General features: G+C 35.0%; 1 protein-coding gene across 1 annotated transcript; it reads right to left on the reverse strand.

The window, feature by feature from the left end:
* Positions 1–2,659: 2,659 nt before the first annotated feature.
* syt9b (synaptotagmin IXb) lies at positions 2,660–58,906 on the reverse strand. The gene is made up of 7 exons (XM_056452303.1): positions 58,479–58,906; positions 39,447–39,810; positions 37,152–37,698; positions 14,626–14,746; positions 12,928–13,099; positions 8,738–8,867; positions 2,660–3,087 (listed from the first exon to the last, which is right to left on the reverse strand). Exons 1-7 carry the CDS (start codon positions 58,624–58,626, stop codon positions 3,016–3,018), a joined length of 1,554 nt encoding a protein of 517 aa, XP_056308278.1. The 5' UTR covers positions 58,627–58,906; the 3' UTR covers positions 2,660–3,015.
* Positions 58,907–72,089: the final 13,183 nt, after the last annotated feature.

The following is a 72,089-nucleotide window of genomic DNA, read 5'->3' on the forward strand; positions in this document are numbered from 1 at the left end:
ACTGGAAAATACTCAAATCACATTTTCCGCATTATATTTAATCTGCAACAATAACGTGAACATATTATAAAGACGTGTTTGGACATTAACTTCAGAACGAATAATTATGCAAAGACCTGAAGAGATTTCTCTGCATATAAAACTCCTGAAATCGCATACTTCCATATTATATAGTACGTTAAAAAACAATAAGTGAGCCAAGTAGTATGTCCGAAATCATAGTGTTACAAAAATAGTAAGCAAGAAGTTCCAAAATTACCTACTACTTCTGGCGAGATTATGAAGTATGCATTCGATGGAGTCTATGCTATCCATTGATGCAACGTGAGAGAATTCATGAATGGGAGGGAAGCGACACAACTCACGGGGGTAGGTCACGTCAATGGCACGACAAATGGCAGATGTAGTACATCCAAACTCCATTCATACCACTCACAATAATTTGTACTACTTTACAAAAATATATACTTTTAGGATGTCGTAAAAGTAGGCGCATTGGGACGCAGCAATGTATTTCAAATATATATATATAGAGATTTTTTTTTTAAAGGGAAGGAGCTATCCATATATACAAGAGACAGCATTGGAAGTGAATCAAAAGCTTTTCTTAAAGTTGGCCTAAAACTATTTAACACATATTCTTTAACTTCGTCAAATATTCATTTATTCATTCATTTTCTTTCGGCTTAGTCCATTTATTAATCAGGGGCCGCCACAGTGGAATGAACCGCCAACTTATCCAGCATATGTTTTATGCAGTGGATGCCCTTCCAGCTGAAACACCCATACAGTTCTGTCTCTCCTCTGTAATGTGTACCTGTGCATGTCTTAAATCTTGAGTTCTGTGTTGATCTCGCAGCTGTCAGCGAGTGTGTTCTCCACCTGTCTCTCCATCATCAGGACTGCATCTCCTGCTGACTGCGCTAAAAGCTCAGTGGGATTCGGCTCATTGTAAAAGTTTGTCACTCCACACGTCAGGAAGACTCTGTACAGCAGGACACTGATTAAACACACATCAATCACCTTTTCTTGCAGATTGCTATTTTTTCCTCCTTTATCAGAGAAGATTTTTACCTTCGACTAATTTCAGATCGGGCGGCACAGTGGATCAGTGGTTAGCACAGTCGCCTCACAGCAAGAAGGTCGCTGGTTCGAATCCCAGCTGGGTCAGTTGAAATTTCTGTGTGGAGTTTGCATGTTCTCACCATTTTCCTCCGGGTGCTCCGGTTTCCCCCACAGTCTAAAGAGATGCAGTATAAATGAGCTATACAAATCTAAATCTAATTGATGAACTAAATTGCCCTTAGTATATGAGTGAGTGTGTGTGTGTGTTTGTGTGTGTGAGAGAATACGAGAGTGCATGGGTGTTTCCCAGTGCTGGGTTGCGGTTGGAAGGGCATCCGCTGTGTAAAACATATGCTGGGATAGTTGGTGGTTCATTCCACTGTGGCGACCCCTGATAAATTAGGGACAAAGCCGAAGGAGAATGAATGAATGATTTACCTGTGTGTATGTGACAAAAATGAATTCACACTTTCAGAAACCACATAAGCACGAAAAATTTTACTTTATCATCAGTTACAGACAGAAATATAAAACCCAACTGTACTAAAGTGCAAAACGCAGCCTGCATAGAAATCTTAGATGTGAATTTATTTGATCTGAGTGATTTGTGTTGACACAGGTTTGATAAGTTAAATTTTCTTTTAAAGTAACTGTTGTAAAGTGTCACAATCACGAGCGATCTATTCCTGGCAGTTCATTAAAGAACTACAAATCTGCTGGAATATGGAATACAATGTCCAGTCATGCACCGCTCACATGCACCTGTTCTGGATTCCACAGCTTCATGCTCTAAGCCCTCCACAGCTCCACGGTCCAGGCCCTCCGCAGCTCTATACTCCAGGCCCTCCGCAGCTCCCTGCTCCAGGCCCTCTGCAGCGCCACGCTCCAAGTACACCTCAGCTACATAGTCCTGGCCCTCGGTCCCTCCCCCTGTAAACACGCAGTTCGCTAAAAAACTAGAAATTCGACGGACTATGGACTACAAGATCCATTCATGCACCGCTCACACGCACCTGTTCCAGATTCCGCTGATTACACACACGCGCCTGGGAGCTGCTCATGAACTGATTACATGGACTTTAAAAGCAGCACACACACACTAGTTGCTGAGTCTTATTATCTGTTTCTGTGAGATTACGACGAGTTTTCCTTGCCTTGCCGGTTTTGACCCTCGCTTTGTTTTGTTTGTTTGTTTACTGTTTATTCCTGTCTGCAGCCTGCCTTTTGACCATCCGCCTGTTTATGACCATAACTCTGAATTGCACATTTACATCTGTTTGTTCCTGTGTTGACCATTGCTTGCCTGACCATTCTCATAATAAATGAGATTTAAATAAGACAATAAGATTTTAAAATATATTTTATAATGTATTTTGTGTCAAATCTGATTATTAGTTGGACAAACCTGAATAAAATAAAACAATCCAAACAAAAATTAAATAATGAATGAGAAAATAAAAATAAAATGACATGTAATATATTTATTCAGAAATAACTCAAATAAAAATGTTAAATAAATTCAAAATAAAAAGTAATAAAATTAACGAAATAAAAAATTGATTTTGATTCAGAAATCAGGACTCGACACTCATCGCACATTTCGCATGTAATTTTTTTATACAGTAAGGATCGTACAATAAAAGTACCACAAAATAGACCCCATGCACTACACTCCAAACAATATTAGTGTATCACAACGTGTTCTACGGATACAGAAAACACGACGATGTCAAAAATACTTACCTCTCAACTAAAGTTTCCAACAAAAACAGCAAAAAGTTGTTTTTTTTTCTAGCACACATGCAGTGGAGCGGAGCTTTACAGAGTCCTGCTGTTGTACTGCATTGACTGACCATGTGTGCACACATTTAAAGTGACCGCTAACAGCTTCTTCCTCTCATGCTCTTGCCTCTTCATTAAGCTTGTGAATTGGTTCTTCACAGCGTCTCATCATGGTGAAGGAGGTGTCCGGAGGGAATTACAGGAGCCTTGACTGCCGCCGGTCGTGCTTTGACCAACCCACTGCCAGAAAAACACAGTTGTGTGAGTAAAAAAAAAAAAAATATATATATATATACAGTTGAAGTCAGAATTATTAGCCCCCCTGTTTAGTTTTTTTTCCCCAATTTCTGTTTAACAAAGAGAAGATTTTTTTTTTTAACATTTCTGAACACAATAGTTTTAATAACTCATTTCAAATAACTGATTTATTTTATCTTTGCCATGATGACAGTAAATAATATTTTACTGGATATTTTAAGACACTTCTATACAGCTTAAAGTGACATTTAAAGGCTTAACTAGGTTATTTTGGTTAACTAGGCAGGTTAGGGTAATTAGGCAAGTTATTGTATAACGATGGTTTGTTCTATAGACTATCGAAAAACAATTAGCTTAAAGAGGCTAATAATTTTGACCCTTAAAATGGATTTTAAATAATTAAAAACTGCTTATATTCTAGCCGAAATAAAACAAATAAGACTTTCTCCAGAAGAAAAAATATTATCAGACATACTGTGAAAATTTCCTTGCTCTGTTAAACATCATTTGGGAAATATTTGAAAAAGAATCACAAAAGGGGTAATAATTCTGACTTCAACTGTATATATACATATTTAAAGATCAGATGTGATGCATATCAATGGCATTAGTTCTGAAACTGAAGGGCTGAAGTCCTCTTTGTAATTGAATGATTTGCGACATTAAAAATTAAGGTATAAAAAGGCATAAAACAACATAATACACAAAAGAATGTAAATTTAATGAAACAAACTAAATAAATAATTTCAAATAAAGCTGAAAGTTGGGGAAAATGTCTATAAAATTGGAAAAAGATGATAGAAATAATGAAAAATGAAGGTAAAAATACAATAAGCATTAAACAAAAATAGTAATAATATTATAAATTGAATACTAATGAATGTAATTGTAATCAAAATAAATAAAATAATAAATATACATAATAAATTCTATAAATGATTATGAAAACACAAATGCATTAACGATAAATAATAAAATATTATACATATACAATTGATATTTGTAAAAATATTAATATTAATAACAATTAGACATTATGGATCACAAATCATGAAAAAAAACTATTACAATACAAAATATAAATAGCAATACAATGCATAAATGATTAAAAAACAAACAAACAAAAATGCTAAATAAATAAACAATACAACAAATCAAAACTTTAAAATGAAATGTTTTTCCAAGTCTGAGTATTTGCCACAAGTTTGAAAATATTGTACGTTCCAAATAGGTTACATAGGGTCAGATAGATAAAGAATAACATTAAAATTCAAATACATTTCAAATTTAGCTAAAAGATTTCTCATTTTATAAATAAATTTAGGTCCATAAATAAATAAAACTACACAATAAAGTAGATAACCATCAAAACATAAATAATTCAAATGCTACAACTGAAAATTAATATTTTGATAGGAAACGAATATCAAAATAACAGAAAAAATAAAACAAACTATAGGATGCTAAGCAAATATAAGCCTCTAATTACCATAACTCAAAATAGTGTATAACACAAACAAAAAGAAATTAAGAGGTAAATTGAAAGAGAGAATAATAAACCAACTACATAATTACATACAATACAATGATTAACAATAAATATAAATATGAATGAAATAAGGAAGTATGAAGAAAATATACTAAGAAAAGATACTAGTTTATTATTTTCTATATTCATGTACATTCAAAACTGTATAATAACTACATAAAATACGTTTTATACATAATAATAATACATTTATTATACATAATAATATACATAATATACATAATAATAATACATTTAATAACATAATAAATAATTAGAATAATAAAAGTAAACCTATTTCATGTTTTCTTTTACTTCCTCTTGTGCTTAATTCTCCTGTAAAATGTTATGCTTAGATACTTCTTGTTTTTGCAGTTTAAAAAACACAGAGTCTCATATCTCCAATGTGCAAACGTTATCTAAAGTCGTCCTAAAACTCTTTTTTTTGATTGTCCTAAAATGCTTCATATTGCTTTACGGAATTGAGCTGCTGCATCTTGAGAGATGTGATTGCGCTGTTTTGTTTATGTGAGGTGCTTTGCTTTAATACAGCGCCGACTCGGGAGAGGACAGAAGATGGTGAATTATTGAAGATGTGTAGACTGAACTCCTGAGAGGTCAGAGATTTGCAAACAACATTTCAGAGTAGTAATGTGTGAAAAGCCTTCAGAAAAGAGGAGGAAGATGACGAAAATGAGAGTCTTTATGGGCTGCCGTGAGAAAGGAGGTAAACACAAATAAGCCATTAGCCTCAGACTTTATGTTGGGTTTTCTGAAAAATCGCACAAGCCTTTACAGTTTGTTTCGTCAAGTTTTCGGTGTTTACCTGACTTCAATTATTTTTGCAGCGCTGTTTTGTTTTGCCTGATGTAATAAAGGGTAATTATGATGAGAAAAAAAGATGAATGGAATCATTCTGCTACCGTTATCACCTGTACTTTTTCAAAGTGTAGTATTCTCTCTTTTACGTTAGTTAGAGGTAACTACCGCAGAGTAACGCAGGCTCATTCGTACATTTTTAATCACCTTAAGCGTCAGAATATGTTCATGTCAACACACTTTCATATAGGCTAATTTTTTGTTAATCAATAAAACGTATCCTGTGTTATGTATCATTCAGCTGGTTTCGTTTCTGTCAGCTTTGCGTTTTTGTACGTTTGGCGCCATCTTGTGACTGAATAATGTGCAGGTTTTTGTATGCATCAGCTTCACTCAACCGATTTTATTTCTGTTAGCTTTACATTTTATTAAATATTTAATAAACTATTACAACTTAGACCAAATGTTTTGGGTCTAATGTTTATATTTTGTGGCAAGTCGCCGTATAATAAGGAGGATAAAGTACATCCAGGACTGTTGTGTTCGCAGAATTAAGCCCTTATACAACATACAGTATGCCGAACTTATTACACGCAATACTTGATTTTGATCTGTTATGGCATTTCAAGGTATGTTAACCCATGATAACAACCACTGAAACTTGTAACACAGGAACATCCAAATACTTCGAGTCATTTTGACCACCAGATTGCTTGTCTATCATGCCGTCATTTTCAATTGTTTGGTGCCATCTTGTGACTGAATAATAGGTTAGTGTATGCTCCATTTAGCCATTTTTGTTTAAGTCAGCTTTCCATTAATTTAAAAAACTAATAAAATATTACAGCTCAGAATAATGTTTTGTGTGTAATTTTTTATATATTGTGACAAGTAGCCATGTAATAAGCAGAATAAAGTACATCCAGGACAGTTTTTTCCCACAGAATAAAGCCCTTCAGGCTTATTCGACATATGCTGATAAGCCTGTCAGGCTTTACTCTGCTATAAACAATGCCCTGTATGTACTTTATCCTTAACTTATTATGCATGGACTACTTGATTCTGATTGGTCAATTACGACATGCCAAGGTATGTTATTCACAGTTAACAACTGCTAAAAACTAATAACACAGGCTTATGTGGGTGCTTAAAATCATTTTGACCACTAGTGGATGCTTTAAACGGTATTTAGTTGCTTGTCTGTCTCCGCCTCTGTTTTTGACTGTTTGGTGCCATCTTGAGACTAAATAATGTGTAGGTTAGTGTATGCTCCATTCAGCTGTCTTCATTTCTGTCAGCTTTGCATTTGGTTAAACAATTAATAACAAATTGCAGCTCAGAACAATGCTTTGTGTCTATTTTTTTTGTTTTGTTTAGGAATTCCTTATACAAAATATGCCGATAAGTCTTTCGGGCTTTATTATGCGATAACAACCTTGTGGATGTACTTTATCCCTAACTTATTACACATGGAATACGTGATTCTAATTGGCCTGTCATGACATTTCAAGGTATGTTTTTCGCCGTTAACATACGCTAAAAACTAATAACACAGGCTCATCCGGGTACTTTGAATCATTTTGACCACCAGTGAATGCTTTCACATCTATATTTACAGTATATGTGTGTCTGCCATGGTGTTGTGTTTTACTGTTTGGTGGCATCTTGTGACTGAATAATGCACAGCTTAGTGTATGCTCTGTTCAGCTGCTTTTTGCAATAACAACCTACTGGATGTTATCCCTTACTTATCTGTTACCTTTGCCTGTTTAGGACTAATACTCTGTTTTGCGATTTTAAATTTATGTACACCTTGGAAACCCTTTTTTTTGCCATTTTAAGAGAAGGGGACTTGACGCCATTTTGTTTCATATCTGTTTGCAATCTCCTTTGTTCATGAGAGTTAGGTACATTTATTTAATTTCTTTTAACCTGAAGGTTATTTAATTGTTAAAAGCAGTGTGATTTGTTTATTAATTTGTGAAAATGAGATGAAAAGTGAGATGAAAATGCATGCAAACCACTTCACAGACAAGCAATGCGGTCTATAAAGAAAACAATGTGTGTGCAGCTGTAAGTAAACTCTCTTTTTTCTTTTATTTCAGAAGTATTAAAATATAAAAATGATCATAATATTTATAATAATTATTTTATCATATATATATATATATATATATATATATATATATATATATATATATACACAGTTGAAGTCAGAATTATAATTTTATTTTATTAAATATTTACTTGATGTTTAACAGAGCAAGGAAATTTTCACAGAATGTCTGATAATATTTTTTCTTCTGAAGTAAGTCTTTGTCTTATTTTGGCTAGAATAAAAGCAGTTTTAATTTTTTTAAAAACCATTTTAAAGTCAAAATTATTAGCCCCTATACAATAACTTACCTAATTACCCAAACCTGCCTAGTTAACTTAATTAACCTAGTTAAGCCTTTAAATGTCACTTTAAGCTTAATAGAAGTGTCTTGAAAAATATCTAGTCAAATATTATTTACTGTCATCATGGCAAAGATAAAATTAATCAGTTATTGGAAATGAGTTATTAAAACTATTATGTTAAAAAATGTGTTGAACAAAAAACCTTCTCTCCGTTAAACAGAAATAAAGGAAAATAAAAAACAGCGGGGCTAATAATTCAGGGGGGCTAAAAATTCTGACTTTAACTGTATGCATACACAGATAATCAATTTAAAAAACTAGAACTTTTACATAAATACAAAAGTTTGCAAACTTTCCCATACCTTTGAAAATAATCTGCATTCTACAGTGCATTAAACAAAAACAAAAAAAATAATAAAATATAGAAAATAAAACGATTAAAAATATTACACACATTTAAAATAAATATGCAAGTAATTAATGTTAAAAAACCTAAAAAATAAAATGTTAAAACTATCTAAAAACAAATATCTAAAATGCAAATATCTAAAAACAAACTGATAAATAGTAGACAAGTACTTCTGTGAACCTAATGTCACTGCATTCAATAAATTAAAAAAAGGGGTACTAAAATATGTCTCAGAATGTTATTTATTTATACTTTACATCAAAACATTTCTATAAGATTCTATAACCATCTAAATAATTTTTTTTTATTCATATTCCCTGATAACCCAGCATAAACAGCTCTGGATGTAAAAGTGATCATAGAGATTTGTCAGACTGATCAGTGAACAGTGTAAACAGAAACAGGCTGTTTGTGAACGCAGCTCTAAGAAAACTGTTGAAATTGATGTAAAGCAGAGACGGGAAGCTGTGTTTTACCTCCACCAGCAGGTGCCAGCGGGCGATGGGTTTGCGTGGGTACGACAGCATCTCATTCCAGTGATCACGGCCCAAACTCGGAGCTCTGTTTCCCACATGGCAAATCCCAATGACCTCATTGTGACCAACACTGTGGAGGAGAAGAGCACAGTATTACTTATATGACTGATGAACCATGATGTTCTTTTCTGACTGTCTGCCACTTCACCAAACACAACAGGAGCTGATCTCATATTCTGTTGTTTTTCACTCTTTGCATTATTAAAAGTATATGCAAATATATATATATATATATATATATATATATATATATATATATATATATATATATATAATTTATTTATTTTTTTTAGCAGAGACACATTAAGGAAATACGGATGCCGGTAATTTTCATTGAAAACAGAAAATGTATGAAAGAGAGAAAAAGAAAGACAGGAAAAAAAATTAAGAAAATTAAGAAAGAAAAAAGCAAAAGAAATAAAGAGAAAGTAGGAAAGAAAAAGAAAACAAGACAAAATGAATGAAATATTTAAATGAAAGAAAGAGAGAAAATTTAGAAATAGATAAAAAGAAAAATAAGGAAGAAAGAAAAAAGAAAAAGTAAGAAAGAGAAAAAAAAAGAAAGAGAAAAGAGCAAAACAAGAAGGAAAGGAAACGATAGAAAGAAATAGAGGAAAAAGTGAGAAAGAGAGAAAAAAGAAATAAAGAAAGAGAGAAAAAAGAAAGAAGACAGCAAAAAAGAAGGGAAGAAAAGGATAGAAAAGAAAGAGTAAGAAAGTAAGAGAGAGAGAAAAAGAAAAAAAGAAAGAGAAAAAGACAGTGAAAAAATAAAAGAAAGAAGCACAAAAGAAAGAGAGAGAAAAAGAAAGAAAAAAGGAAAGAAAGAGAAAAAGACAGTGAAAAAATAAAAGAAAAGGAAAAAGAAAAAGAAAGAAAATTAGAAAAATTAAAAATGAGAGAAAAAAGAAAAATAAAGAAAGACAGAAAGAAAGAAAGAAAGAAAGAAAGAGAAAGAAAGAGAAAAAGAAAGAAAATGAATGAACAAAAGAGACAAAAAGAAAAATAAAGACAGAAAGAAAGAAAAAAAAGAAAGATAGAAAGAGAAAAAGAAAGAAGGAATGAGCAAAAGAGTAAAAGTAAGAAAGAGAAAAAAACAAAAGGTAATAAAGAAAGAGAGAGAAAGAAAAAGACAGAGAAAAGTAATAAAGAGAGAGAAAGAGAAAAAGAAAGAATGAATGAGCAAATGAAAGAAAGAGAAAAAATTTAAATAAAAAGAGAAAGAAATTAAAAACCAGAAAAAAGAAGAGAAATAGAGAAAAAAGAAAGACAGAAAGAGAGAAAGAAAGAAAGAACGAACAAACGAACGAACGAAAGAAAAAATAAAAAGAAAGAAAAGACAGCGAAAAAAGAAAGAAAAAAGAGAAACAAAGGGTAAGAAAGAAAGAGAAAAAGACAGAAAAAGAAAAGAGAAAGGAAAATGAAATTTAGACATTATAATAACACATTTTACACAATAAATAAAATATGCAAGTATTATTGACAATTATATACATGGAAATGCAAATTATAACAACTCTAATTTTATACTATATACACAAACAGTTTATGAATGAGTAAAAATTGTTAGTATTAAAGAGTTGCAGTACAAAATGATTTGCTGAAGGGGTTAAAAGCACTTTAGGGAAAAGTTATTTTGGGCTGTTATTAATTTTAATATATATGATTTTTTTATTATTAATTATTATAATAATTATAATGGTGGCACGGTGGCGCAGTGGTTGGCATTGTCGCCTCACAGCAAGAAGGTTTGAGTCCCGGCTGGGCCAGTTGGCGTTTCTGTGTGGAATTTGCATGTTCTCCCTGTGTTCGCGTGGGTTTCCTCCGGGTGCTCCGGTTTCCCCCACAGTCCAAAGACATGTGGTACAGTTGAATTGGGAAGGCTAAATTGTCCGTAGTGTATGAGTGTGAGTGAGTGTGCATGGATGTTTCCCAGAGATGGGTTGCGACTGGAAGGGTATCCACTGCGTAAAACATGTGCTGGATAAGTTGGCGGTTCATTCCGCTGTGGTGACTCCGAATTAATAAAGGACTAAGTCAAAAAGAAAATAAATGAATGAATGAATGAACATTGTAAATAAAATAAATATGCACATAACACAAAATGTTCCAATTGACAATAATAATAACTATTATTAAACATCATATTTATTATATTCCACCTATTACAATAAACAACAACCCATAAACATGTCTCTTTTCCAACTTTAAAAGTTACGAAGTGGAGAATCTGCTTTATTTCTGAAGATATTTCTCCCCCCGCTCTGCTCCTGGTTTCCATCTACTTGTGTTGAGTCAATGTGTTGTGCCGGTGAGACACTCAACTCCTCAAACAGGACACTGATCTAAATCTGAGCTGAATCTGTGGATGGATTGGGAATATATACACACACATCACCCACCCGCACCAAAAATAAACCTCTATAGTCTCAGAGCAGCGTGTCTGGCCAGAATTAAAAGCATATTTCATTTAAACCAGACTTCATACTTGACACTGAGCGCTCGCTAGCTCCCACCAGGCTGCTAGCTGTACGTTTGGATTAGCGCTGCTAAAACTGAAGGACTAACAATAGTGAATTTGAAAAAAAAATGTGGCTTTTCCATCCAAAAATAAGGTGGTTTGTGTGTTTGCTGCTTGCACATGCTGGTCTCTTCAACTATCGTCAAGCTACAGTTTATTGAAAGTAGTTCTACAAGATGAACACAAAGGATCACTAGCTATCTTTCACAAGTTCATGTCACTGAGTTGTTTCATTCATTCATTCGTTTTCTTTTCGGCTTAGTCCCTTTATTAATCCGGGGTCACACACAGCGGAATGAACCGCCAATTTATCCAGCACATGTTTTACACAGCGGATGCCCTTCCAGCTGCAACCCATCACTGGATAAGTTGGCAGTTCATTCTACTGTGGTGACCCCTGATAAATAAAGGGACGAAGTCTAAAAGAAAATGAATGAATGAATAATGTCAGTTATGAATGAATTAGAATAATGTCGGAAGCAGATGACAGTTGTAGCATTCTGCTACAACGGACGTTTCAAAGAGACAGAAAGTAAATAAACGGCAGGTGAATATGATAATATAACAGGTAAAATCATCTTGCATCTTTACTGAACAAAATGGTTTTAGTCGTTTAGTGTGGATGACAGAAAGAATTAAAAATAATAGTGTGGACATGGAGCGCTTTTAGACAAAAACACCATTTACAAATTTATGCAGATTATTGTAAATGTTACGTTTAAATATGCAAATTATTTTAATACTTGGCATGATTGGATCTAAATCAAAAATTCAAAAAAGTCTAAAAATTTAATTTAAAATGCTTTTAATTTTTTGATATATTAGAGTCAGAAGAAGGCAACGCAGTGGCGCAGTAGGTAGTGCTGTCGCCTCACAGCAAGAAGGTCGCTGGTTCGAGCCTCGACTGGGTCAGTTGGCGTTTCTGTGTGGAGTTTGCATGTTCTCCCTGCGTTCACGTGGGATTCCTCCGGGTGCTCCGGTTTCCCCCACAAGTCCAAAGACATGTAGTACAGGATAAGTGGGTAAGCTAAATTGTCTGTAGTGTATGAGTGTGTATTTGTTTCCCAGAGATGGGTTGCAGCTGGAAGGGCATTCGCTGCATAAAACAAATGCTGGATGAGTTGGCTGTTCATTCCGCTGTGGCGACCCCAGATTAATAAAGGGACTAAGCTGACAAGAAAATGAATGAATGAATAGAGTCAATGAATTTTACAGATGGGATTTGGGGAATCTAAGTATTCCAACAACTAGAAATGATCTAACAGGGAAATTCTGAGAAAATCAATCTGTAAAACAATACCAAAATGAATAAAATGAGTTTTTAATATAAAAAAACAAGGTTTTGTGTTTGAAAGTGTTGTTGAAGTGGAGATTTATGACTCATTTATGACTCAAGAACTTAAAATCTACAGTCATAAATTGATAAAGTGTGACAAACCCAACACTTAAAAGTGCCTTTTAGATGCTTTCTTTATATTGGATCGCAAAAAAATAAATCTTTACATTAAGCCAGAAAAGCCTAAAGGCTCTAAATAGACAGCTACATGAAAAAGTAATGTTCCAAATTATGTTGCTAGTTTAAAGTAGCTAATGAGATGCACTGATATCTTACCGATCATAATCCATGACCGCTATTAAAAGACTGATTTGGTCAATGTTTTCCGGTGGAACATCAAAAACGATGGCTTCATTGTAGACTGGGTTGAGAGTGTTCCTCTTCGTCGATGTTTTCCTCTTTTTCAGTCTCCGACCGTCACACATTAGGGAAACCTTTACATAAGGATCTTAAACAAGACAGAATAAAGAAAATGTTTAAATAATTGTTTGTTCAGTGGCAGAGTTGACTTTCAGAAGTAAAAAATATACATTTATTCAGTATTTCTGTAAAATATTGAATTTGCAAAAGCACTCTTTCACTCAGCACTATGGCTGTGACATTCAGAAAATAAAATAAAATAAAAAATTATTAAATAAATAAATTGAATAAAATTATTTTAAGTATAATTAAATTAAATTAAAATTCTCTGGCCAATCACTCAATCAATACAAATACAATATCTAAAAAAAAAAAAAAAAAAAAAAAAAAAAAAAAACTGAAACGAGAAATAATAATAATAATAATAATAATAATAATATTAATATTAATAATAATAATAATAATAATAATAATAATAATAATAATAATAATAATAATAATAATAACAATAATAATATCAACAACAACAACAATAATAATAAATACTACTACTAATAATAATAAATAATAATAATAATAATAACAATAATAATAACAATAATAATAACAATAACAACAACAACAATAATAATAATAATAATAATAATATCAACAACAATAATAATAATAATAATAATAATAATAATAATAATAATAATAATAATAATAATAATAATAACAATAATAATAATAAATAAATAAATAATAACAATAATACTAACAATAATAATAACAATAATAATAATAATAATAATAATAATAATAATAATTATTATTATTATTATTATTATTAAGAACAACAACAACATATTTTCATAAGTCTTCATTCACCATAGTCAATAAATAATTAAATAAATAAAATACACTTTAATTTACTAATAATTTAAAGTATTGTTATGAATAATAAAATATTTTTAATTACACTGTGTAAAATGTTTATTAAGTAAATTATAATATATATATTTTTCAAAATACACAAAATGTACACAAATTATCAATATATCTATATCCTTGTATATTTTATTATAAAAATAAATTTTTAAAGTTTATTATTGTATTATTTTCATGTAATAATAATTTTAGTATTATAAAACATTTCAGTGCGTTTTTGCCCTAAAACTAACCGCTGGGCTATCGGTGCTGATTTAATAATAATAATTGAAAAATTCAATTAATTATGTATTGAATTTAATAAAATACATATACAATACTTGTTAATAATTAAAAAAAACTGTTATTATATTAATTATTCATATATGTTTTTCGTAATGGATCAAGATGCAAAACACTTCCACATTTAATGAATTCCTCTTCCTGCCAATGGGATTTCAACTCCAAAGCAGCATCCTGTGTGCGTTGTATAAATGACCTTAGAAGAGAGTGTGGATTTTGCCCAACCCCACTTAGCACTACTTGCATATATAAAATCTCCCATCACTTTCTCAAGCGTTTAGTCGATGAAATCAATGCTCTTTTAGAGAGCCCAGGGTGCTCTATGTTTTACCATGTCATGATGACACCAAAACAAATCATTACCGCTCAGACAACGAGTCATTTAGAGGTGACGAGACCCACCAGACGCTCCTGTGATGTCCATGGCTTTAAGATTTCTGGCTTTAATTATGGTTATCGTCAGACGACCCGCAGTCGGCAAGTAACAAAGAGAGAACATCAGATCTCCCAGATCCACATTATCCTGAAGAGACACAAGCAGGAAACATTAACTCTTACAATCATATCATAGAAGTTGATTTAGAGCAAATTAAATAATATTTACAGAGCTTCTGGTTATTGTAACAGGCTATTTAATCCTTCATTCGTATCATATAAACAACATAACTGGTTTCAAAATACTCTCAAAGGGTCACACTTAACAAAAAAAATTACTGACTTTTACTCTTTGTTTTGGGTGCATAAAATAGTGTCAATAATGTTAGAAAACAATAACTCAATGCCTAACAATGTACATTAATACATGTATTGTTTACTTTGGTTGATCCTTGCATTAGTTTAAGCACTAGATTTTGATAGGCAGTCAATGTTTTTGTCCTCCGTCGAATGGAAACAAAAACATTTCATTCAATGACTTCAAGCAAACAAAGTGACGCACAGTATTTTCAGTTTGGCTTGAAATAATATTGTGTAGGCTTCACTTATACCCCATGGTTGGTGACCTAATATCAAGCAAGCAAAATGTGTGCAGAGAGCTTCACAACTAGACTGGCAGTGAATGAAAGACACACTTCACTTTTGGCCTGTACGGTACGCTTTTATTGCCGTTTCCACTGTCAAAAGGGAACCTAGCCCAACAAAAGGGTACCAAAAGGCGGAGCTAGACGCGCAGCTGAACGCTATTGGTTTACAGAGATACGTCACTCAGACATTACACCGTAATAATAAATACATATAATAACGAGCCATGGTCGACCCAAGCTCAAACAAAACTTGTTGTTGTCTTGATGAACATCCACAAAGCCAAGACGAATAAAAATTGTGGTGTCCTGTTGTTTTATGAGGCCGTCTAAAATCGTGGTTTCACTTTCTCGAGGGAGCTCGCGTGTACGTCTATATTTGAAATAAGACACTTCTTGAGCTGATTATAATAACGTGCTCGTGATTTTTGAAGTGTTTCTGACTTATAATCCTTTCAGAAACAGACAAACGCAAGAGTGACATGCAAACCATGAACAAATTACCATGTTTAACTATTATCATCCCCTTTTGAACTATTATGAACTACAGAATTACTTTTTAACAAGAGGTTACATGTGCTGGCGAAGATAAAAGATGCAGATGAGAGGTTTGCACTGACTGTGGGCTATATTCGGTGTTGTTTTTAAACCCAAATGAGGACTAAATGTATGCTGTGTGTAGTTTTTCTGTAATTGGTAACACATCGGAGACTGTAAGGGGCTGTATGTGTTCATATATGTTTCATTTATTTATTTATTTTATATAATTGCAGAAGTTAGAGTAGACTACTTCGCACTATCATCGATCTGCAGATATAATTTCATAGAAAAGTCAGTAATGAACATTTATACACAAATATTAATGTGTATAGAGCATCTGTTTTGTGAGAAGTGCTTCTCATATGATATGTGAACGACCCGTACAGCTTTACTTTGACAATTCCTCGAGCGAGAATGACATCAACTGAAACTTTCTATCGTACACCATTGGTACCCTTTTGGCAGTGGAAACGCAAGCCTGATAAAGGAGACCCGTACCGTACTGTATTGTACCACTCAGTGGAAACAGGCCATTTAAAAACATTTAGCCTTAGCATTCATTGTAAAAGTTGTTGTTGAATCATTTCTGTTTGCTTATTTCATATCATTTTAATTATATATTTTTTGTTGTGATTGCTGTTTTTCTGTTCTAATTATTATTAAATTGAAAGTCCATGTGAACCGAAAGTTGCTGAGACTTTTGTTTTAATATGCTGATGTACTTTCATCTCAAACTAAATATTGAGTAGAGGGGGGGGGGGGGCGTTGGGGGGTTGGCAGGATATTCTTTTTGCACATCACAGCAAACTGGTGAAGAATATTGTGACTGAAGCTGTCAAACTGATGTCAACAGAGAAGCCGCCACTCCAAATGCAGGAGTCTTTATTTCAAGGCATTAACATGCATGGATGAATTGTTCACATAAATAATCACAATGTACGCTAACAAAATAAACATTCTGAATTTTGATTTCACACAGACTTTAAAAGATTAGTTGTAAAATGAGGGAAAGTAAAAGAGAGTGCTTTGTCGTCTGTTCTTTTACATGCTCACATTTATTCAGTAGGAAGTTTTTACCAGTTGTCGCCATGAAAAAAATGTCTAAATTGATTCCAGTTGATATTACTCCTCTGCATTTGACCTAATCTAACAAGTGAAATTAGTCACAGTGCATTTAAGGCAAAGAACCACCTGACACAAAGTGTATTTAAAATGATAGATTCTTTCCAAATAGATATTATAAGTCATCTGGTCAAATCTGCAGAATAATAAAATATCGCAGTGTTAGATTTTTCATATATCGTGAAGCCCTGTTTTCTAGTTTACATCACATTTTTGTATATTTTAATTATTTAAAAGTTAAATATGACTTTAAAAGTTCTATCACTTGTAATGCAATATAAATGAATGTATGCAAAAGTATTTAATCATCCAGAGTGCAATAACTGAGTTCAAGAAAATACATCAGTCAATTTTAGTTTTCTTAGACATATACTGTACGATTAAATCTGTTTAAGCTCAATTAAAAAGTTAAACCTCAATTTAATTTCTACAGTAGCTTTAGGAGTCCCGTCAGACACCCAGTAGAAAAGGCCATACTTTATTGCTTCATGAATGCAAAACAAATGTAAATCAAGCTTGGCAAAAAGATGCTGTCATTGAAGAATTAGACCTCACTGCAATCATGCAAGTAAACACCGCAATTCATTACACATTCAGCCTGTTCAATCTTAAAAGGTCAGAGAGAGGGTACGAAACTGTCACTTACAGATAAATTACAAGCGTTTTTGATGCATGAACTATTAGAAATGGACATCACAATAAAAAACAACAACATACTGTACAAATCTGGCCCTTTTCCGAAATATACCACCTTACTATGGTTTTCTGAGATACATTAAGGAGTCAAATTGCTCAAAGATGTACAGGAACAAAAGCGTTTCACCTCAAGGGAATCCTGTTTTTACACTTTGAGATCCACTCCGAGCAGCAAGCACGAACCTGCTGTCTAATTATCACTTCTGAAAATAGCCACAATTTGCACTTTTTTTTTATATCAGATCTGTTCGTATAACAAACTAAATTGCAATCCATAATTAACATCTCATCATAATGAGCTTCAGTGTAGTGGGAACCAACAAAGCATAAGCTATGGTTTTAATAGTGCTCAAGTCACACAAAGAACGCTGGGATATATGATAATGAGTGTGTATTTGAACATGACATAAAATAAAACAACACTAATTGGCTGATGGCACCACAAAAATGCACACATTCTTCTCTCTTTCACTCTCGTTCTCTAAACAATACGTTCTCTAAATCATACAATAGCTATCTAATATATATAGCTATCTAATATAGAAAAAAATATATATCTAGTTGTATATTTTAAAATTGTTAATATAATATAAATATTAATATAAAAAATAATAAAAATTAACATATATTTATTATTAATTAGCAATCTATCTATTTATCTATACACACATACATACACACATACAGATGTTAACACTTCATTATGTTCCCTCTGCCACCACACTCGCTGCCGTGGCAGTAAATGCGCCTACAGCTTTTATTCGATGGGTGGCGCGTTAACCATAGACTTCATCTTCTAAAACATCAACACGCAATTTTCACAATACTAGATAGAACTAAGAAGTGTACTAAGTACTAAGAAGTTGTGTTCAATTAAAATATAATTTTGTTTGGTTGTTTTGGTTTCCTTAGTAATAAATATGCTTTTACACTATACTGAATGTTTTAGAAAAGATGTTTAAAATACATGGTGAAAAGCACAGCCCATAGGCTGCAAATATTAATTAAGTTCTTTAACCTTTATAGTGTCCTATTAAATTGCGTTGGGGTAAAAAGAATGTTCGATTTCTAAATTCTTTAGAATTTTGATGAATTAGCTATAACGTTTGACTGTGTTTTTCTTTTTTTTATGCTGTTATGCACTCATTTCACAAGGTGACTGAAATTAAAATAAAAAAATAAAAATACTGCGCCGTTAATAGTTTAAAAAGTGAAAAAAAAAACATATTTATAACTTTAAGGAGAACATTGATGTTTTGAAAACTGAGCTGAAACTAAATTATTAAAAGAAAATTCTGAAAGTTAATTTATTTCCTGCGGAAAAATTATTTTTATTAGAATTTTAGTGATCTGCGTGAGGTAGGTAAATTTATTTTTATGCTTTTGATGAAGTAGCCTTCAACTTAAGAGCCCTTTAGACCATGTGCCTAACCGTTTCTCCGTGTTTTGCTGTTAATGTCTTTAAATAAATACCTATTTAGGCATATTTAATTATTCATTTATTATTTACGTACAATAATTAAGACATAAAATGAGATAGTAAAATATAATCAACAAAGAAAATGTAAATGCAAACGTAAATGAAAAAGCTTATTTATTTACTGTCTTAATTCCTATCACTTTAAAATAACAACCACTGTACATCTCTCTATATTTAGGCTGAAACACTGCTTCATTTATTTATTTATTTATTTATTCATTTATTTAATGTTTGTAATTTCATTTTAGTTGTCCTTTGTTTCTTTAGTTTTAATTTCCAAAATAAATCCACATTGCACTTAAGTTTACAATGATAATAAAGCTTCTTAACAAGTTTTTAATAACTTATGAAGGTATTATATATATGTATATTGAATTATATTGTATTAAATTATATTTACAGCTTCTGTATATTTCTGTTCATTCGAATCCTGTCCTTTTGTGCCCCCTGGCGGCATAGTCGCAAACTCCTGTTACATCTAAAACATGTTCTTAATCCCTTAGTCCTGCGGCGGCACCACACGCAGCAGTAATGATCATTTTGAAGTGTCACCCACTGTATGTATATGTATGTATGTATGTATGTAAATATATACACACAGTTGAAGTTAGAATTATTAGCCCCTCTTGAATTTTTGTTTCTTTTTTAAATATTTGCCAAATGATGTTTAACAGAGCAAGGAAATTTTCACAGTATGTCTGATAATATATTTTTTTTCTGGAGAAAGTCTTATTTGTTTTATTTTGGCTAGAATAAAAACATTTTTTTTAAATAAACATTTTAAGGTGAAAACTAAAAACTAAATCACAGCTATCTAAAATACATAATAAAGAGTCCATATCCATCATGCATAATAAATATTGATCTCTCTACTGTGATGCACACATGTGGTTCAACTCGGCGTGTTAATGCAATGACACAACAGGATGGAAGAGAAAACAACAGTCGTGCATTAGTAATGAATCAAAGTGTGTGCAGAACCCAAATGGGCCTTTAATGCACATAGCAGCCACGCACTGTCTGAGCCCACAGATCTGCCAGAACTTTCACGTGCTGTCAATTATTCACTGATCTATGTTAATGGACACGCTCTGCGCTCAGATCAGATGGGTGTGTAGTGATGCTGAGAGCATGTAAGAACTCTTATCATTACTTAGCCTCTCATATCCTTCTTCTCCCTAAGGACATACGAGAATAATCTTGAAGTCGTATGAGGCCCATCAGTGGGCATTAAAAGAAAAACTTTGTTCTTACATCGCAAAACATTATATACACACTATATACACTCACTGTTGTTCAAAAGTGTGTGCTCAATACAGAAGCTTTTTTTTTCCAAAACATTAAAAAATATGCTTTAGAATGGTAGGGTTTATACGTAAACTTTCTTAAAACATGACTAAATCATTATCTTATACCTTATGTTCATATATATATATATATATATATATATATATATATATATATATATATATATATATATATATATATATATATATATATATATATATATATATATATATATTTTTTTTTTTACTGTTATCAAATATAGCTAATAAATCCATACAATGTGCAAACAACGTAAAATAAACTATCTGAAAACTCTTAATTATTGCTGATGAAAGTTCAGGTCTAATATTTGGACTTGACTCATTTTAAGTCACAAATAAGTTGGAGTTTAGACTGGATTTATAGACGTTTAGGGCAATGCAGATTGCGATATGGACTGAACTACAATAAGGTTACATGAAAGTTTGACAAATGGGGCTTTTAACCACTTGGGACTTTACTTGTCTCAACCTCAAATGCTTGAAACTTTAATCTCAATGTATTTAGACTTGACTCAGACTCTACCTTGTTTGAATTTTGACTTCATCCCAAAGGCTTTAGACTTGACTTTACCTCAAATGTGTTACAATTAACTTAGACTTTCCCCAAACCAAGAATAACTGACATAAATTTACCCCAAATGCTTGGTACTTGACTTTATCTTCATTCATTCATTCATTCATTCATTATCCTTCGGCTTAGTCCCTTTAGCCACCGTGCTGCCTTTGACTATCTTAAAGGATTTAAATTTGACTCACACTCTAATTCAAATGCGTCAAAATTCACATTTTCTCAACAGATTTTCAATTGATTAGACTCAACCTCTGAGGCTTCGAAACTTGACTTTACCCCAAAGGTTTTAGACTTGACAGCAAGTATCCTTGAGACTTCAGTCTTGACTAACTGTAACTTAAATGTGTTATGCTTGACTCAGACTTCTATCTAAAAGGCTTTACAAATGTCTCAAAATTGACTCAGACTGAAATTAGAAATTGAAATTAGACTTTATCAATAAGGTTTTACACTTGACTTAGACTTGACCTCCAATGTTTAAAATTTGACTTAGACCTTATCCCAAAGGCTTCTAACTTGACTTAGACTCTACCTTAAATACTTAAAACTTGACTTAGACTTTATGCCAAAAGCTTTAAACTTGACTTAGACACAACCTCGAACGCTTCAAACATGAATTAGTCAAAGGGTTTTAAACTTGAAAGTCTTTATCTTTAAGGCTGCAGTCTTGACAAACTGTAACTCTAACATGTTGAGCTTGACTCTTGACTTTATCTAAAATGCTTAACAATGAATTAGACTCTTGTTCAAATGTTTGAAACTTAACTTTGAATTTATGCCAAAAGCTAAAGTCTTTAGGATAACTTAACTGAGACTACCTTGGTTGTTTGAAACTTGAGATTTATCCCAAAAGCTTTAAACTTGATTTAGACTCTACACTCTAGTTTAAATGTTTGAAGCTTGTCTTAGACATAATCCTAAAGACTTTAGAGGGTGCTCAACTCTGTTCCTGGAGATCTACCTTTCTGCAGAGGTCAGCTACAACCCTCTGAGCAAACCCAACTAAACCAACTAAGTACGATCTGAAGGAGCAAAAACAGGTGTGTTTAATCAAGGTTGCAACTAAACTCTGCAGGACGGAGATGCAGTCTCAACTTATAATCAACCTCAAATGTTTGAAACTTGACTTAGACTTTATCCTGAATATTTTGATTCGACTTAGACTCAACCTCAAATGCTTGAAACTTGACTTAGACTTTATCCTGAATATTTTGATTCGACTTAGACTCAACCTCAAATGCTTGATACTTGACTTAGACTATATCCCAAAAGCTTTAAACTTGATTTAAACCTGACCTCAAATACTTGAAACTTGAACTTTATCCCAAAGGTTTTACACATGACATAGACTATCTCAAATTCTTGAAACTTGTCTTAGATTTTAACCGCAAAGGCTTCTAACTTGACCTAGTAGTTTGAAACTTAACTTTTTCACTAACAACTTTTTAATATGACTTTACCTTAAATACTCAAAACTTGACTTCGACCATCTCAAAGGTTTTACACTCAAACTTCACCTAAATTTCTTAAAACTTGACTAAGACTCCAGAAGATGCGCATTTACATTTATACTTGCTTTAGGGATTTTATTTTCACTTAAGCCAAGACAATTACTGATTTAGCAACCAATGCCATGTGCATGCTGGACTTGCATCCTTTCCTCGAAGGAACTTTGCACACTATAAAGGAAACTGCATGAGTGATCAGCACACCTCGTTGGGCTTCTAAGGCTTCCTGACAAATCTAATCATCTGCGATTGTGTGTATTTGAGGAGCTCAGAGAGCCTGTTAAGATAGATCAGTCCCATCGTGAGCAGTTCAGAGGCCTCAGGCGCCTCACACAGTGGGAGGCTCCATCTATTACGGCACAACAGAAAGGTCATGGAAGCCGGCAGTAGAGATGGGCTCATTATCTGGCCAGGTCGCAGTGTTGCGTCCGCTCCTTTCGGCGATGCTGAGAGCCCTATTCATTAATGCTCTACAGGGATGAATTGGAATTGGTTGGTGTTAACCTGCTTCACAGAGCTCAGAAAGTACAGTTCCACTGTCTAAACTAGTCCTCTAGCACATTAAATTGCTCTTTAAATGCAGGAACATGGATTCAAAAACTGGCAAAGGATGTGTTTGCCATCATGCAAACTGATCAATACCGGATATCAATCTTATAACTACAATCTTGTTTATAACCACAAGGTTTTTTTATCAATACAATGAGCTTATTTTAAACAGATATCTTCCAGTCTCATTTTAACCCTGTATATCTTTCATTCTTGTGTAGAACACAAAGTAATTTTACTGTAAAAGTTAATAGTGAAAACATCGTTTGGAGCCCTGAACCCGATTTTTTTGGGGGGGAAAATATATTATTTTGTGTTTCTCAATAAATATACACTATGTTCAAAGCTTTTGATCGAGTACATTTTCAAAATTTTAGGCAGGGCTGCACGGTGGCGCTGTGGGTAGCACGTTCGTCTCACAGCAAGAAGGTCGCTGGTTTGCATGTTCTCCTCATGTTCATGTGGCTCCGGTTCCCCCCACAAGTCCAAAGACATGCGGTACAGGTGAATTGGGTAGGCTAAATTGTCTGTAGTGTATATGTGTGAATGAGTGTGTATGGATGTTTCCTGGTGATGGGTTGCAGCTGGAAGGGCATCTGCTGCGTAAAACATATGCTGGGTAAGTTGGCAGTTCATTCCGCTGTGGCGACCCTATATAATAAAGGGACTAAGCCAAAAAGAAAATTTATGTATTTAGGCATTAAGGCATTAAACAATGTTAACTAGGGCTGCACGATATAGTAAAATTCTGATATTGTGATATACTGTATTGTTTTTGTCTGCAATAAATATTGCGATATGAATATAGTTTTACAGGATTTTGATGGTTTTCTGGGAAGTCTAACATTATTCGGGGACAGAAATTGAATAATCACAATGCAAAAAAATAAAAAATAAAATAAATAAAAAATGCTTTTCTTACATTGTTTTGTCTGTTTCTAGTCTAAATATATAAAAAAAGGTCTTACACAAATGTTGGAAAAAAGGAATACATATTTTTTATTATTTGTCTCTTTTTCTTTCCACTAAGCAATTGTATTTGTATTGCTTAAAGGTGATATATTACCGGAACTTCTTCTGTTAAGTGTGATATGCCTTGCATACTAATGAAGCATTTTTGCAGAAGTAGTAAAGCTGATACTAATGCAAAGGCCTGACTGTCTAAAATTAACTTGTGCTCTGCAGCTAAACTTACCGTGAGCAGAGATGTGTTGAAACTGAACACAGAATATCTGCAGTTGATAAGTCTTGTGCTTTTAATGTTGTGCAGAGAATTTGTATTAAAGAGGACGTATGTATGGGTGTGGCCAATGGAGGACTGGAGAAGGGTTGACTAGTGACGAATTTTACTAAACTCCACCTGTTAATATCAGCTGCATATAAAAGTTGGAGTAAGGAAATGAAAGTTGTTGTGCACCTCATGAATGTAATTCTTACATTGCATTGGGGATACCAGAATTCTGTGAATCGAATTATTCATTTGTATCCAATAACTTACTTATATTTTTGACATTGAAGAAAAACTGATCTTTTTTATTGAACATGCATGGAATTGATTAGGTATTCCAACATCAAGTAAAAATATTATTTAGCTTTCACCGTTAGAAGAAAAAGGTGAAAATTAAGTCTTTTGCCAGTGTGATAAGTAAATTTATTTTGTTTTCGGTTTGAAATGTAGATATTTGGGCTAGAAACGAGACAAAAATTTAATGTGGGAAATGTTTTTTTTGCATAAATCATATAAATTTCAAATAAATGCAGCGATTAAATCCAATTCTGTAGCTCCTGGTCAACTATAATTCAGACTAGGCATTGCATATCATTGCGATGTATCTATATTTTGATATCGATGCTGAAACAATGTATTTTGCGGCCCTAATGTTAACACAGATAAATTAAGCAGCACAACTGTTTTTATCAATGCTAATAATAGGAAATGTTTCTCGAGCACCAAATAACAATTCCATTCAGTTTATTTCAGGAACAAAGTAATTAATGTATCAAAAATGAAGTTAAAATCATATACATATTTTAAGATTTATATTATATCATAATAAATGTTCAAATTAAACAATAAAAAAAGGTGATAATGATGATATGCAAATCTCCAAATCATCATATTGACGTCATTTCCCAAAGATCACGATGCTGAAAACAGCAATGAAAAGAAAATCAATGCTGAATTTTCATTTAAAGTGTAATATTTCAAAAGCTGCTGTTTTGTACTGTTGATCAAGAGACTTATTAATAAAAAGAACACTAGTCTGTATGTGTATGTATATATGTATGTGTATATTCTCTCTTTAAGTGATACGCAGATTAAATTGAACAGTTTTGCACTTGTTTGGCTTTTAAAAATGGCAAAATCGTTGCTCCTATCAAATGAATTTGAGTTATACTTCTCATATTGAATGGCATTGTAGTATCAGCAAAGTATGGAGGAAGATCAATAAATGTAATGGCCTGTGGGCTTGATGTAATGCAGTCAGCTTGTGTTTGCTGTTGTTTGCACATAATAATTAGGCAATATGGGTGAGGGAGAAGGTAATGTTTTCTCTTGTTGCTCGTGTCTCTTCTATACGAAGCACAGTCTTCATTAACAGAGAAGGTAAGAGGGGTTGACTCTTGTTGCAAATTAAATCCTAAATTGGATTCTTCTCATCAAGCCAAATCCTGGTTACTTCATTATGATGACAAATGCCTTGTGTTTTAAACAAGCGGCACACAAAATGAAGAAATAAAAAGCTAGAGGCTTTTGCTTAAAGGATTAGTTGACTGAAAAGTCATCATTTACTGACTGTTAAGTTGTTCCAAACCGGTTTCTTCCCCCCAAAAATAAAAAAGGCATTTCAAAAAATGTTTATGCTGCTATTTGGGCTAATATTCAAAAAATCTATGTGCACATACTGTTTCCACTTACTGTGTTATTAATGATGACATACCTGGTGTGATGCGAAACGCATATCAAGTTAAACATTTTGGTTTATACTTTGACACACTAAAAAAAGGTGTCACGGTTGCGCAGTGGATAGCACGATCGCCTCACAGCGAGAAGGTTGCTGGTTCGAGCCTCGGCTGGGTCAGTTGGCATTTCTGTGTGGAGTTTGCATGTTCGCGTGGGTTTCCTCAGGGCACAAGTCCAAAGACATGGTATAGGTGAATTGGGTAAGCTAAATTGTCTGTAGTGTATGTGTGGGAATGAGTGTGTATGGATGTTTCCTAGAGATGGGTTGCAGCTGGAATTCATTCTTTATCCTCTCTGCATATGGTATAACTGTTTTCTCGCTAGTGAAGCTTTCATTTTTTCGACTTACAAAGTCCACCATGTAAATAGCAAATGCGCCATGACGTGACACAGCTGACTTTTAAAGGGAATGGAAGATGAGACTGATTGGTTTAATGAAGATGAGACTCTGATTGTTTTGTTCAAAACAAACCCATAACTAGGGCCAGACAGAATCTGCGGACATTATTGGATATTTTTGTACAGAATTTTATAAAAAATCTGCGGATTTACGCGGAATGATGTTGGGAGTATCATAACTATAAATTTTATATATGAAGTAAAAAAATAATAACTTAATTAATTTATATAATACATAATTTAATTACAATTATTTAATTAATCTATTTATTTTTCCCTCTTTATGTTTTATCTTTTTTTTTCTCCTTTGCAGTAATTTAAGGTTTGGGCTTCTAATAATTTTTCTTCATTGTCGTAGACCTCATTCAGCACGGTTTTGAATACCTATTTCTATTCGTCTATTACCATTGTTTTATTTATTATTTATTTGTTTTTAACTGGCTTAATTTTACCCTTACTTAACCTTAAATACAGATTTGGTCTATTGCCTTTTTGCTTTGGAAATTTGTTGTTTATACATGTGTATGTGTATATATATATATATTGATTTATTTCATTTTATTATTTGTTTTAGTATGTCTTTGTCATTTACTATTCAGTATTTCCTTTTTATTGTCACTGTTCTTGTTATTGTTGGCACTACTATTAATACTATTAATTAACAACCTGTATGTTGGTTATTACATGTATATCTATGCACTTTGCTATATGCCGATTGTCTACGGCATGTTTTTCTGTGTTCAAAAAATACAAAATAAAAGAAATATTTGATGAAAAAAAATACTCATTAAGAGAATAAGCACAGCCCTGTACAGCGCAAACTGTATTTTTCTGTCCTTAAAATAGCAAAAGTGGATTCGGACACTACCTTAAGGCTTTTGCGCCATGTGCTTTAGACTTTGCGCCTAGATCATTAAAATAGAGCCCTATTTCTTCTGACTTTTACCTATTAAACCATCTACACAAATTTTAAATCAGAAATTTTCAATCTTTTAGACGCCATTGAAAAAATATTATAAATAGGTTTAAAATATTATTTAGAAAATATTTAGTTTGTATTGTATTAAGTTCTATTTATTATATTAATTTAACCATATATCCTATTTGATCAGTTATATACATATTTATTTACGTTTTCATTTTTAATAACACTGCAAATCAAGCAGTCACTCAATCAGCCAGGTTGTGTGTTGAAAGAACTTCTTAATGAAGGGGAGTAAATTATGACATTTTTATTAATACTCATGGTCCATGGAAGATTATAGAATCACCATAGAATAGAATTATTGAATATTTATTTATATGTGCCAAACAGGACAAATAGATAAACATAAAATGGTATAAACCTGACAATATGACCCAGTCACAATATAATATAATAATATTTTCCCTTCTATTAGGATCTTACTAAAGTGGGTGTGGTATGTTGGGAAGGGGCGTGGCACACCATTCAACTGACTATTAATGGCCAAACACACCCTCTTATCATGTGCTAGAGACATTAAAGGTTGGACCTCATGAAACCAATTCCTCTCAGGCGAGGTAATTGAATTACGCCCTTCCATCTGTAGACTATAGGATAACAGACGCCTCTGCTCTCATAAGCACTTAAATCAAGTCAGCGGTGAAATTATGGTCACTTGCGCACTGCGAATGAAATTATAGTGCAGCTGTGAAGAGGCCAAATATAAGAGAGTCTATCTAGTGTAATTCTCCATCTCCAGTCTCACACACATACACACACAGACACACACACACGTAACACTTGTTTAAGGGTCTATTAACAAGAGCTGCACGCCACATCAAAAAGGAGGAGCGTAATGAAAACACTGATGAAAGTCAGGGCAAAGTAAAGAGGCTTGTTAACAGTTGCTTAATCGTCGATTTCAAGACCACAAGAAGTAAATCTGTACTCCAGCACTAACACGAAACATCATTTTATATTTATAATAAAAGCTATGCCAGAAAGGGCATTACTTTTGTTTTTGTTGAAAACAATTATTTTTAACAAAAATATGTCACAGTTGGAAATTTCACATGTAAAAATTGCTAATTTATTTCACCGAATTGCAAAAAAAAAAAAAAAAAAAGCCACACGTCTGTTTTAATATCTCATAATTGCTAAATTTCTTGTAATTAATGGCTTGGCAAAGCTGAAACATGGTTGCAACAAACATAGCTGCAACATACAGTACAGCACAATATACCGGGTGTGTAAAACTGTGTTAGATTCAAGAAAATAATGTGCTAAAATGACAACAATTTGCTAAGTGATGCTAGCACAATAAGCAATGTGTTAAATTGTGCTGAAGCAAACTAGCAGGATTTCAAGTCTGGTACAAAAATGAACATATCAGTTTGTTTAATAATGTTAGAAACACGCTACAGTAGCAACATGATATTAACAGTGCTCACTGCTAGAAACATATTAACAATGAGTTAAATAATGTAAGAAACAAGCTAGTACAGTTAGCATGGTGTTAAAAAGTGGTAGAGCATATTAGCAGAGTGTTAATTCAGGTACAAATGTGAACAAAAGGGGGTTAATTTTAGAAACATGCTAGCAACATGATATTAGTGTTGTTCAGTGCTAAAAACATGAAAACAGTTAAAACTTGTAAAAAATGTGCAAAATAGCCTAATAACAAACCAGCAACAACCTAGCATTGTTTTAAATCATGCTTGCAAATATACATATACAACAAGCATATGGCGAGCTAAAAGTCATGCTAGTCTTTCTACTACAGAACTTTCTATTATAAACTTTCAGACAATTTGTCACCTAACCATACTCATTTTGTTACTAAACATCTAACATCTGTGACATCTCAGAGCTGCAATCATCAGCACACCGACTTACTGAAAACATTTGTTAAGATTTTCCCTACTGAAAAAACAGCTTAAACCAACCTAGGCTGGTTAGCTGGTTTTAGATGGTTGACCAGCCTGGTTTTAGAGGGGTTTGGCCATTTCCAGGCTGGTTTCCAGCCATTTCTTGCTTGGTCTAGCTGGTCAGGCTGGGAGATGACTAGCTCAATCCAGCCTGACCAGCCAAAACCATCTATGTCCAACTTAAACCATTTTCCAGCCTGACCAGCTAATACCAGCCTGGAAATGGCTGGAAACCAGCCTGGAAATGGCAAAAACCCTTTAAAACCAGGCTGGTCGACCAGCAAAAACCAGCCAACTGGTTTAAGCAATACTCGGATCATATGCATTTCCCAAACAACGAGTAACTCGCGGCTGAACTACCACAGTATGACGCATTGTTTGGGAAATTAACGATGTAGTGATGAGTTTTTTTTCCAAAACTGAAGATGTTCTGTCACAGATCCATCGTTTGAACCACGTTAGTTATAACCTGCAAAAGTAATGATGCTCTACCCTGCTTAGAAAAACCCCCAGCTTAAACTAGCTTAAGCTGGTTGGCTGGTCGACCATTTCTATTGTTTTAGAGTGGTTTTGGCCATTTCCAGGCTAAAACCAGAATGACCAATTAGGCTGGTCAAGTTGTTTTTGGATGGTTTTAGCTTGTCATCTCCCAGCCTGAATGGCCAAAACCCATCTAAAACCAGGCCGGTCGACCAGCTAAAACCAGTCCACCATTTTAGACTGATATAACCTGGGTTTTTCAGCAGGGTTATCAGAGTAAAAACATGTACACTAGTTTGAAACAAGCACTCTTACAACTGTCTAGTGTCATAATCATTACCTCAACTCCCTTAAGTGTGTGAAAGCCAAAAATGGCTGGATTAAAGCCCTTATCCCCTGCTTCAACTTTACAAAAAGTGTCATTTCAGTCACAATACAAGGTAAATGTCTCACGGTCCGAGGTGAATCCTGACAGGAGACTCGATAGCACTAAATCCTGCTGATTGACCTTTTACTCTTCCGGATTAGAGATGCCTCAATCTTTCTTTCTCCTGCTGCGTGCAATGGATTGGCCTTTTCCTACATTAACAAGCTTGTGTTTTATTTATAGGCAGAGCTAAATTACACCTTGAACAGATCTGAGCAAACATAATCACTCATTTAGATTGGAATGCAAATTATGTGCATTAAAAAAAGAGAAAGAGCGGTTAAAGTTGCCATTTTTTTTTTCTTCCAGAAGTTGTATTCACAAGTCATGGATTGGGTGGATGGTATATCATTTCAATCTAAGAGCGGCTGTGTTTCTGAAATGCTCATGCATTTTTAACAAGTTACTAAGAATCCCTACAGTATTACAGAGAGTGAGCATGAAGCCAGGGCATGTTGACATCTGTGCTACACCGTTAGTCGGTCAACGGCAATTATATAGAAATTAACCCGATACAATCAAATTGAGACGCTAGAGAGATACGGATAAATGGTTATTTATTAAAGCTTTTATTAATTGCATGTCGGCTTTATCCAATAAGATCAGCGACTGCTTGTGTAAACATGATTTATCATAATTAACATCAGCTCGACTTCCACTTTTAGAGTCAACATGAGAACAACACTTTGGCCCCGTTTACTCTCTCAATACAGGTGAAGTGTATTTTTTTGTATTTCTCTTCCTCAGAATTAATCTATTTTTGACTGCTATTGTTTGCTTAATACTAACAACAGCTAAACTGACATTCTAATTAGCTCCACAATAGTATGTTACACCCAATTTTCATCAAATGTATAAAATGGTTGGTTTTATATTTGTAACCATAATAAATGCACTATAGAAGCTTTAAGTCCTAAGTTTTTTTAGATGTTAGTGTCAGCGTGTTATCTATAATCTAATGTGCTCCAACAACAGTGACAAAACTCGCATTTAAAAAGATATAAGATCCAAAGTTGGCAGTTTGTCACTTCAGCCTAAATAGATCAACTTTTTTTGACCAATCAAATGCTCTAGTATCTGATATGTCCCACACCCTGCTCATTTGCGTTTTATTTGATGCGCTTGAACTTTAAGAGCCCTTATTATGCATTAAAAAAGGTCATATTTTGGTTTTGGGGGTCTCCAACAATAGTCTCATGCATGCAAGGCTAAAAACCACTGTCATTGTCTCATAATATGCATTTATTTTTACATCATTATCCCTAATTGACTCCCATATGATTTGTTTAGTGATTCATTTGTTCCCGAACCACTCCTTAGAGCAAAGCTAATCTGCACTGATTGGTCTGATGACCCAGTCTATTGTGATTGGTCGACTGCATTCAGCGTAAAACAGAGAAATACTCACCATGGCTTATCAACAATTTTAAAGTAGTCAGAGTGCAGAGTGTATGTGTGAGTCCAATTCAGGAGTGCATTAAAGCAATGCAGTTTAACACCAGCATATTGCTCTATTCTTAACCATAAATACAAACAGTGACACACGTTCACTATTAATCCACACAATGACAAAAGCTGAACTATTTTGAAACTAGTCCCATAGATCAATAGTCTTTTCTGATCCTTCCTTTAATAAACGTTGTAAGTGAGTAGATTGCAAAAGAATAAAAAAATCTGTTTTTGAAAAAAGTTTGAATTGCCATATGTAAACTTAAAATTGTGGGTATAAACTCACGATTGTGCAAGGAAAATGTGCAATTGTGATACAAACAAATAAGAACTAGCCAATTTAAACAAGCAATCTATGTCAGAATTGTAAGATTGTCAGAAATTTGAGTTTGTATATCTTGTATATTTTCTTGTATAAAGACAAAAAGTCACAATAACTTTTTATTTTATTTTGTCAAACAGGTTTCCATACTGCCTTTTAATTGCGTACTACAAGACAACAACAAATCTGTGTATATGTTGACTTGGCACTTGTGTGTGCACTTATACCTACATCTTACATCACCTAAATGTACAGTGTAGCAAGTCATACAGTATAGAATGGCATATGTTTTATTAGATATACAATCAAAGCTCCAAAAATGATTAATGCATGGATGGCACGCGTGAATCGTGTTCCTCCAAGCTGGCCATCCCCTGAGGTATGGCCCACTTATATGCACCGAAACAGCCTGTGATGCTTGCCATCATTTTGATGCTAACCTCTAAATAAATGGAAATATCCTGGTATGAGCTCTTTCCAAGAAATGTATAAAGAGCTCTACTTCAAAAAGGCATGCAATTTTTACTAGAATGGAAAACAGCATGCAGAACTAAAGGAGCATTCATATCTATCTATCTATCTATCTATCTATCTATCTATCTATCTATCTATCTATCTATCTATCTATCTATCTATCTATCTATCTATCTATCTATCTATCTATCTATCTATCTATCTATCTATCTATCTATCTATCTATCTATCTATCTATCTATCTATCTATCTATCTATCTATCTATCTATCTATCTATCTATCTATCTATCTATCTATCTATCTATCTATCTATCTATCTATCTATCTATCTATCTATCTATCTATCTATCTATCTATCTATCTATCTATCTATCTATCTATCTATCTATCTATCTATCTATCTATCTATCTATCTATCTATCTATCTATCTATCTATCTATCTATCTATCTATCTATCTATCTATCTATCTATCTATCTATCTATCTATCTATCTATCTATCTATCTATCTATCTATCTATCTATCTATCTATCTATCTATCTATCTATCTATCTATCTATCTATCTATCTATCTATCTATCTATCTATCTATCTATCTATCTATCTATCTATCTATCTATCTATCTATCTATCTATCTATCTATCTATCTATCTATCTATCTATCTATCTATCTATCTATCTATCTATCTATCTATCTATCTATCTATCTATCTATCTATCTATCTATCTATCTATCTATCTATCTATCTATCTATCTATCTATCTATCTATCTATCTATCTATCTATCTATCTATCTATCTATCTATCTATCTATCTATCTATCTATCTATCTATCTATCTATCTATCTATCTATCTATCTATCTATCTATCTATCTATCTATCTATCTATCTATCTATCTATCTATCTATCTATCTATCTATCTATCTATCTATCTATCTATCTATCTATCTATCTATCTATCTATCTATCTATCTATCTATCTATCCGTGATTATAGTGAATTAAAAATTAAATTCCAAAAGTACACATTTAATACTTTTTTTTTACCATCTTACTGTGTCGTACACTGAAAAGTGTAAGATTTGTAGGCCATTCAATACAAATTAGTACATAATTTAAAATTGGGTTTGTAAAAAATCATATAAAAACATTTAAAATTGGTCTATAAACAACTTGACTAGTAAATAAACAGAATGGAGGGAAAAAATTATGAGTTTAACACAATTTTGAAATAGAGAAAACTTTAAATTGTTTTCCATTTTTTTGTACAACTTTAACATTTACATCTACAACTTTTTAAATTATTGGAAATCAACCTGATTGTTAATTTTTGCATTTGGCACATGCTTTTATTTAATACAAACAATCAAACTTAATATATAAATCAAAGATGTTTTTTATATATTCATTTTTAAGCAAAAGGAAACAAAAAAGTGAATAGAAATTATACCTAGAATATGAATATAAGGCTTACTGTAAGTACAGTGCATCATTATAAGCTCATCTCCACACACATACACACACACACATGCACACAAAAAAAATCTGTGTTTTTCTTGGCTGAGGGCATTTACTCCCAGACAACTGGCACAAGTCCACCTCTGAGACGGATCAATTTCCCCCATCAGACATCTATCCTGCACTCCACCGTTTAAAACAATAAACCTAAACCCGCCGTATATATTTATGCCAGAGCAAACTCTCAGGCTATTTCGAATATAGGTCAGCCCTACGTAGGCCATGTGTGATTATGAAATATTCACGCTTCTCAAAGTATATTTTTATGTTGCTACCTCTGAAGCATGACAGTGATCGGAGAAGAGAAAACTGTATACCCTTACTTACTCTTTGTGTACGCCCCTTAACTATATATGTCCAAGTAATATATTTATGAATACCAATTTTACCAATACCAAGACTTTCAATGATTAAACAAACAAACAACCCCCCCCCCAACAGATATCAAAAACTATAAAATGACTTGTCAGATGTATGTATAGTGGGGCAAATAAGTATTGAACACTTCGCCTTTTTTCTCAGATAACTGAGAAAAAGGTGCTGTTCTGACATTTTTTCCAGATGTTGGTAACAACCAAAGGAATCCATATATGTAAAGAAAACAAAATTAATTTGTTTACAAATTAAGTTTTGCAAAAAAGTATTGAACACATAAAAATCAGGGTGAACATTTCAGCAAGACAATGATCCAAAACACAGCCAAGAAAACTCTCGAATGGATTCAGAGAAAGAAAATAAAGCTGTAGAATGGCCCAACCAATCACCTGACTTTAATCCAATAGAAAATACAAAATAAAAATCAGATTTGACAGACGAGACCCACAGAACAATCAAGATTTTTACACTGATGAAGTCTGTGAAAACTTACACCTGAGGAAGTCGTCTTTAAGCTGCCATCACCAAAAAACCTTTTATATAAAGTATTAAATATGTTTCAGTAGTTCAGTACATTTTCATTGTGTCATTTCATTGTTATTACACTTTTACTGTATCCTTATCTAAATATAAAATCAGCATTGCTGACTTTTAACTGTGTACATAAGAAATAAAAATATGTATTTACTTAATAAGTGGCTTTAATATACTTTAAATATACTTTATTTTAATTAATTAAATAATTTACTTCACTGATTTATTCATTTCTAAAAAAAAATCATTTATAAAATGAGCTTTTTCAGTAGGCGAATAAATGTAAGCAGAAAACATACATACAGTGTAAAGCAGTTTATAATTGCTGAATTGAAAAAAGAAGCCCACCCACGCACGCACGCACGCACACACACACACACACACACACACACACACACACACACACACACACACACACACACACACACACACACACACACACACACACACACAGAGACACACACAGAGACACAGTCCTTATGTTTGGCTTAATTTAAACTGACACTATCATCAAATATACAAATACCCTGCATAGATTCCCAATAGAAGCCTCCTGTACCTGGATAAACCCATCTTGAGTCATGCACTCAAAGCCCCCGCAGTAATAAAACACTACATACCGCAGCTAATATCAACCTACACCCAAATCAGACCCTTATAGTGACGAAAAGGCCTTGCTTTCCTCTCACAAATATTATTCCTATTACATTTTTCAGTCAAATCTTGTACAGTAGTTTACAATTTAAAAATAAAATATTTAAATTATTAATAAATACCCCAGGCCTAATTTTGCAAGTGCCTGTTTTACCAAATGACAATATTTTCTAAATATAGGAACTTGACACTGCTGGTGTTACACTGCAAATATTAAATCGGCAATTCCACAGAACATTCTGAATTAGTTAGTAGACCCCATTCAAGAACATGTGACTGAAGGCCATAACCTGCACCTGTTAAATTTGGTGCACTTTAAACACTTTACCTATTTAAATTTTTTGGAACCACTATAAAATTGTAAAATTGTTAACCTTTTGTTAAATTTTTACTAAAAATGTTCAACAACCATGATTTTTTTGAAGATAAGTTTCCAACAATGAAAATAATTCACACTCACATTTGCATCATGTATATTATTTGTATATTATTTGAAGGAGCTATTTTATATTTTTGATTAATTCTAGATAATAATTTTGTCTATTTTTTTCTGTTTGTGTATAGGAATAGGAAGAAAATAGGAAGGCATCGTGTTGGATGTTTGGCACAGCTTTTTGACCTTGAGCTGTTTTGTTTGTTTTCCAGTCCAACTTATATTTGGTTTATTGATCTAAAAACCAGTGTTTCTCAACCACGTTCCACAACCAAGCATCAAAGATTTCCCAGTTAAAGCCAACTCATTCAGGCTCATTCTGAATACATACTCCTATATACATTGCCGGAGAGCGCCAAACATGTCCCAGGAGGTATATTTTTTGTAGTTTTTGTTTTCGAGAATCCACCAGAGGCCGCTGTCAACTGACTGAACGATCGACTGACCCACATTCCTCCTTCCCTAAACCCAACTGATAGTGTTTTCAAAGGCACCGATCGACCCGACTACCCATTTCCCAAAACCCAACTGATAGTTTTAAAATGCAATCTAAAAAAGAAAAGCCCTCGCCAAATTTTTATCATGTTTTTTAGATTTGACCACAATCTCACCCTGTTATTTATTTGTTTATTTTATTTTATTTTATTTTTTGGCTTTTGTTTTTGTTGTACCTGCTTTCTGGAACTGTTCTTCGTCGAACTTGACCCCTGTCATCTTGATCAACTCCTCTCTGCGTCTCAAGTCTGCCGACGTACATGGCGAGCTACTGGACAAACTGGTAATAGTGAAAAAGCCGTCCATAAGGAGGCAAGCGCTCAGCTGGTAGGCGTGAAATGGATTGGCGTCATACCGCTCCTTATCATTTGTTTTAAAGACGAAATGCAGCCATACGTACCTCTGGCTACATAATTTGTGATTTCCAGAAATGTTTATGGGGTACATTTTCAGAATGAGCCTATGGCCACATCATATTTTGACATTACAGTTGCAAAAACAGTGAAAGCATTGTTAAAGCTTATGTTTTGCATTGTAAAAATGTGTAAAAAATATGTAAGCATTGTAAAAAGCTTATATTTTCTCAAACATCAGACTTCAAATTACATGAATATAAAAAATGTTTCTTCAAAACAAGCATTTTTACTGCCAATTTGTCAACTACCCATATAGACACAATAAGCCAGGACTTACCGCACTAACATAAAGGATATCCCTGCAGAGCCTGGTTTCCTGTGGAAAGTCCGGTAGATCCAAAAAGTTGTCCACCACCACTTGGCCGATGACATCGTGTCTCGAGAAGCGGTCGAAGTCGTAGACGCTGAAATGGAGCTTGCGAGTCGGAAGCTCGGCGTATGCCACGGGGAACAGGAAAACCTCATCGAAGATTGGGTTCAGAGTCTTGCGGTGCACCTTGGTTTGATGCTTGGTCTTCCGGTCTGGCAACAAGTAGATCTTCACATAAGGATCGGATGTTCCTGTAAAGTCCTTGGCAGGTAAATCTTGGGCCCTGTGGATCTTGACGATGAGCTGCTCCAAGTCACAGTCGTATTTGATGATGAAATGCAGGCGTCCGCAACTGTCTGCTCGTCGGCCGTCGTCCGTGTCCACCGACCGCTGCTTGTAGAGCTCGGGTTTAATGCGGCCCAGGCCTGGACCCGTGATGGACTCTTGTCTCTGGAACTGGGCCATGTTGAAATCCGGGTTGGAGACGTTCATCTGTCTCCGGATGGAGTTGTGCCTGAAGAAAGGAGGGGTGGGATGTCATATGCTAGACATCTTCTGAATAACGAGACTGAGACAGAGTTTAATTAAAGCTGAAGGTCACAGGGGCCCACACTGTCTGACAAATGCCAACTGGGAATTGCTGAATGAATATCAATGGTGGGTTAGTGATTACGGCTGATGAATTCAGGAAAACATGACTCACCTGACAGTATAGGCTTAAGACCATATACTGTCAAATGTTCTTGTCGCGATTAATTGCAGAAGCTTTAATAATGATAATCGGTATTATTGTGATATTGACCTGCAAAAAAGTTTACTTTAACCAAAAATTGTGTATATACAAATGTTTCAATCAATGCAAATTGCAAAAGAATGATCATCAAGTATAATAGGTAATACTTTACAATAACAACAGTAAGAAAAGCCAAATTCATTGCAGTTACTTTTTAATATTAGTGCACAACTGTATTTTATTAGTTATTACCTCTAATAAAATGATAATGACGATTACAACTATGATTTTAAAACATTATTAAACACATTATTAGTCATTAAAGTACAAATTATATCAAAATGAACCATAGGTTTTGTGGTGAACAATTTACAAAAACTGTTAACACTAATTTGTTTTAGTTGTAAAACAGTGCTTTAGAATGAAAACGATCCACATCCACACTGATGTTTCACCTAGTGTTTCCGAAAAGATCTCAATCCACCCTACACAGATGAAAACGCACATCACATGACCACACACGCACTCTGGCATGCGCTGCAGCATATGTGCACGTCTGAGCTCCAGGCAGTCAGCGGGTGCTTTGAGCACACCTCCCCAGGTGAGAGCAGCGCAGGTCTGACAGTTCATCAAGGATCTTCCGCTGGATTTCATCTCACTAAAGTTGTTAAACGTGATATTTAATTCATCTTGTCTCTGTCTAATAATGGTCTTTTGAATCTATTACTTGTTCTCAGGTAATGTGTTTTGGCTGAGCGCATAGATAAGTATATTAGTATATAAGTATTAGTATATAACAATATATAATATATTAATATAACTGTCAGTTTTGACAACAAACAGAAAGGGCAAGGAGTAGGTGTCTGTTAGGTTGTAATAGCACTCCCGAAACCCTTTTCCAAATCTTTCCGAATAAAATGCCAACTTTACTACTTCCAATCGTCTTGCAGTAAAAAACACAAGTCATACCCACTGTTTTCTTGTCTTTTATAATTATTTTAATGTACAGGACAGTGGAGATTGCAGATAGGAAATTGTGGGGAGCAGAGATAGGGGAAGGATCGGCAAAGGACCTCGAGCCAGTAATCGAACTCAGGTCACCATGAGCACCTCTGTGCTATGTGTCAACACACTAATCACTAGACTATTGGCACCAACATGCCCACAGATTCTTATTCAATATTCCGTTTCTCTATGAACTGCATTAAAACCCGAAAAAAAAAAATGTCTGCAGCTTCCGGTTAATGCAGACTTTAAAAAAAATTACATTACCAGAGATGAATTATTAATTACTTTCAGCATATATATTTCAGCATATAGTAGTACAGATTAATGTGAAAATATTCATGTTTGTACAATTAAGCTAACCAATTAAGTCTCCAAGCAATTGGAAGTGTTATGAAATGCGAATACTCTTAATCAGCGCTCTACAATTTTAATTAAATAAATTATTATTCACAGTATTTCAAAGTATTTCAATGTCAATATGATGCATGTTCATTATCACGATAAACTGAATATCGGCATACCTGACAGATGAGGTTGGTTCGGTGACTTGTCGCTGAACGCGGGCTATGTGGATGTGGTTGAGCTCCTTGGCCTTAGTCTGGGCCTCCAGCTGGATGTCTGGGGATGTATGGCTGATCTTCATGGCCGACTCTGGGAGCATCATTGGAGCGTTGGGATCTTTCTCGAAGTCTTCGCTGTATTCCCGCTCCAGGCCCTCCACCTCAGCCAGGACTGGCTGCTGCTCCCCCTGCTGGTCTTTTAGGCCGGGCAAGAAGCGATCTCGCCATGGTACCCAGAACAGCTTCCATGATACGAACAGGGAGACGGCAAACAGCGCCAGGCCACATGTGGTCACCAAGAGGGATAACAGGCTCACAGACACATCTGGAGCAGAGAGAAAAGTCGGTCACTAAACTGTGAAGGTATTTTTAGAAAAGCTTTAATAATGCTGTAAGCAACATTATTTTAGCATACAGAGATTAACCTTCTAGCTCTGCATGGGTGGACAAAGTTTCATAAATAAGCATTCATATGTTTCTGATTAGCCAAACAGAAAACAATTTGGCGGCTAATCGTTTTGCACAATTCTGGTGTGGTAATAAGCCTTTGGAAGACAAGAGGCTAGAATGACTTAAAGTACCTTTCATGTTTTCAGTAGGAGCTGCTGAGATTAAGATTATACCACACTTTCACAACATTCATAACCAGTGTTGTGCAAGTTACTTCCAAACTGTAATGCATTACAGATTACTTATTACTGTGATTTTAAAGTAATCCCTTACCTTACAATATTACTGTCTCAAAATTGTAATATGTTACATTACTCTTATATTACTTTTTAGTTACTTTCACCAAAATAACTACAGAATTAGAACTTAACATTCTAAAATGACTAAATGTACTGCAGAGCATTTTACATCCAGTAGAAAGCGATATGATGTAGCAGAATGACGGTGACCTATCCAGGCTACTAACAATAAAGTATATATTTGGCAACGTGAAGACTCAAGACAATGCAAGAAAGGTTAAGAGCCAGAATCACAAATGATCAAAGTCTGTTGAAAGTATGGTAAAGGTAAAGTGATTATCTGGCAATATCTGTGAATAGCTTGGCTATTTTCATATTAGACACAACAGGCCTATATGTAAACTCCAATGCCATGACGAGATGCACTTTTTCTTAATCTTGCCATTATTCTATTCACTTTAAATTCAGGTTCACAACACAAAACTGTCATGCACAAAGTGAGCATGATGAACATAGCTTTCTCAATATAATGCTCGTGCACCGATTTCCTTTGTGGACAAAACTGCTTGTGAGCTCTCAAATATACGCTGCTCGCGTGCAAATTTTCTCATGCTCTCTCAAATATGCACTGCTCACGCACAAAATTTCTTGTGCGCTCACAGTACACTACTCGCTCAGTGAGATTATATGCAGACTCAAAATTTGTGTCTTGTGTTCCCTCTTCCTTTCATGCTTTTTGATATAATTTATATTTGTACACTATTTATTAACAATAACCAAAATACTAAAATAGACTTACATATAAAAATGTTTAATCTAATCCACTATAACCTTTTTTGTTGTTTGTTATATGATGAAATATTTCCAATTTCAAACACTTAAGACACAGAGAAAAGAAGTTGAATGCAAAGAATACATTTTTAAAAAACATTTATTAAACATCCAAAAGGTGCACCATACTAATCAAATAAAACAACATTTAAACAAAAATAAAACGAATGCAAGCAGAAATGTAACCGATAAAAATAGGGGAAAACTTGATGAGGTATTATAGCCTACTGAACTATTCACTCCTCAAATAAATCTCACTATCAATCCCATTTTATCATGGCAACTAAAATAAATTGAACACGTCTCTGTTGTCTTCCACATTGCTGATGAGATTGTGGAGGACATTTTCCCTGTCATGTACAGTGTTTTGAACAGTTCTACAGTAAAGTACTTCAATTAATCAGTTGTGCTAATACTAGTTTCTATGGTAACACAAGCGTAATATAAACAAATTACCCAGTGCTGTAGTTTTTTTTTACAATATAGGGTATACTATACTACAATTCACCACACTTTACTGTAGTAAAACTACACTTTGTATTTCATTTTATCAGTTCACTATTCTTAATACTACAGTATGCTGAAGCATTCATTAACAAATTGTAAATAATACTAGCCTAAAACATAGGCAGTATATCTAACACTCAAAAACACAAGTATTTATTATAGAATTTATCATAACCTTTTAGTGTTTCGTGTATTGCTAATAAATACTGTAGCAATATATAAACCATATCAACATTCTTGGGATAACCAATTGAACAGAAGCATCTCTGGAGAGCAAAAGCACGAAAAGAAGAGGAAACATGAGGCACAAAATGTGAGTCTGCATCATCTGATGGAGCCAGAGCAGATCATTCGCACGTGAGCAGCCGTGTTTTGAGTGCGCGCGACTGCGAAAAAAAAAAATTCGGTCGAGTTGTCCACGAACAGAGAATTACATGAATGCGCTCTTGTAAAACTGCGCTTACGACTGTTGTCAGTGAAATAACGCCATAAGCACATACGTCCATCTCGCGAATGTACTGTCTTCTGCTCATCTATTTTGCCGCTTTTCCGCTGCACGTCAGGGCTTGACCTTACTGTGAACCGGGCTGAGCCAATAGCCTCGGACCTCGAGCTCAGAGGCTGAAATCATTCCGCGTTCAAAGTGAAAATGTTCCAATAGCCAGAGGGATATTGATGACAACACGCGCATATATTCACTAACCACGAACAGAAAATAGAACTTACTTGCGGTATTTTTTATTTGGTAATGTCTTGCGGACGAAAAGTTTGTTGTAACGCACGCGTTACTGAACATGTACCGAGTAAAATATTACTGAAAATGTATAAGTAATGCCTTACACTACTGCGTTACAGGAAAATGTAATACATTACTGTAATACATTACTTTTGTAACGCATTACTCCCAACACTGTTCATAACAATTGGGTGCAGTAAGACTGGGATATTTGAATGAGAGACAACTCGAATGACCAAAGACATGCAATATAAGTCAATTGGAATTGGCTGTAGTGTATGAGTGTGTTTGTATGTGTGAATGAGAGACAGCTATTTACATTTATATGTACAATATTTATATATGATCCAATATTTGCAAAACATCCGTAGTGTACTGGTCGGCATTACTGTTTCTTGTCCTGTCTTGTCTGTCCTGTCTTGTTTGCACTAAATGTTGCACAAACCACACTTTGCGCTCTTATTCTTATTTATTTTTTATTTTAGTTTATCTTATTTTATTTAATTCTTCTAAATTTTTATAGTAGTACGTAGTCCTTTGTTATTTTGTCACTTTATGTTGTTTGATGTAGCACCTTGGTCCTGGAGGAACATTGTTTCGTTTCACTGTGTACTGCACTGTATATTGTTGAAATGAAAATAAAGCCAACTTGACTTGACTTGACTTGACTTGATTTGACTTGACTTGACTTGAGAGTGTGTGGGTCCAAAGCATGGCGCTAATTTGCGATTAGAAAGTCATCCACTGTTTAAAACATATGCCAGACCCCTGATAAATCAGGCACTAACGCTGTAGGAAAATGAATGACTGTGATAATGGAACAAATAAAAATCTATTTTATTTGTTTGAAAATCTTCGAAAAAAGGTCAAGTTTTTGAAAAAATTAACAATATCTTCTCAATGTTAACTACACAAACATAATGTTTTATGTGTTCCATTTACAGGCAAGCATTACTAAATGACAACCAAAACTGTCAAGTAGAGTGTTTCTTTACAAACTGACATCGCCATCTACTAGCCTTGAATGCAATATACAACATTTTTATATTGTCATTTTTGCTGATTTTTGTGAACGGGGATTGTTTTGACAATGCTATTGTTTGCATACAAAACTTGCTAAGTATAAACTTTCCCCATTCTATATATATTGTCATGTAAAGTAAACATACCCTTTAAAAGATTTATTAGACTATGAATAGTGTTTAGCAAATGAATAATTGCAAATGTAGAAAACTAAATTGAAACTACATATTTCTTACAACAACTCTTGGAGAGGTTTAGTGTACTGTAGTAATGAATGTGCATATGATAATGTTGATGTGGTTGGTCTTAGCAGCAGGATAAATCTGTTATGTTGCTGCTGCTTTGATTATTGGCACATAGCAAGTATGGAGACTTTCTACTGCTAGAATATTCACAGTCATGTCTAAGAACATAACATACTTCTGATAACATAACATACATGATCCCTCGTAGCAGATCTATACACAGGTCCCTGAAAACACTGCAGAGGGCTAGTGTAAACAGCACTGCACAAGGTGTTTAAATGTTGAAGAGCAAGCTTATTAGCTGCTAAGGCAACAACAACCAATCACCTGCACCATTTAGTTGTTAGCAGATTGAATAGGACTTATCAGCCTGCACAACCAATAGGGTTTCATGAGAGAACTTTGTTGTTGTTGAAATTTACCAACTTATTTACCATTATTGTTATGTTTTTTAAACTCACAAGACAGATTTCAAGCATTTTGAACACATTTCAGATCCTGACTGATCTGTATCATCTTCACTTCAGTACAGTTTAAGTTGAAGTGATGCACATATTTTTTTTTTTTACCACAGGCTGCTTGCAAAGCTGAAAATAATACCAGATAAAGCGAAAATCTGTTTTGGGCTCATGAAAGAGTGCATTGTGCTGACTGCACAGAAAATCTTGTCTTATGTTGAATATGCCAATAGCTAGGAAAACAGTAGCCATTTATAAACATTAGACGAAAAAACAAACTTTAACAAAGCGAGAGAATTTTAAGCGGCAGTACATAACTGACTATTGTAAACGATACTGGGTAACGTTGATGTCAAAACAACATTAAAACCTTGATGTCTATTTGACATCCACATATTGATGCTGTTTTAACCACCAAAATAACGATACAAAAAAGCCCATTTGTGTAAAAAAACACACATCTAAAATCAAATTTTCATACAAATGTTAGATGTCAATTTGATGTACACTACCTGACAAAAATATTGTCGCCTATCCAAGTTTTAGGAATAACTTGACTTCTAGTTGATCTCTAGACTACGTTTCCTTTACCAAAATTGAATATGATCATGGCTTGATTTTTAGTTATTTAATTAGGACATTAATGTCTGACTTTGATTGGACAAAAGTCTTGCCACTTAACAGAAATAATGTACAGTATGGAATATTAAGTCGTGGTGGAGTGGAAAAAGAACGAGAGGTGGAGTGGATGACTGCACCCATGCAGTACATCTCTGCAATGACTCAAATAACTTTTTATTAAAGCCATTTGGAATGGCAAAGAAAGCGTTCTTGTAGGACTTCCAGAGTTCATCAAGATTTTTTGGATTTATCTTCAATGCCTCCTCCATCTTACCCAACATGCTCAATAATGTTCATATCTGGTAACTGGGCTGGCCAATCCTGGAGCACCTTAACCATCTTTGCTTTCAGGCATTTTGATGTGGAGGTTATAGTATGAGGAGAAATATCCTGCTGAAGAATTTGCCCTCTCCTGTGGTTTGTAATAAAATGTGCAGCACAAATGTCCTCAGGCCCCCATACTGAATGTAACCCCAAACCATGATATTTCCTTCACCAAACTTGACTGATTTTTATAAGAATCTTGGGTTCATGTGGGTTCCAATAGGTCTTCTGCAGTATTTGTAATGATTGGGATGGATTTCAACAGATGATTCATCTGAAAGAAATCAACCTTCTGTGACTTTTGCAAATGATCAACTAGAAGTCGTTATTATTTGTTGCTCTTACAACTGGGATCGACGACAAGACTTTTTTCAGGTAGTGTAGATTTTACATCAATGTAGTCAATTGAGTCTCATGCTATACAACATATTTCATTAATAGAATCTAACATAGATGTATAACATCCTAATATCCTTCAACTATCAAGTTTTATGCAACCTATACGTGGTCCTTACTGGACTTAACTCAACAGACAGGCCAAATAATTGATGACACAGCTATAGAAATGAAGACTTTCAAAAAAACTCATCTGTTTAAGTCATTTAATTAACTTTCTGCTCCAAACAGACCATTCCAAACATTTATGGTGACATAAAAATTTAGATATTTTATAAAGGACATCAGTAATATCTAGGTTAGAATTGAACTCTGGCTTCTGAATGCATGGTAAGTGATGCTACATTTAAGAGTCTCTGACTAGCTCTGTCTCTTTCTCTCTCTCTCTAGAGATGGCTTCTCTGAATTAGGCCACCCAGGCAGGGATGCTTTTAGTGAATCCCTGTCAGAGGACCCTGCCTCCTGCTTGCTTTTCTGTCCACTCCAATCTTTTCCTCCTATATCGGTGGAAAAATATACAATATATATATACGTTCAGACCACTCTTAAGGTTAGCACACCTCAATGGATGCACTTAAAGTGATAGTTCTGTCAAAAACAAGCAATATATTTACAGAACCTATGAGTTTTACTTTCTAGAAAACAAAAAGTATTTAAGAAGAAAAACAAATGACACTTTTGAATACATTAATAAGTGACAAGTTACAAAATTAGCGCAAAAAAGCACCATAAAAACCATGTGATCACTATTTACTGCATGGATAAGAGCAGCGTGAACATTACGCAAAATGTCTAATTTTGTGTTATACAATAAAGACCAATATAAAGGTAATTCAATAAAAACATTAAATATATCTATTAAACTCTTTAAATATTTTGAATCAATTGGAGTACTGAATATATTTAAAAGAGAGTAAAATGTATTGGATTTTTAGTTTTTATAATAATGAGTAATACGTCGAACTTAATCATTAAAAAAACCAACACTGCTCCAATATATCAAGTGCTGGTCTCTTGAGCTGGCTGGGCTTAAATTGGCTTATAAAAGCGAGCACAAATCATTTGACCAAACAGATCCTCTTGCAGGCTTCATAGCAGGAAATCATAAATTGAACGGATTAATCATTTCTTCCTCTGTAATGCAGTCAAGGTGTAATCAGTATTATTAGCATTCAACAATGTTCCACAGACTTTAATAGACTCTGAGGGATTTCAGTGACAACGTAAATTAAGCATGGGATTCATTTGTGAAACATTGCTCTAAACTGTGCATGACATCCAGCACACATTGAATACAACAACATTCCTCTCTGAGAGAAACATTTTAGGGAATTAAGAAGACTATTTTGATTTGGAAATCCATTTTCTTCTCTTATCATGGCTTATATTGATTAATATAATACAAATTGTATTGCCTAATAGTGCTCATGCTTTGTGTTAAAATCAGCAGATATCGAAAGAAAATCTAACTAATGTATTATTTTTTCAATTAAGCAAGAATTCCAAATAAAATAAGTTCGGAAAACATAAATATGCTTATGAAAATGTACAAATTAGATTGTACAAAATATGATTTAGCCACCAATTTGCAAAACAGTAAATGCTGTCAAAAACATATGACAGAGTAATTGGCCATTCAATCTGCTGGGGCGACCCCTAATAAAGCAAGGAATAAGCATAAATTGTGGTCAAAACACGGCTAGACAAAGTAAGGGAAACAACGTCATAATGTCACAGTTTTAATAGATAACAGGACTCAGAAAAAGTCTGTGTGTTTGTGTGCTGTATATATGGTCCATGTAATCAGTCCTTGAGCAGCTCCCAGCTGTGTGTGTGTAATCAAAGAAGAACCGGAACAGGTGTGAGTGTGTGGTGCATGACAGGATTTGTAGTTCTTTTGGTGGCAGATTTGTAGTTCTGCAGTGATCTGTATGGACTAGATCGCTGGTGATTGTGACACTAACAATGCTGAGTTCTATAAACCGAATTGTTGGGTCAAATATGGACATACTTGGCCAAATATGGCTTCATTTTTTGAATTACACTTAAATTAAATTTTGAACCAAACAGTTGGGTTTGTCTATATATGCTGGGTTCCACAATATTCCTTCATGTTGTCCCAACACAAATTGGTTAAGTAAACTTAATATTTTTTTAAACAAATTTAGGAGGACTGAACATAAAATTAGTTGTCAACAAAATTTTTAAGAATTGTGTTGGTTCAACTCATATTTAACAAGTGGTTTGAACAAACACCAAAAGTAATTTTTTAGTGTATTTGACCAAGTGTTGGGTTAACACATCCCAGCATTTTTTATCGTGCATGTTAGTTGGCAAACAGAAAAAAAGAGAGGTCTTAAGCCCAGTTCATAAAACTACAATGAGATTGCACAAATTCACAAGAATTAGCCACCAATTTGCTAAACTAACATATAAACATGTAAACAAATACGTGTTTAATAAAACATGAAGTGTGAAGGTCCAACTCCAAGTGTACGAATACAACTGAATACACATATTCATTCATTCATTCATTCATTTATTCATTTTCCTTCAGCTTAGTCTCTATTTCAAAAGTCGCCACAGGGGAATGAACTGCCAGCTATTTCAGCGAGGAAAAAACAAAAAACATGCTTCATACTTCCTGCGCGGCTCCCAAACTATCGCTCTGTGCAACAAACTGAACATTATTTACAACTATATTACCTGTTATTTACAGCCTATGCAGGTTCTGTTGTCTGAAGCAGACATCACTCGCAGCTGCGCGCCTCAACTTTGTGGTGCGTCTGCTCACGTGTGATTTCGCGGCTGCGAATAAGTCATTACATGAATACAGAAATGACATTTTTGGGTGAATTACACATTTTAAATACAGTATGTGACTCGTTCAACACCATTTAGTGGTGTCCACATTGCTGAGCAACGTATATAAAACAATCTGAAGACTTGTGCCACTGCCTGTATGCTTCTTTCCTGAACTTGAAAATATAATTGGCAGAATCGTAGAAAAGCTGAATTAAGATTGTGTGGGAGGGCATCAAATGGAGAACACAATCTTTTTTTGATTAATCGTGCAGCCCTAACACACACACGCACACGCACACACACACACACACACACACACACACACACACACACACACACACACACACTTTAGTTTATTCAATTCACCTATAGGCATGTCTTTAGACTGTGGCGGAAACTGAAGCACCTCGAGGAAACCCATGCCAACACAGGGAGAGCATGCAAACTTCACACAGAAACACCAACTGGCCGAGCTGGGACTCAAACCAGAGACTTTCTTGTTGTGAAGCAACAGTGTTAACCACTGAGCCAACGTGCCGCACACCCAATTTGATACATTAAAATGTTACCATCAGAGTTTGTTGGTTAAAATATATGCACTTTAAAGAAAAATCACAATCCTCTACAGCCACTGTATCCTTGGAGTTAAGATACAGACACACAATATGAATAAATGATGCAACAGAAAACATGCTCCGACTAGCAGCCTCACTGGGACACACATTCAGTGCGATAACATTTCATGCATAATGTTTCAATGGGGGAATCTAAAGGTAAGCTAAATAGGACACCAAACCTTACTCTTGGCTGACAATAAAAATCATACGATGTAGATATCCAAGTGTATTGTACGTTTTAAAGCAAAATAGTTTTTTCTTCTTCCAATAAACAGATTTACTGACATGACATTGAAAAAAAATCTTAGAAGTCCAGAAAGAGGACTTCAAAATTGGGAAAAGAAAGACCTGCAATTAAGGCTATAAAATATAATAAAATCAGTTGTACGCTGTATTTGTATTATTTTCATATTGGTGCATTCCTAAATCAAAAACATGGAATATTATTAATCAATTAATAGCTTTTCTGATCAGGTCTTTGCTAAAAATAATTAATTTTTAAAAAAGGAAGTAAAATTAGCATTAATGATCAGCCAAAGTCCAATCGAACAGTTAAATCAGCCAATCAAATGTTTGTTCTGCCATAAAATGAAACATTTCAATTGCCTTTCATAACACTTTTGAACAATTTTCACTAGCAGAAAGTGCTGGAAAAGCTCACATATAATTAAAAGAAAACTGCAAGATATTGAGTTAAGCGCTACATTTTGAAGCAGAAATACTGAAGTATTTTCTTGCAAACATACTCCAATAATCTTTGTTTTATTTACACTGTAAAGCGCAATAATTCGATTTTACTTGAAAAGTTTGTAAACCCGTTTTCTTAAAACTAATACGTAAATTAATTATGTGCATGATTACAGATATTAAGTCAACTAAACAGTTCCAGGTAACAACGTGTATACTCACTTTAAGAAAAATAACGAATCGATTTTTAAAATGTACAATGTTAAAAGTGTGGAGGCATAGTTGAATGAGAATTAGCTTGACTGGCTTTAAAAATAATCTACATTTTATTTTTAGCTAAAAACTTTCATTTCTGAAAAAAAAGAAAAGAAAAAAGTGTGTGACATATGTCCATTTAGATGAAACTCTGACAAACATTCTCTCTTCATATATTGCATGGGAACTGCCATTCCAAGTAAACTGACACAGTGAAAGGGAGTTTGATTTTTTTAAAGGAGTCAAAAGCGACTGAGCTACCTCACTCAATGTGGATATTTCTTAGTTTCAAGTCATTAACAAGAAGCATTCAAAAAGAGCTGTCCATCTCTATGGAAACATCTTCATGTTGCATCTGTGTCGGTTACAAATATGGAAACTAAAGATTGCGTCTCACGGTTTAAAAATGGTTTCACAATCCCACAAGACACTAAACTCATTTCTAAGCTCTGACATCACATTATTCACTTATCCAACTCAAGATTAATGACACTGGCTTAAAGCGAATTTGTTTACCATTACTCTCCCCTCCAAAAAAAAAAAAAAAAAAAGATTGCGATTGCTGTCCTCCAAGTTGTCTGTTCTTTCAGCAAAAACTGACTTTTTTTTTTTTTTTTTATATTTTTTTGCTTTCTTTCTATCATTTTTGACACCATGCCAGCTTCTTTGTAACTATATTCTTGCCGGAAATCAGGTTTAGCTTTTCAAAAACTAGCACATTAGATGTTTAAGAATTTCTTTTTGTTTCTAAATTAACTAAATGTACATGCTTATAAACTTTTTCTAAAGTGTCAACCAAATAAAACAAAAACTTCCTAACAGGAATATACAGTCGTCAACATTTAAAGTGGATCAAAAAAGTATCTCGAAATTGACCTAAGACAAGAATGGGTGTTGTTGAATAGTTTTAAGACAATTTTGATGAAAGGTTTTGACCCACTTAAAATGTTGACTACTGTAAGTATTACATTAAGAAATAAAATATGTTTCATTGACAGTGGGTGGAGCAACACGGTTAGCACTGTCGCCTCACAAGAAGGAAGGTTCGAGTCCCGGCTGGGTCAGTTGGCATTTCTCTGTGGAGTTTGCATGTTCTCCTTGTGTTGGCATGGGTTCTCCAAAGCAATCTCACAGCAATTTGTAAATTTTTGATTTAGTGGCTAATTCGTATGAATTTGTACGATCTCATTCGTACAATTTAGCACGATTTGCTCATCACCCAATGACAGTTGGGTTTAGGGGTGGGGTTGGGTGCCATGCCTCCTTTTTAAAATCATAAATATTTATACGACTGAACTCGTACAAATTATCCACTAAACTGACAAAACGTAAAATACTTACATTTTCTTGTGAGATCAGACTGGTTTCCTCAGTCCAAAGACATGCGGTAATTGGTGAATTGAATAAACTAAATTGGCCGTAGTGTATGTGTGTGAATGAGCGTGTATGGATGTTTCCCAGCACTGGGTTGCAGCTGGAAGGGCATCTGTGTAAAACATGCAGTGGATAAGTTGGTGGTTCATTCCGCTGTGGCAACCCCTGATGAATAAAGGGACTAAGCCGAAGGAAAATGAATGAATGAATGAGATAGTGGGTTGTTACATGAGCATTTTGGTGAATTTTATCATGATATTAAAAATGTGTGTAAGGGGCCATTAAAACGACTTTTCAGACAAAAAGGAAAACTTTTTATACGTTTTGACTGTTTATTTACACTACAATGTGGTTTTTGGGACTGAAAATGTATAAATTGTGTCATATCCATGTAAAAACCCGAAAACAAAAGTATTTGAAAACGATGATGTGTGCATGGGCTTGTTTTTTGCATGTCATTCCCTTGTAGCAAACTAACAGTAAGAGGCGCGTGGTTAAGAATATTATGGCTGAAGGCATTAAGCTGACATCAACAGAGAATACTGACCTGGCATCAGTAGTACAGCGTTTTTGTCAACCCAAGCTCATTGGAATCATGTGCCCAGGGATATATTTTTGAAAACCGAGAAATATGTACCAGGGGCTACGTCTTCTTGCAGTTTTTGTTTTTAAAATCCATTAGAGGGAGCTGTGTACAATTTTTACAATCTCAAATATGTTACTGGGGCACAATTTCTCATACGTGTTTTTTGTACACCCACCAGAGGCCATTATACATTTCTGCGTATCTTAGTGATGTTTTATAAACAAATTTCGGGAGGAGCACGCACAGAAGTTTCAGTATCAATTATGTCATTGACAATTATTCTATTATCCAATCAGTTCTTGACCAAACCCCTATATATACCAAAGCTGTCTTACCTGCAGCATCTTACTACTTTAGCATCCCTCCACCACCCCGTCACCTCACCTCTTAAACATTACAATCCCGGGGGGAGCGTTCTGGGGCCGGGCTAGATACTTCGCTCGAATCCCAATTCCTCTCTGTTTCCTGATAAGGGGAAAAACTCGAGTTGGGGTGTCTTCCCCGAGCTCAGAGCCCTCTCCCCGGACAGCACGCCAAATACACTTTATTCTGTAACTATTGCAAGTGTGAACTTGTGAAATGTCTTTCTTGTGCACGTCTGTGAGAGAAGCTGGTTGGCTTGTTGTTGTGCATAATATATAAGCTTGATATCAACTGACCCACACATTCCCTTCCTTAAACACAACCGAAAGTGTTTAGTGTTTTCATAAGCAAAGAAAAAAAGAAAAGGCATTGTGGCCACCTGCTTTTATCACAACGTCACACTGCTTTTTTGGGAGGGTTCGTTTTACCTAGTTTCTGGAACCGTCCTTCTCTAGACTCTAACCCTTGTCTGAGAGCTTTCATGGTGAGCTACCAAGTAAGTTAGTCACACCGAAAAAGCCATCTATATGGTGGTAAGTACCACTCCATGACGATCATTTTACACACAAAATGCAGCCAGATGTACCCACAAGCACATATTTCTCTGTTCTTAAGACTGTATCCCTGCGCACATTTTCCCAATGAGCGTGTGTTGGTTTTTTAATGTGTAGACTCAGATGGTTTTGAAAATGGTGTTGTGAAGACGTGAAACTTTTTTGGAAAGAACAAGGGAAATATGTTTCCATTTTTTTTCCAATATGTGCTTCAGTGTGGAGTTTGCATGTTCTCCCAGTGTTCACGTGGGTCCAAAGACACAGTCCAAAGTCCAAAGACATGCTGTATAGGTGAATTGGATGAACTAAATTGGCTATAGTGTATGAGTGTGTGTGTGAATGTGTATGGATGTTTCCCAGTACTTGGTTGCAGCTGGAAGGGCTAGCAAATAGTAGCTAATAGCTAGGAATAGTTGGCGGTTCATTCCGTTGGGCCAGGCCCTGACAATTTAAGGACTTAAACCTGGTTTATACTGCTGCGTCAAGTGATCGGCGTGACCCATGGCGCATGCAATGCGCGTAGCCGTGCATTTATACTTCTGCGCGCTGTGTGTGTTGCTCTGCAATAACACTTCAGAAACGCTAGCTAGCAGTAGGTGTTTATGTTCCTCTGTGTCGAGTTTCTTAGCATTACTGTTTGCTTATTTTTTATTTCTACATATGAACCGGAGAAGCCTCTTATTAAAACAAGCACACCTGAATTGTCTGTAAGAAATGTCAGCAAAATTTTAACTGTCACATGCCTCTCCAATCTCAATTTGCATGTTGATTTTAACAAGCCAGTCATACAACACTCCATTCCCAGGGACCGTGCTGTTATGCATCTTTTTAAGCAGGTGTCAGTTTGAGCATCAGCAGGTGTGACATGAACCCAGACACGTTTTTTTTCATTTGAGTATTTTCTCACATATGAACACAAACACGCGCACCATACAGTAGGTGTAATGAGCGTGCAGATGCATTTAGGCAATTTGCGAAACACTGTGTTCACCCTGCTCAACCTCTCATGAATGTCTATTTTTATTTCTGCTTCTGTACATCCAGGTGGCAGAGCACAGATGCTAGCAGCTGTTGGCCAATCAGAATGAGTCTGTGAGGCTGTTTGCAAATCTGATGGCGAGATGTACAGTAAAAATGTATTTTTCAGCCGCAGGGAAGGAAAGTGTTTAGAGGTCGACCAATCGAAGACTTTAGTGACAGTCCAAATGCCAACGGTAGAGAAACAATAGGTGAGGATGGCTATGAATAAATGTGACTCACATAATAGTACACAACCTTCACAGTCAGTAGCTCATCACTGGCAGAATTCAGGGACTGAAAGTAACCACACCTCACAAATTAGTGATAAATAATAAATATATTACTTTAAATATAATCTATGGGCGACACGGTGGCTCAGGGGTTAGTACTGCCACCTCACAGCAAGAAAGTCATTGGTTCAAGTGCTGACTGGGTCAGTTAGCATTTCTGTGTGGAGTTTGCATGTTCTCCCCGTGTTTGCGTGGGTTTCCTCTGAGTGCTCCGGTTTCCCCCACAGTCCAAAGACATGCGGTATAGGTGAATTGAATAAACTAAATTGGCCTTAGTGTATGAGTGTGTATGGATGTTTCCCAATACTGGGTTGCAGCTGGAAGGGCGTATCCAACATATGTTAGATAAGGTGTGTGATGATTAAAGAGACTAAGCCAAAGGAAAATTAATGAATGATTATAAACTATGAACCATTAGAATTGTTTTTGAGGAAAAATCTACATATAGTGGACTTCTATGGTGCTCAGTGGTTTGTACTGTCATGTTGCCGTTTTAATGCAGCTTCAAAAAGATCTAAAATTGATCTCAAGCAAAATGATCATTCATTTTCTTAAAAAAAAAAATCTAAACCAATATACTTTTTAACCACAAAAGTTTGCATCCCAGAGCAATATTGTGGACAGTGATTTTTCTGAAACACTAAAAACGGCAGTCTAAATGAGGAGTGTTTTCATTCTAAAATTACACTTTTAAGCGAAAATCCACTAGTGTAAACGCGACCTTAGAATGTTCATCAGCATTGGCACCAATAGTTCTTAGCCCACCGAACTGAATATAGCGCCACTGCATTTTTGGTGTCCCGAGTTTCCTGGACCTTTCCAGATCAATCCATCTTTGCTTCCCTTCTAGCTACTGTTCTGTCGTAAGAAAGGGAAACACTCCCTACAAATCTTGTAAAACAAACCGAATGTTCATCAGCCAATTAGAATCAACTAATTCTTTAAGTGCTGCTAGCATAAAACAGAGACATTTGCTGCAACCCACCACACAAGTAGCATTTTACTTCACAAGCAGTTTTACTTCACAACCACATACAATCTGCATAGTATGAATGTAATTCATATGTCCTACATCCACCATGTTGTCATTATAACATGATGTTCACTGCCATTCATAAATTTTCTCATGTAGCATCATAGGATAGTATAGTGTCCACTGGATGTGCGCTTCAGAATCTCGCTGGAAGTACTTGGTCATCAATGCACTTCTTGTCTACTGTTTTTCAAATACTATGAATTCTAACATACAACTGAGCTCACTTACTGCTTTTCACATACTATATAGAAGGAAAGTAATAGGGGTGCACAATATATCGCAGAATTATCATTATTGTAATAAGAGTAGATGCAATATAAGTGTGATAAATTACATATATTTTATGCATTGGTTTTTCATCTAAATTTGACCAATTAAATGAGGCCTTACTATCTTTATCCCCACCTCCTTAGTAGTTGCTGTTTTGCTATTGGCTGGAGCAGCCCAAAAGGTGAACCCGGAGCTTAACATAAATACTTACGGTGGGGGTCAACACTGTAAAAATGCAGGATTCCACACAATTCGTTCATGTTGTCCCAGCTAAAACGGATTAAGTCAACTTAACAAATTTAAGTGGATTGAACATAAAACAATTAAGTTTTCCGCGATAAAATCTCAGGAATTTTGTCGTTTCAGCTCATTTTAAATAAGTACAAGTACAATTTGAACAAGAAGCAATATTTTTTTTTTGGAGTAAAAAACAGAGGAAAATGACGACAGCCATTGAGAGTCAGCATATCAGCTGATGTGGTTTTCACTCATTCATAGTGTTTAAAAGACTAAATGTTTGCACCTCGACAACTTTTTAGCCTGAATTAATCAATTAATTTGATCTGAAAAATATCTTTACCTGTTTATTTTATTATCAATCAATAAATAAATGATTTAAAAAAAAAACATAGGGAAATATTTCAATACTCAACAACAGCATATTTTTTCAGTATCGTGCAGCCCTAGAAAGTAGGCCAATTTAAATGCACCTACTGTCTTTCCAGTGTTTGGTCTGTCAGTTACACACAGATCTGTCAATATATGTCCACAACATGTCGTAAAAGGTGTCGTCGCAAGTCATCCGTTACAGTGATGTCTTATTAACCTCTCAGAGTGCCACATTCCCTTGGGTTCCATTACAAAAGGCTTCCCACCAAACCGCCACTTTACAGCAACGTATGTGAATTCCCCATCACTATTTACTGGCCTCCTCTGAACCTGAAGCTGTTCCCTTTCATTAAATTCTTGTACAATCCATCTTGAGCTGACGACCTACGCGTATGAATCGCAGTCCCATGAGTATGTAGGCCTCGCGTTAGCGGATGTCAATGCCGGGTAATGGTAAAGGAGAAAGAGTACAAGGGTGGGGTGGAAACCTAATGGCTTCCAGTCAAACGCTCTGTCTGGGTCTCTGAGGATCAAAACGGCATGAATGAAGCGAAAGTTTAGTTAAAGTCAATGCTCTATTTCTGTCATCAGTGACAGGTTGTTTTGAGGGTTCAATATTGTGTGAATAATGAATACCTGTTTTGTAGTTGCATGCTTAAATTAAGTTTTGAATGCATAAATATACAAAACAGGTTATTAAGGCTCCTGCGGGAATATTAGTGCTAAAATTATACCACTTCTAACAGGCAGCATTAAATCTGAATGAATGTAGGCTGCATTTCTGAATGGTAAAATACAGGACAGCTCTAAATAGGTCATTAATACTGGACTGTTGGGAATGCTGATTGGGGCTTGTTTGTGTGTGCGTCAACGTAAATTAGATATATTAATAAAGAAATGACAATTATACCTAGAAAATTTTAAAATATATACAAAAATAATAAATTTGACTAAATTCAAAATAATTAATTAGGCTGTTTATCATCCAAATCCAGTCTTTTCTTCTTCGTTTTTTTACATGATATTGAAAGAAATGCTACTAATGCAAAGTAGTTTAGTGATAAGTACAGTGTTCACAAACAATAAAATAATTAGGTAACTTAAAAAGAAAATTCCAATATAATATACATGATGCATATGCTTTATCATTTGCCTTTTTACCTGTTGCCATACTATGTATACTTAAAAAAGGAGGGGATCCCAGAATTCACCATCATTTTTATTTGGATGTTATATTTTAAACAGGCCTGTAGCTGTGGGGGGGTTGGGGTTCGGATGGTTCGAAAGACCCCTATTTTGACTACTATGACATCATAAATTGTGAAAATAACCCATCTATAAAGGCTTAAAGATCAAGTGGAATCTTCTATTTGCTGTCATGACTTCAGCTAATCAGTTTGACCAATGCTAACAATTCTTTTTCATCCAACATCCAGCTGTACAAGAAAACATACAATCTGAGTGAAGTAAAGTCATCTTTTACTACTGACCAACTGTTTTGTTGTTAAATAGAGAAAATATTAGACAAGCAACTTTTATTCAAAATCGTGGACCTTATTAAAACAAAAAATGACCAATAAAAAGCTGTAAAGCACTAAAAGCGGCCCAAATTATATTAATTTAAATACTAATTAGGCTATTGTTTTGCATGGATTTTCAAATGTACTTTCTTACAAGAGAGCCTAGAAAAATCAAGCTCTACATTATTATTATTATTATTATGATTATTATATATGCAAATGGCCAAATTCTGACAGAGGAAAGTTCAATGTGCTGGCCAGTTTGTTATTTGGCTAATAAATGACAATAGACTAAAGTTTTTAATTTACAACTTCAACAGATTACTATTGTTTTCTAATGATATTGCATGTAATAAATTTGCTTTTTAAAAATAAGTATTTATTCATATATTTTTTATTCTAAATCTTTAGGAAATGTTTTTGGTACATCAAAAAGTGTGGTTATGATGACCATCCGACAAGCTAATCCAGCTAAAATAGTGCTTAAAATATCACTAAAATGCAGTATTTAGATATAATAATTTAATAGAAAATTAGGCAAATAACTGCAAAAAGGTTCACTTTTGGATAAAAAAGAACCACCCCTTTATGTATATATATATATATATATATATATATATATATATATATATATATATATATATATATATATATATATATATAGATATATATATATATAGATATATATATATATAGGCTTATACAAAGTATATTTATATACAATGAAAACCACGGTAACCACAAATTGATTAAAATGAATCAATTAAGCAATCTTTTAATATAATGAAATTATAGTTAATTTACCTCATGTAATGGGTGTTAAGGATAAATCAAACGGTGCATAAACATTATTTTTGAAAAGCAAATTATGACTGAAAATAGATGCGATTAATTATTAATATCAGCGTTAATAATGTTTTTATTCATTAAATGGGTGCGGTTCACTTTAACGACAAACTCGTATTTTCGTGGACCAAAGTCGACCGTACAACACAAAATGACATCGTTTAAACACAAAAAGTCAATCCAAATAACTTCGGAGCGAGGAAAAATTACCTCACGACAACAAGTTTAAGCTTTGTATATACTTTTAAAGAAGTCAAACGCTACTATTTTCGGCGTTTTTGTCGAGTAAGTTGCACTATATTAATCGACACCAATCAAACAAGCTCCTTACCGGAGTCCGAATATCTGGGTCTCCCGAGATCGCGAAAATAGTAAGTGAAATCCTGGCAGTTTTCATTGTGCACCTCTCCCCTCGAGCACAGATCGGACAGAAGCTCCAGCGCCTTTCCACAAATCTCATCCTCTCTGTCTGCAGGCATTTCCCTCCAGCATCCTTCTGAATAAAGACTCCTATAACGCCTATGGAGACTTCCAGATGCTGACAGCGCTCTTCATACTCGCCCGGCTCAATCCCATAAGGAAAAAAAAGTTCAGTTCTACAGTGTGTCCAACATCAACCCTGCAAGTTTCCAGATGTGTGTTTGGCAGGAGGAGGTGAGTGCATAGCGCTTCGTGACACTGGTTGAATTCAGCCGAAAACACAGGTGTCGCGGCTGAAGCGCATCTTCATGAATGAGAGGCTGTTGATCTGCTGCTGCTGGCGCGAGTCTCTCTCAGTCACAACGAGCCCTTCTGGGATCTCTTGTCTTCTGCCAATCTAACGCTGCTCCTCCCACACCAGCTTAGTTTTTTATTTCCACAACAAGACTTCTGTTACACCATTTGGAAGCTAGATCCCGTTAATTATTTTGCTGCTGAAAAATCAAGTTGGAGAGGAATAGTTTTTTAAATGAATGAATAGTTATTGATAATAAATATAAAATGACAGAATCAGTGTCAGAATCAATATCAGTGGCCCAGTAGTGCACAACACAATACCATTTTAAAAAGCATTAACAAACATTGAGCTCACAACACAACAAAATTAAGATGACAACGCAACAACATTAAGATCACAATGAAGCTATTTCAAAAGTCAAACATTAATCTCACAACACAACAACATTAAGATCACAATGCAACAACATTTCAAAAAGCAAACAATCTCACAACACAACAACATTAAGATCACAATGCAACAACATTTCAAAAAGCCAACAATCTCACAACACAACAACGTTAAGATCACAACGCAACAACATTTCAAAAAGCAAACAATCTCACAACACAACAACGTTAAGATCACAACGCAACATTTCAAAAAGCAAACAATCTCACAACACAACAACATTAAGATCACAACGCAACAACATTTCAAAAAGCAAACAATCTCACAACACAACAACATTAAGATCACAACACAACAACATTTCAAAAAGCAAACAATCTCACAACACAACAACGTTAAGATCACAACGCAACAAGATTTCAAAAAGCAAACAATCTCACAACACAACAACATTAAGATCACAATGCAACAAGATTTCAAAAAGCAAACAATCTCACAACACAACAACATTAAGATCACAATGCAACAAGATTTCAAAAAGCAAACAATCTCACAACACAACAACATTAAGATCACAATGCAACAACATTTCAAAAAGCAAACAATCTCACAACACAACAACGTTAAGATCGCAATGACAATAAAATCACAACGCAATGACATTTCAAAAACCAAACATTAATCTCACAGCACAACGACATTAAGATCACAACGCAACTACATTTCCAAAGTCAAACATTAATCTCACAACACAACAATAATTAGATCACAACGCAATTACATTTCAAAAAGCAAACATTAATCTCACAACACAACAACAATAAGATCAAAATGCAATACATTTCAAAACAAGCAATCTCACAACACAACTACATGAAGATTACAACGCAAATACATGTCAAAAAGCAAACATTAATCTCACAACACAACAGCATTAAGATCACAATAGCATTAAGATCAAAACAGCATTAAGATCAAAACACAATACATTTTAAAAAAGCAAACAATCTCACAACACAAAGATCACAAAACAATGACATTAAGATCACAACTCCATGACATTTCAAAAAGCAAGCATTAATCTCACAACAAAACAACATTAAGATCATAATGCAACTACATGTCAAAAAGCAAACAGCATTAAGATGACAACAGCATTAAGATCACAATAGCATTAAGATCAAAACGCAATACATTTTAAAAAGCAAACAATCTCACAACACAGCAACATTAAGATCACAACGCAATGACTTTTCAAAAAGCAAACATTAATCTCACAACACAATGACATTAAGATCACAACATCATGACACTTCAAATCAAATATTAATCACACAAGACCGACAATTTAAAAAGCAAACATTAATTTCACAACACAACAACATTAAGATCAAAACACAACAACATTAAGATCACAACACAACAACATTAAGATCAAAACACAACAACATTAAGATCACAACACAACAACATTAAGATCAAAACATAACAACATTAAGATCACAACACAACAACATTAAGATCAAAACACAACAACATTAGGATCACAACACAACAACATTAATCTCACAACACAACGACATTAAGATCACAACATAATGACACTTCAAATCAAATATTAATCACACAACACCGACAATTTAAAAAGCAAACATTAATTTCACAACACAACAACATTAAGATCACAACACAACAGCTTTAAGAAAAAAAACGCAATGACATTTCATGAAGCAAACATTAAGCTCACAACACAACGGAAATGCTCCGGACCACTAGGTGACAGTTAAGCCACAAGCAAGCAATTGTGTGTGCACTTCACAAGTATTCGTTCATTTAGCGGATGTTAAAGATCAACGAGTATGCCCAGAGGTAACATTTGCTTCTTGTTTCTTGGTAGCAATGTATTGTGATGGATTTCTTGGGGCGTCTAAAGGTAATAACTGCTTCGGTCTGTAACTTGCCATTCAACCTAATGAAGAAGAAATCAGTGTTCCTCTGCCACCAAAGTCCCTTTAAAGGGCACCAAGGTTACCCCTTTTTTCAGACTTAATATGAGTCTTTTGTGTCTCCAGAATGTATCTGTAAAGTTTCAGCTCAAAACACCCATTAGATTTTTATTATACATTTTATTAAATTCTATTTTATACATTTTTGCACCAGGAGGCGGATTTGGTTTACTGCGCCTTTAAGGCTAGTCCTCCCCATCCACCGTTTCTACGTGCCTTTCTGCATGCCTTGATCTCCTCCCTCGGTTGATTCAGACAACAGACAGACATAAAGGAAGAAGATCTCATGTAACGTTTGTGAGAAATACTACTTTACCAATGAGTATTTGTTGTAGAGTAGCTACGATGAGTCACACACAATGCCGTTACAAAGTTCACGCACACACAGATACACACACACAGACACAGCGCGGACACGACATGCACACAAACAGATACACATACACACACAGACACAGTGCAGACACGATACGCACACACAAAGATACACACACACACAGCGCGGACACGACACGCACACACACACACACACACTTCTACGTCAAGTTGCGGTCGTTCTGAAAACCGCTCCAATTGGTCCACCGTTTTAATGTTGTTAAATTGAAAAAAAAGGACTGGGTGTGTTTACTTCACCCCAATATGACTGTCAACACAGTATACCTGCATATATGTCTGTCCAAACAGCTTGAAAAGTAGATTTTTCACCATAGGTGCCCTTTAAGGCAAGTAATTTCACTTGGCGGCCATCTTTGAAATGCCTCTTGAGCATTGTGCTCAGGCATTCTGTCTGAATGGGGAAACATCAAATTCTTTAAAACTGTTTACCAAGTTTACGATTACATTTCATATTTGGAATCACCAATAAAATTAAACAACTGTCTCATAAGTTTTGTTTCTAAACGTTTGAATCAAACAAAATTAGCATGCACACTTGAAAAGAAAGAGATCACGACACCAACCTCATTTATGGCTCTTCTACACATTATCATCCTATGGGTAATGATCGTCAGATCGCGTTGGTCTTCTGAAATAATGCACAACTTGGTCTTGATGGCAAATCTCCTAAATAACAGCTACTTTGTTTACAAGTTTGTGGGCGTTTGATGGGGAAGGGTTATGGGGATGCCCTATGTTCCATGGGGCGGGCGTTGCAAAGCAAAACCGTCAAAATATTCACTACCCGCCTATGTCCTATTTTACATGCAAAAATAAATTCAAAAACACCCAATAGGGCGGGAAACCGCCCAATATGTCTACACTGGCTTCATTTTTCATGTTGACCGTAAAAAATTTCCCAAGGGGCATGTCTTGTGTATTCTATAGTCTTTGCTGCCACCTCGGTCGGGAGCATTTCCATTGTGTTCTGAGCTTAATTTTTGCTTTATGAAATGTCATTTTTTGTGAGTTAATATTTGCTTTTTGAAATGTCTTTGTGTTGTGCCCTACTGGGACACCATACATTGTAGTTGATTAAGATTTACATAATTTTATAATCAACATAGAATAAAGCTACAATAACTTAAAAAAAAAAAAAACAAAGTTAAATTTTCTATTAGGAAAAGATGCATTTCAAAATGACACTATATACACTTATACCAAAGCTGTAGAGTACACAAGACTCCTCGTATACTTTTGAATGAGGAAAAGTGTAACAATCAACAATTAATTTTAAATACATTATCTTTAAGTGAAGTTTATTTCTAAACTAATTTCAAGAGGAGCGCGTGCTTATGATTGATAGCAGCTGGTCCTCATTAGCTAACGCATGATTCACCAATCAGACGATTCTTAAACCACTATAAATAACCAGAGTTTCTTACCTTAGCCATCTTAGTCTTGAAGAATCCCCCCTTCCACCCCTACTCCTCCCATTTCCTTGTCAGGGCAGCACGGAGGCCTAATGGCTAGCATCATTGCCTCACAGCAAGAATGTCACTGGCTCAGATCTTACCTGGCCAGGTCGGCGTTTCCGTGTGGAGTTTGGATGTTCTCCCCGTGTTTGCGTAAGTTTCCTCCCACAGATCAAAAACATGTTACACAAGTAAATTGACAGAACTAAATTGACATTATAGACAAGCGTAGAATCCAGTATTCACTCTAAAGCATTCATAATCTACTTCTACCATTATCAAGCAAGGGAGTTCTCGAGACCTACCTGAACTCGGACTCCCCTCTCGCCCTGCAACGGGGGGAGCCCCGGGCTCGAGGCTTTCACGCTTTGTAATCAATCATCAGCTAAGGGCGAACTCTTGAAACAATATTCAGTTAAATTAAGAAGAAAAAAAATCTAAATAGATTAAAAAAATCAAACATAATGTGTTGGATAAACAATAAAAGCAATAAACGAAAACATCATTCTCCAAAAACAGCACTGCTGTACATACACAAAGCAATCAGTTTCCCATTAATGAGTGACAATTATAATTTAATGGCATTTGAGAAGGACGAATGAACTCTGAGGGCCTCAAATAAGCTGAATCAAATATATATTCACTTATATAACATCTACCATCGCTCCACATATACGCATTCAGTGCCTGCACATGAACCAAAAGAGACATCTGACAAAGATAATCCCAGTTTCTCAATGGATTATATAATGCCATCAGCAGCAGCATGGATCCAATATCACCCAGATACCAATAATGCAATGGCAAAAAGCTTCAAGTACAAAGACTCGGGCAACTAGAGCTCATCGGCAACATCAGAAGACTTAAGTGGATTCTGCCCTCGCCCTGAATCAGCTAGCAGACCCAAACTCAGCACAGACGTTCTTTGTGCTGATGCATTAACAATTAAGCAATGTGAAGAGTCACACAAAGACTAAAGTCAAAGCTTAGACAAGTGCGGACTGTCCCGCGTCCAAGGATGAAGGCTAATGAGATGTGTAGCTTTCCCTTTAACCCTGCTATCCATGGTGGTGTGGTGCCATGTCTTGTGTTTTAATTAGCTCTCACACTTGGTAAGTGCCAGCCATTCTCCTCAGAGTCAACAGACAGAGCCGTTCTTCCCTCTGATAATGTAGCTTCTGTGTTTCCTGCTGGATTATTCATATGGGACTAGTCTAGAGATGGGCCGAGGCTCTTTACAGCTGTTCTGCCGCTTTGAAAGAAAGCAGAAATGCCCTCCTTTACCTGTATTTGGCAGATCATGTGGTGGGTTTTGAATTTATGTAACTAAAAAGTCTTTTTTTTTGTAGGGTTCAATTATAATGGTTGGTTAGAAACACGTTTTTTTTTAAAGAGCCCCTATAATGGGTTTTTGAAAATGCTCTTCCATGTAGTGTGTAACATAGCTCTAAGTGAAGTGAAATATCCAGATAAGGCTTAAATCTGAAAGTGGACAGTGTTTAAAACTATTGATTCATTTATAAAAGAGTCGACTCCTAGTACTTTAAATAACTCGTCTTGATAACGAGTCTTTAGCTGTTTCAGCGCGACGTGGAAACGAAACTTAAGCCCCGCCCAGTTGTTGCATCTGCAAACCCGGGAAAATTGAAACCTGCGGCCCTGCCCACTAGCACAGTAGCACAGAAAAAAAGGCTAGACACACACTGTAGCAGACGCCGGTTCAATGAAGTCACGCTGTTCTCAGCTGGATTATTGAAAGTGTGAGGGAAACTTAGTGTTATTTTCCTCACCCAAAGATGAAACTGTGAAGAGTCAGTGGTTGAGGCTTATTATTGCAAAAATACCTCAGCATTATAGCCCAGCCAGTTTGAGTGCTTCTGGAAACTACATGCTTACAACAGAGAATTCATCGGCCGTTTGTTAAAGGAAGGATCAGAAAAGACGATTGATGTAAGGGACTATATCAGAACATGAGTCAGTGCATCATGGATCAGTTTCTTCCTCCATTTCACAAGTGTTAGTACAATATCAATGCATATTATAAGACCATGAAAGTGTTTTTTTGACCTTGCATGCATATTAGACTGTTGTTGGGGACCCTTACAACCAAAATATGACCCTAATTAATGTATAATAGGGGCTCTTTAAATCATTTAATAACAGTCACTATGTGGTGTAATAAAAGGACCTTTTAATATAAAGACACTGACAATGTGAAATGTCTAAAACTTTGATGTTATTCTTTAGATACGATTTTTAGATTCTAAGACGCATCTTGTTCTGATCCTAATTGTGTTTGTGTCAAATAAGTGTCACGTTGTTTTGAAAATGTATGGACCCTATTCACAATACAGTTAAAACACGTTTATCGGTCATCAGCATCTTAAATCCTTTAAAGTTTTAGAAAAAAAATTATGTACATTTTAAAGCTATACTTTGTATTATTATCTTTGCATCAAATAACAACCCCCCCCCCCAAAAAAAAGACTGCTAAGGCAAGGCGTTCCTAATGCAGTGTCTATGGGAGAGACAGTACGTTTGACGTTGATGTTGACATTATCAGGTCATGTCCACATGTGCGTAAGTAAGTTTTCCCGACTTTCATTTAACAAAAAAAAAAAAGACTGTTCACATGAAAATCCCCAAACGCACTGTGATGCATTTTATGGGTATGTCGAACCAACAGGTGAAGATAATGACACTTTTGCATAAAAGTTGCTGCACTAGACACTCAAAGCGCTTTACACAATGGGGGAAACCTCCTCATCCACCACCAGTGTGCAGCATCTGACAGCAGCCATATTGTGCCAGACCGCACACCACACACCAGCTGACTGGTAGAGAGGAGACAGAGTGATGAAGCCAATTATGATATGGGGATGGTTAGGAGGTCAATGGGGAAATTTGATTAAACCCCTACTCTTTTCTGAAGGACATCCTGGGATTTTAATGACCACAGAAAATCAGGAGGACCTAGGTTTAACCTCTCATCCGAAAGATGGTGCTCACTGGGCAGTATAGCGTCCCAATCAATATACTGGGGCATTAGGACCCACACAGACCGCAGGTTGAGTACTTGACTTAGTAGCTAATTTGTACAATCTAATTAGTACATTTTAGTACAATTTCCTTAACCCCTAAGAGGGGTGACCCAAAGTGAATTTTGAGAAAATGCAGTAAGCATCCACATAAGCAGCCAATGTTCAAAACTAGACATGGGATGATAACCGTTTTCAAGGTATACCGTGGTTTGGAAAAGTCAAGGTTTTAAAACCACCAAAATTTTTAGTAATACTATTCCTAAGTTATGTGTAAGATATTTTATTTACATTTTTTGTTTGTTTTTTTAGAACTACAGTATCTCCAGCAGAAAAAATATACAAAGATGCCGTTTTAAATTGTAAATAAATCTGTGTTTTTGAAACAAATGAAGAAAGCTGAAGTCAATGATTCATTTGAATTATATAACCTGACGTGTTTACTGCTCCAAAATATCATAAATCTTTAAAAAAATAGAATATATTGTTTTCAAAGGAGAAAAAAGTTTTAGTTTTTTTACCCAGACATTTAAAAAGAACATATTTTAGAGCAGTGAGCACAATAGTGTGATACCGTGAAACCATGATATTTTTATCCAAGGTTATCATACCGTCAGAATCTTATACCGGCCCATGCCTATTCAAGCCAATTCACAAAGTAAGCGTGCTAATCTTATTTATTATTTGAATGGTGAATGAATGTGTGTGTGAATAAGAGAGTGGGCGGGTGTTTCCCAGTGCTTGGTTACAGTTGGAACAGCCTCCACCACATAAAACATATGCCAGAGTACAGTAATTGGCAATTCATTCCACTGTGACGACCCCTGATAAAGATAATGAGTGATGAAGTGAATATGAATGGTAACTAGCAATTCTTTGGAAATTCCACTTAGAATAGTTACATCAAGTCTATAAGCAAAAGTTGCCACACTATAGATTATGCAATTAACGTCAATCATTTAGTGTACAGTATGAGTTAAGTGTCGTCCCAAATATAACACTACCATTTTCTTTTTCTAACCAGAAATTATATTTATACAATGACATTTTATTGTACTTCAAAATAGTATTTATTATACATTGCATTCCATGAAAGACAAATTCTTGGATTAAATTGTGTTCCTGACACCACTCCAAGCTATTTTTTTTTTTTAAAAAGGATAACCTATATAAAAAAGTAAGCAAAAATGAAAACCCTAACATTTTTATTGTAAACATGAACTTCTTAAACGTGCACACACAGTAAAGTACAGTAAGTTAATTTTAAATAATTGTAACTAGTTTTAATTATATTATCTTTAAACAATATTCAGATAAAATTAAGAAAAACCACCTGAAATAAATATAAATAGATAATGTGCTGAGTGATCATCAAAACCAATAAACGAAAACATCATTCTGGGTTGACAATCTCCCCCAATATCCCTTTAAAAACTACATTTTCATGTGAAGTAAATTGCATGAATTCATAAGTATAAGCCACTTTTCTGAAACTAGGTCAAATACTTACCTTTCCTCCTGAGATTGGGCTGGACAATTGTCATTTTAGAGTGAACTGACTTTTTAAATATGAGAACACTGCTTATTATGAGGGAGCACGGTGGCGCAGTGGGTAGCACAATCGCCTCACAGCAAGAAGGTCGCTGGTTTGAGCCCCAGCTGGGTCAGTTGGCATTTCTGTGTGGAGTTTGCATGTTCTCCCCGTGTGGGTTTCCTCTTGGTTCTCCGGTTTCCCCCACAAGTCCAAAGACATGTGGGATAGGTAAATTGGGTGGGCTAAATTGTTCATTGTGTATGTGTGTGAATAAGTGTGTATGGATGTTTCCCAGTGATGGGTTGCAGCTGGAAGGGCATATGCTGCATAAAACATATGCTGGATGAGTTGGCGTTTCATTCTCCTGTGGCGACCCCAGATTAATAAAGGGACTAAGCCGAAAAGAAAATGAATGAATGCTTATTATGAGTATTAATGAAAAGTGCTAAAAGATCAGGTCGAGTTCTTTAAATCTTAAACAAAAGCTATTCAGAGCTGTGATTTCATGACTTTGAAGACTTCTCTCCATCGATAGTACGAAACAACACCAAACATAGGGTGCTTTGGAAGTTCAAACAAGTCTCTAATGCTGGACTTGTTTACGCCAGGAGGCTCCACACATTTATCAAGTGTGTATAAAATGGCTGAAACAAAAGAAGCCTCACAGCTATTGCGTATCTATCAGTGGTCACCAGACAATATACTGGGGCTTGATCAGATTTGCTTTTATTGAAGAATGGTGAGAAAGGATTTTGACAGCACACTCACTGATGTAACATGGAATGCTCTCTTTGTGTAAAGACTATGTTGAATGAACAGATGAACAGAACTTCACCTTGAACGTTATATTGACACGTCTTGTAAAGTAGAGTATGCTACTGTGACTTTCTGATATCTTATGTTGGCTTGACAAAGCCATACTGAAATCCAATTTAAGCTGCTCATTCTATGTCCACCTTGAGTTTTTAAGCTACAACAACTTAGGTCAGATATTTAACATGTTCTGACAAATGTGCTTTCTAACTGATTGAAATTATGGTTGTTAAATATATCTCACAGACTTTCATTAAAAGTGTGAAATATTTAATTAATTCCTACAGAGCATTCAACCTACATCTATACAATTCATGCAACATTATGATGGCCATGTTAAAATGAAATCATGTGAGCAATACGCAAAGTCATGCTTACAAATTTAGAAGCTTGTAATGCTAATAAATGATAGCAACAGTGCTAAAAATGTTAGAAACATACTGTTAATATGCTTAGTTATGTTGACTATTTGCTGTGCAAACAACATGGTAATTCCAACATGATCTTACGGTAATTCGTAACCTTTTTGATTACGTGGCTAATTCATATGGAATTGTATGATCTCGTTTGTACGATTTGCTTATTCCCCAGTGATGGTTGGGTTTTAGGGTGGGGTTGGGTGCCACGCCTCCTTTTTAAAAATCATACGACTGATTTTCATTCGAATTAGCCACTAAACTGACAAAACGTAAGATAGTTACGTTTCCTCATGAGATCAGGCTGGGTAATTCATAATCATTCACTTTAGCAACAAGCAACATGCTATTTTATGCTAATAATATGATAACTGTGCTAGAAATGTTAACAACATGCTAATTCATGTTAGAAGCATGTGAATAATCCATAGTCTACAACCTTGAACATGCTAAATCAGGCTAGTACAAACAAACAACATGCTATTTCACTTTCTCTGACTTCACTGAGTAAAACATTCAAAATTTCATTTATTCATTTTCTTTTCAGCTTTTATTAATCTTGGGTCGCCACAGCGGAATGAACCGCCAACTTATCCAGCAAATGTTTCACGCAGTGGATGCCCTTCCAGCTGCAACCCATCACTGGGAAACATCCATACACACTCATTCACACACACACACACACACACACACACACACACACACACACACACACACACACGCACGCACGCACGCACGCACACACACACACACACACACACACACACACACACACACACACACACACACTACGAACAATTTAGCTTACCCAATTCATCTATAGCGCATGTCTTTAGACTTGAGGGGAAACTGGAGCACCCGGAGGAAACCCACGCCAACGCGGAGAGAACATGCAAACTTCACACAGAAATGCCAACTGACCCAACCGAGGCTCAAACCAGTGACCTTCTTGCGGTGAGGAGATCGTACTACCCACTGCGCCATTCAAAATTTGTCAAAATATATTTAAAATATATAGTATATAGTTTGTCATCAAACTTTATTCGTCTACTACTAATCATCTCTACGTAAATAAATGCTATAAAAGTTTAAAGTAAATACTATAGTAAAAGGAATTATACAGTATATATTTGGTATAGTATTTACAACTCTTTGTTAATTAATGCTACCGCATACTGAAGTGAGCTAATAAAATATTGTTGTATACTTTAGTTTTTACTAAAGTAAACGGCGGTGTATTGTAGCATAATGTTGTTGTAATAATAATAATAGTAATGATAATAATAATAATAGAAATCCTTACGTTTATATAGCACTTTTCTGGACACTTAAAGCACTTTGCACAATGGGGGGAACCTCCTCATCCTCCACCAGTGTGCAGCATCCACCTAGATGATATGGCAGCAGCAATATTGTGCCAGACCGCACACCACACACCAGCTGATTAGTGGAGAGGAGACAAAGTGAATCAAATTATGAAATAGGGATGGTTAGGAGGCCATGATGGACAAAGGCCAGTGGGTAAATTTGGCCAGGATGCCGGGGTTAAACCTCTACTCTTTTTCGAAGGACATCCTGGGATTTTTAACGACCACATAGAGTCAGGACCTCGGTTTAACATCTCATCCGAAAGATGGAGCTCACTGAGCGGTATACAGTCCCTGTCACTGTACTGGGGCGTTAAGACCCACACAGACCGCAGGTTGAGCGCCACCCGCTGGTCTCACTAATACCACTTCCGACAGAAATCTAGCTTTCCCATGTGGACTCCCATCCAGATACTGACCGGGCGCAGTCCTGCTTAGCTTCAACCATGTGAGAGTTGCAGAGAGCTAGCTGGCAGCTCAGAAAACAATAATATTGTTTAATTAATTTGATTACTATATTGTTGTATTACTATGGCAGCTGTAGAATTACCACAACGATTAATTCAAGTACTTTGCTTTAATATGGTTCTAAAACACTATATTACATACTATAATTTACTATAGTATTTTTCTTGTGGGCTGTGACAACAGTTAGCAATTTCTAGTTGAGGCCTTTCTTTACTCAGTAATATAGCCATGCTAGTCTAGCATGTATATGAAAGCATTTTTAGTTATTTTCACAGATCTGTGTGACCGCAGGGATCATTTCAACAGCATTGTCATCCGTATGCAAAACGTTCACCCTTAATGACTGCTAATTAAACTCCTATTAGTGCAACACTGGACTGCTAAACCACATGTCTTATATAACATTGAGCCTGAATTAGACAACAAGCCGATCAAAATGCATGAAGTGACCAAGAGTAAACACCCACTTAAAGTTCAATCAAAGTCAGTCATTAGATGTGCTCATTCCCACACATTCGCTGTCAGCAAATCCCTGTATTGGACTGTAATGTCCTGTGAACGCCAAGATGCTACTTTCTCACACGCAGAGCACTGTGGGATATATTTGATGAAGTCTTCAGTGTTCGCCGTGTGCTGCATTCGCTTTTGTGCCTAGTTGTCAATGATAAAGTTCAAGCTCAAGGAGAAAATCTAGAAGTGCAATAAATGTCATTCCGCATACTGTGGAAATAACATGTTGAGGAATAGTCTGTTCAACACTTTTGAAAACATCTGCAGTTGTTGAGGTCCATAGGAAGAAATATCAAACCCAACCTTCAGTCCATTTTATATGGTTAGGATAAGAATTTCACAGATTAAAAAAGTCCATATTCATTAATTTTCTTTTCGGCTTAGACTTTTTATTAATCTGGAGTCGTCACAGCGGAATGAACCGCCAACCTATCTAGCAAATGTTTCTTCCCTTCCATGCCCTTCCACTGCGTAAAACACATTTTGGATAAGCAATCACTGGGAAACATCCATACACTCTCATTCACACACATACACTGCTGACAATTTAGCTTACCCATTTCACCTATGGCACATGTTTTATTACTTGTGGGGGAAATCGGAGTACCTGAAGGAAACCCACGCGAACACCGGGAGAACATGCAAACTCCACACAGAAACGCCAACTGACCCAGCTGAGGATCAAACCAGCGACCTTCTTACTGTGAGGCGAACGTGCTACCCACTGCCCCACCATGCAGCCATATAATAACAGAAAATTTGTTTAATGTTTATTATTTAGTTTGTATTGTAATTTATAATACCAACCTAGACAATATATGCCTTCAAACTA

Source organism: Danio aesculapii, chromosome 25, assembly GCF_903798145.1.
Source record: "Danio aesculapii chromosome 25, fDanAes4.1, whole genome shotgun sequence".
In the NCBI taxonomy this organism is placed as follows: domain Eukaryota; kingdom Metazoa; phylum Chordata; class Actinopteri; order Cypriniformes; family Danionidae; genus Danio; species Danio aesculapii.

Excerpts from the sequence above, each read along its gene's own strand:
- syt9b (XM_056452303.1), bottom strand. The coding sequence starts at position 58,626 with ATGCCTGCAGACAGAGAGGATGAGATTTGTGGAAAGGCGCTGGAGCTT. Across the intron at positions 37,699-39,446 it reads GAACCAACCTCATCTGTCAG|GCACAACTCCATCCGGAGAC; the intron begins GTATGCCGATAT and ends TCCTTTCTTCAG. Across the intron at positions 8,868-12,927 it reads GCGGTCATGGATTATGATCG|TGTTGGTCACAATGAGGTCA; the intron begins GTAAGATATCAG and ends TCTCCTCCACAG.